At 44.7% G+C, this 61,566-nt stretch overlaps 4 protein-coding genes across 8 annotated transcripts; 3 read left to right on the top strand and 1 right to left on the bottom strand.

The window, feature by feature from the left end:
• The first annotated feature begins 966 nt into the window (after window positions 1–966).
• SEPTIN6 (septin 6) lies at window positions 967–32,976 on the top strand. 5 transcript variants are annotated; one of them, XR_014493605.1, is made up of 11 exons: window positions 967–1,148; window positions 12,753–12,867; window positions 19,974–20,169; window positions 20,671–20,857; window positions 21,790–21,951; window positions 22,620–22,716; window positions 23,360–23,528; window positions 23,720–23,852; window positions 25,004–25,194; window positions 26,372–26,572; window positions 29,960–29,978. XR_014493605.1 is itself a non-coding variant. In XM_083371933.1 (10 exons), exons 1-10 carry the CDS (start codon window positions 1,119–1,121, stop codon window positions 31,734–31,736), a joined length of 1,290 nt encoding a protein of 429 aa, XP_083228059.1. In that variant the 5' UTR covers window positions 967–1,118; the 3' UTR covers window positions 31,737–32,976. The 5 variants fall into 5 exon arrangements, 3 of the variants coding, with proteins under 3 accessions (XP_083228059.1, XP_083228058.1, XP_083228060.1); XR_014493606.1 differs by lacking the exon at window positions 29,960–29,978 and adding an exon at window positions 27,884–27,900; XM_083371933.1 differs by lacking the exons at window positions 26,372–26,572; window positions 29,960–29,978 and adding an exon at window positions 31,727–32,976.
• Window positions 32,977–35,839: 2,863 nt separating this feature from the next.
• NKRF (NFKB repressing factor) lies at window positions 35,840–43,106 on the top strand. The gene is made up of 3 exons (XM_083371925.1): window positions 35,840–36,394; window positions 39,096–39,232; window positions 39,944–43,106. The coding sequence occupies exons 1-3, from the start codon at window positions 36,099–36,101 to the stop codon at window positions 41,914–41,916; spliced, it is 2,406 nt and encodes an 801-aa protein (XP_083228051.1). The 5' UTR covers window positions 35,840–36,098; the 3' UTR covers window positions 41,917–43,106.
• Window positions 43,107–44,237: 1,131 nt separating this feature from the next.
• On the bottom strand, window positions 44,238–53,451 carry UBE2A (ubiquitin conjugating enzyme E2 A). Its single transcript, XM_083371952.1, has 6 exons — window positions 53,188–53,451; window positions 52,838–52,918; window positions 49,171–49,196; window positions 47,874–47,963; window positions 46,786–46,874; window positions 44,238–45,723 (listed from the first exon to the last, which is right to left on the bottom strand). The coding sequence occupies exons 1-6, from the start codon at window positions 53,229–53,231 to the stop codon at window positions 45,595–45,597; spliced, it is 459 nt and encodes a 152-aa protein (XP_083228078.1). The 5' UTR covers window positions 53,232–53,451; the 3' UTR covers window positions 44,238–45,594.
• A 2,065-nt stretch (window positions 53,452–55,516) lies between these two features.
• On the top strand, window positions 55,517–60,918 carry STEEP1 (STING1 ER exit protein 1). Its single transcript, XM_083371945.1, has 7 exons — window positions 55,517–55,715; window positions 56,675–56,792; window positions 57,282–57,323; window positions 57,758–57,896; window positions 58,659–58,748; window positions 59,866–59,958; window positions 60,493–60,918. The coding sequence occupies exons 1-7, from the start codon at window positions 55,592–55,594 to the stop codon at window positions 60,553–60,555; spliced, it is 669 nt and encodes a 222-aa protein (XP_083228071.1). The 5' UTR covers window positions 55,517–55,591; the 3' UTR covers window positions 60,556–60,918.
• Window positions 60,919–61,566: the final 648 nt, after the last annotated feature.

The following is a 61,566-nucleotide window of genomic DNA, read 5'->3' as shown; positions in this document are numbered from 1 at the left end:
GGAGAAACCGGGCAGCGGCTGTTAAGTCTAGGACACAATTGGTTATTTCCCAGATCAGGAGGAGAAAAAACTGGGTCTTCCGTCTCTTCCCTTGATCCAGGAGGTGGATCAAAATCTAGTTTGCTGCATCCAGGCTGTCTGGGAGAACTCAAAGCTCAGAACTGGCCAACATGTTGGACTGGAAGACCTCCCAAGTTCCCTCCCAGCCCTGATTCTCTGTTGGAGACTAAAGTCCCATCTTCCTGAGCCGAACTGACCCGTGAAAGCTAAACAGGGCCAGAGCTGATCAGGACCTGGATGGGAGACCACTGGGAGATCCCAAGCGACAGCATCTCAGAAACCCTTTGACACGCTTCTGAGGATGCATCCAGGGAGGGGTGAGGGTCTTCCTCTTATGCCATCCGAAACACCCGGTCCAAGGGGCCGTTTCAGCACCGACTGCGGTCCTGACCCAATCTGCCAGATCCGATTTACACAAAGCTGGTCACCAGGGGGGCTGGAGTCCCCAGGACCCCACAATTCCTGGTTCTGGGGACCGAATGGCGAGTCAATAGGACCAGGTGGGGCAGTTCAGCTGCCAGCCCCCGGGGCGGGGGGGGGGGAGATCCCTTGGAGGAGAGCAGCCGGCCCTGGGGCAGAGCAGGCAGGACCCTCTGGGACCCCCGGCTGTTCCCCTCCTGCGAACTCCTGCCTGCTCGGCCTGCACCACCGCGGCCGGGGAGAGGGGGCGCCAGAAGCAACCGGGGGGGGGAAGAGAGAGAGGAGGACCGGCCAGCCCATTCCCACGTCCACGGGGGGGTGTTGGAGGAGGAAAGCCGGCCAACGGAGGAAGAGGAGGAAGAGGAGGAAGAGGCACCGGCCCGCGCCCAGCCCGGCTGCGGGGCTTCGGAGCTGGGGGGTCTCCGCGTGGTGTCCACGCCCCCGTTCCTCGCCCTCTCCGCTCCCCCCTCCTGCCGCAGTGGCCGCGTCCGGCCAGCTCCCCGCCCCGCCCGCCAGGCTCCCCTCCGCGCGTCGGGGCTGAGCCAGCCGGAGGTGGCGGCGCGCTCGGCGGCTGCTGCTGCTGCCGCGGCTGGAGAGGAAGAGGAGGAGGAGGAGGAGGAGGAGGAGGCGGCGGGGCCATGGCGGCCACGGAGCTCGCCCGCCAGGTGGTGAGTGCGGGGTGGGGGCGGCCCGGAGTGGGGGGGGTCTCCTCCGGCCCTGGCTGGCCGAGGGGGCGCGCCGGGGGCTGCCTTGGGGCGAGGGAGGCAGAGATGCCGGCCGGAGATGCTGCTGCTGCCGCTGCCGCCCTTTCTCCGCCTCCCGGACTGGCTCCGAATTGAGAGGCGCCCGTTTACACGGGGCAGGGAGGGAAGGGGGCAAGGGAGGGAGGGAGGAAGGGGGGGAGCTGAACGCCGGGACAGCCTTTTGTTTTTTTTGGGGGGAGCAGCAGGGTTCGGGTGGGGTGGGGCAGCTCCGCGCTCGTCCTGTGGCCCCCACCCCACCCTGGCCAGGGAAGGGACCGGCGCCTCGGGGGAGATGCTGGTTGGGGTCCGAAGGGAAGGGGCTTCTCGGGCCTGGAGGCTTCCGGAGGGGGGCGGGAGGGGGGGGAGGAGGAGGGACGGTCCGGTTTGGGCCAAGGGGAGAGGTTTCAGCTGGTGGGAAAGGAAGAGGAGGTGTGTGAATCGGGTCAGCTCGCAGCCATTGATCGCCCCGGAGGGGAGGGGAGGGGCAGACGCAGAGGGCTCCCCCCTCCCCGTCCATTAGATTTCCCCCTTCCCTTTCTAGCTCCCACCATCCCCAGCCAAAGGGAGCAAAGCCGGTTGCGGAACGGGGGTTGCGTAATTTGCCTGCCGTGGAGCCACACACGGGCGCTGGCAAGACAAAGAGGAAGGTGGGGTACTCTCCCGTCCCCCCTCCCCCCAAAAGTGGAGAGATGGGAGCTTTTGTCTCGGCGCAGGAGGAGGAGGAGGATGGGTTGGGTTGGGAAGGCACCTGCGCCAAGCCCCGGCTGTCTTTCTTTGAGCCGGGCTAGGTTAAAAGCAGCGCTCCGTCTTTCTTGCCTTCCTTTGTGTTCCGGAAGGAAACGAACCCGCGGCTGGCGGCAGAGCAGTTTTGATTCAGTCGAGGTCTCCGGTTCCTCTGAAAGAGGAAAATGGACGATGGCCTGATCTGCAGCTGACAGCCGGCCTGTGTCGGATGTGGCTTTTTCATTCTCCTCCTTCCAGAGTCCCGGGTGTAGGGCGCCTCTTTCAGCTGGAGAACCCGCTCTCTCCTTACATCGCAGGAGGGGGGTGGGGGGCTCTGCTGGGCTGAGCCGACCCCAGGTGCCGGTGGAGCGAAGCAGCAAATTGCAAGTGTCACACAAAAATGGACCGCCTTGTTGGGTTTTTGTTGTTTTTTTTTAAAAAATCTGCTCTGTGGGTCTTTAGGGCTGGAGGTATCCTTGCAACTCAGCCTCTGTTAGCAGCCTTGATTTTGGTTTAGTTCCCACACACAAACACACACACACACACACACACAAACACACACACACACACACACACACACACACAGTCCTTGCTGGTGGCTTTCAAGGTTGGAAAAAAGCTGGTTGTTGTGTTTTGAAATATTTGGGACATTGGGAGAAGAGGATTGACCACTTTATTTATTTCAGTTATCTATGAGATTGTTTTAGCTGGCCATTATTATTTTATAAGTAACTCAAGGGAATAAATATACCTAAACACTTCTTTTCTTCCTCCTAATTTCCCCCACCACGACAACCCTGTGAGGTGGGCTGGGCTGAGAAAGAGAAGGACTGGCTCAAAGTCACCCAGCTGGCATTCATGCCTAAGGCGGGGCTAGAACTCACGTCTCCTGGTGATTGGCCCAAAGTCACCCAGCTGACCTTCATGCCTAATGGACTAGAATTCACATTCACCTGGTGATTGGCCCAAAGTCACCCAGCCAGCTTTCATATCTAAAGCAGGACTAGAATGCCTCATTTCCTGGTGATTGGCCCAAAGTCAATCTCCCCCCCCCCAAAAAAAAAGTCCAGATGGCTTTCCTGCCTAAATTGGGACTAGAACTCACAGTCTCCTGGTTTCTAGGCCAGCACCTTAACCACTGAGACTACATTGGCTGTGGGAATGTGCAGCTCTCAATCTCTCCCATTCAAGAGGAACTCAGTGATGGGATAGGAAACCCATTTTGGTCCCTGCGGTACTGACGTTCTTCCAGTTAGCAGAAGACGGACTGGGCTTGATTGGCAGATAGGCTGAGCTCACAGTGTCGTAAACGTTGCGATTTGTACATTTACGGCTTCTCTTGATGTACAAACCTGACTCCCGTGGCTGTGTCATATCCAGACCAGTCCATTATGGCTTGCTCCACAAACTTGGATTGAGAAACTTTGCTTGGGAATGCAATCCAACCGATTGGATTAAGCAAATTTGGAACCTACAAGAGCCAGTGAGTCTCACAACGTCACTTTCTGTGATGATCTGGCCAGTCACCATGTTGCCACTTGGAGGGGAAGGAAGGAGAAGGGGCAAAATTTCTCTTTCCTACCTCTTGTAGCCTTTGAGGATATTCTCTCCTACGGTACTTGTCCATTTTTCTGCCTAAGTAGATGACATTTGGAAAGAAAGAAAAAAACTTCAAAGTCGCCATTGTTGCTTGTTTACAAAAGCCTCTGAAGGCACCTTATTCTTTTCTTAACTTTTTTTTTTTACATATTCACGCTTCAGTTCAGGCCCAGTTTAGATGGTAGTGCTTAAACTGGCTTGATCTGATTTTGAAAAACTAACCAGGATTAGTAGCTGAATAAGAGACCACTACCAAATCCTAGGATCAGAGACTGGGCTGGGAAGTCAAATATGGAGAAGATAACACAACAACAACAATAATATAAAAATAGTAATAATAGTTATAATAATCCCACCCCTGCATGGATGATGTATCCATTAAAATTAGCAGGAGTTAATTGAGGATATTTTTGGTAGTACTTGGGTCTGAAGGCTTGAAATTCATCCTTCCGGATGATGGCAAAGGGTGTAAAAAAAAATTCAGGATTGTAGAAGGGTGTGAGACTTGGATGCAGATCTGGGCTCAGTCATTGAGTTCATGGTGTCTCCTTGGGGAGAAGACTTGGCAGGCTGGACACCGTCTGTAATGCCAAAAATGGCATCACCAAGCATGCACTGTTCGTAGCCTGCCAGCCTTCCATCAAGATGCTTATGTAACACCCTAAAGTTTAGCAGCCAACAACAGATAATTACGAGGTTTGGGGCTTTGCCTGCAGCGGAGAGGCCTCCATCTACTGCCTTGATTGATGTAGCTTTTTGACGGGCAACAAGCAGATGTATCGCACACAGAGAATGTTTTCATTCTCAAGCGTGACTCATGTGGTCCAGGGCTAGGAAGGCTTTTGCACAGGCAAAGCAACCAGCAAAGAAAAGAGCTGTTAGGTTCCACTACCATCAAGAAGAGCCTCTTGGCAAATCATCGTGGTCTTCTCTGTCACGGAGAAGAAACAAAATAATGGAGTTGGAAGGGACTTTGGAGATCTTCAACCCCCGCACAAGCAGGAAACCTTATACCATTTCAGACAAATGATTGTCCAATCTCTTTGGAAAAACTTTCAGTTTTTGAGCACCCACAACTTCTGGAGGCAAGCCGTTCCACTGATTAATCGTTCTGACTGTCAGGAAATTTCTCCTTAGTTCTAGGTTGCTTCTCTCCTTGATTAGTTTCCATCTGTTGCTTCTTGTCCTGCCTTTGGGTGCTTTGGAGAATAGCTTGACTCCCTCTTCTTTGGGGCAGCCCCTGAGATGCTGGAAGACTGCTATCATGTCCCCCCTCGTCCTTCTGTTCATTAGACATCCTCAATTCCAGCAACTGTTCCTTATATGTTTTAGCCTCCAGTTCCCTGATCCTCTTTGTTGCTCTTCTCTGCACTCTTTCTGGAGTCTCAACATCTTTTTTACATCGTGGTGACCAAAACTGGATGCAGTATTCCAAGTGTGGCCTTACCAAGGCATTGTAACCTTACTGGTGTATCCTCAACCACCAGTAGCTCATTTATTATGGCTGTTAGTAGAGTTGACAAACTGAAAGGCTGTTTGTGGTTCTGATTCATCATCCTGTTGGCAGCTTGTCTCAAAATGCTACAAGCTGGAAAGCAGGACACAACCTCTGAGTCTTTTGGGTGAGCTTCTCAAGTCTCTGGTTACTCACAGTAGGAGCCAAGGAGTTTAAAAGCTGGTCTCAGGAGCTCCTGTTCTAATAAATGTGAAAAATAGGTTGGCCCGGTAGACACGCAGTGGTTTCTCTGAGTCATAAATTAACTACACAACCTCCAAGTGCCTCTCTTTGTGCTCAGAAGCAGCCTGGGTTGTTGCAGGCTGCCCCAGGGGAAGAATCCTGGGTTTGGTTCCTCCTTGAAGTCACAGGGCTGGCCCATTTTGCAGACTTCAAAATCTGAACGTGGATGGACGGTCTGATTTTGGGAGAATTTAAGTGAGTCGATGGAGAGCGGCAGAACCCTGTTTTGGAAAACCATCTTATTCGGTCGTTGAGACTTCTTCGGGTACCGGTTCTCAAGCAATTTAGGAAAAGGCTCGAGAACGTACCGGTACTTTGAAGCCTTTTCAAGAGAACCAGCAAAACTATTGACCTGGCCAAGGTTTTTGATTGGATGGCTCTTTTTTTTTAAAGGGTTACCTTGGTGAAAGCAGTAAGAATATTGAGTTTCCTTTTAACCCAGTCAAATAAGTCATGTATGATTTGGCAGCAGAGAGGGGAAAAAAGCTGCCTGACTCCATGTAATATTTGCAGTAAAGGTAAAGGTTCCCCCGCACATGCGTGCTAGTCGTTTCCGACTCTAGGGGCCGGTGCTCATCTCCGTTTCAAAGCCGAAGAGCCAGCGCTCGTCCGAGGACGTCTCCGTGGTCATGTGGCTGGCATGACTAGACGCCAAAGGCACACGGAACGCTGTTACCTTCCCACCGTAGTGGTCCCTATTTTTCTACTTGCATTTTTACGTGCTTTCGAACTGCTAGGTTGGCAGAAGCTGGGACAAGTAACAGATGCTCACTCTGCTACGCGGCACTCGGGATTCGACACACCAAACTGCCGAACTTCTGATCGACAAGCTCAGCGTCCTAACCCACTGAGCCACCGCGTCCCTTTGTAATCTTTCCAGATGGTCACAAAAGTAAGGGAGAGGATCCACCTGATAGCAGGGACACCTGTGATCCTTCTCACTTTTCTGAGGGTTTCTGCCTTCCAAGGAGAACGTCCAGGGCTACTAGGTGGTTCTCTACGCGGTCTTTACAAATCTGTGTAAGAAAACCAGATTCTCTGTGGGAAGCATCGCTGCAAGAGTTTCTTCATCTTTGACATCCCGTAAGACGATGTGTGTGCAACGTAACACAGGTAGTCCTTGACTTATGATCGCACTTGAGCCCAAAGTGTTTGTGGTGAAAGGAGACCTCCAGTCGGTTTTGCTCCATTTTACGACCTTGCTTGCCTCCGTTGCTAAGTGAATCGCTGCAGTTATTCAGTTAGTAACACGGTTGTTAAGCAAATCTGGCTTCCCCATTGACTTTGCTGGTCAGAAGGTCACCAAAGGGAACCTTGGGACACAGCGACGGTCATAGGTGTGAGCCAGCTGCCAGGCGTCCAAATTTTGATCACGTGACCCTGGGGAGGCTGGAAAAGTCGTAACTGGGAAAAACGGTCATAAGTCACTTTTTTTCCCTTGCCGTTGTAACTTTGAACAGTCAGTAAATGGGCTGTTGTAAGTCAAGGACTCTCTGTATATCCTATACACTAGCAGTGCTTCTCAAGTTGAAGTCCACGCCTCTTAAAGTTGAGAAACATTGCTCTTTATAGCTTTAGGATTTGACGGAGACAAGAACCAGCAGAGGTAGCAAAATTATTTCATTTAACAATAACAACAATAACGATAATAATAAAGTTGGAAGGGACCTTGGAGGTCATCTAGTCCAACCCCCTGCTCAGGCAGGAAGCCCTATACCATTTCAGACAAATGGCTGTCCAATCTCTTCTTAAAAACTTCCAGTGTTGGAGCATTCACTGCTTCTGGTGGCAAGTACTTCCACTGGTTAATTGTTCTCACTGTCAGGAAGTTTCTCCTTAGTTCTAGGTTGCTTCTCTCCGTGATGAGTTTCCATCGGTTGCTTCTTGTCCCGCCTTCGGGCGCTTTGGAAAATAGCTTGACTGCCTCTTCTTTGGGGCAACCCCTGAGATATCAGAACACGGCTATCATGTCCCCCCTCGTCCTTCTCTTCATTAGACATCCTCAATTCCAGCAACTGTTCTTTATATGTTTTAGCCTCCAGTCCTCTAATCATCTTTGTTGCTCTTCTCTGTACTCTTTCTAGAGTCTCAACATCTTTTTTACATCGTGGTGATGTTTAGAGAAGGACCAATTACAATGATCTCTATTACATTTATTGGTAACTGGAAACTCCTTATCGACTTTTTGATGAAGAAAAAAAATGAAACTTGGGAGCTGATAATTTGGGAGTGGTATTTCGAAAACGTAACTTATGGAAAGAAGAAATTATGATGTAATTTTTTTGTGGGGGGAAATACAAAGGCATTTATAACCGTTGTCAAAAGGATACTTTCTCTTTCTGCTTCTTACTCTCTCTTCTTTCTTTTCTAATATTTGTATTGCTTTTGCCTTCTTAAGTTTTTTTTCTCCCATAAAGGCTATATGAAAGAAAAAGAAGCGGATCACAATAAAGGTTTCCCATGAAACGCTTTTATAATTTAGCAGCGCGGCTGCAAAAGTAAAATACTTCTTGCATGTTCGTTTGTACAAAACCTCGGTTTTCCAAAATTAACAAGGCTTGTAGTTTCGATGGTGGGAACTCTGGTCGTAACAGGGTACGTCGAATTAGAGATGGTGAAAAGGAAGCAGGGGGGGGGAATGACCTTTGCTTTCCTTGGCATCAGATTTGTGTAATGTGCAGAGTGGAAAAATCAGACGAAACATCTTTACACCCAAGAAAAGCATTGGATAAGTTGAGTTCAGAATTTTATCCTGGGGGGGGACAGCTAGCATGGCTAAGATACTCGGGGCAAGGCTTTCCCACTTCTGCATGAAAACGGGTTTTATTTTGCTAATTTGGCTTAAAGAACGAATCAGATCACTGATATAGCTGGAGGGATACATGTCTTGGCAACAGACCAAGTGTTTCTCCTCCTTGGGAACTTTAAGATGTGTGTGGCCTTCAACTTCCACAATTCCCCAGCTGGCATGAAAAAGCATTGCCTCGAACGTCAAGGAAAGGGGGGGTACAGTACTTTGAACCACGGGAAAGTTCCATCAGCACCGCCATTTTTCCTGCTCGTTGAAGCAGATTCTTGATTTAAGTGTGCACGTTGCTGCAACTTAAAACTGGTGCCTAGGAAATGCAGACAGAATCCCTTTTTCAGCAGTGTTTTTCAACCTTGGCAAGGTTAAGATGTGTGGACTTCAATTCCCAGAATTCCCCAGCCAGCATACTGGCTGGGGAATTCTGGGAATTGAAGTCCACACATCTTAACCTTGCCAAGGTTGAGAAATGTTGCAATAAATAATAAAATATACTTATTGAAAAGAATTTCAGAGAGTAAAAATACAGTAGCTAAAAATTAAAAATATCCCAGCGAGATTAACCCGCCTATTAAACAGATCCAAAAATAGATCAAGATTTCAACAATGTGCAGGATAAAGAAAACAAAACAACAACAAAAGGATTTGGCCTAATGTTTTGCAAAAATAAGATTACAGTAACAGTTTCCCAAACTGAAGCAAAGGTTTCTAGCATATCTCGCCATCTCCTATGTTTTATACATCAATTCTCCCATAGCAACAATCTTATGATAGACCTAAGCTCTTAATTTTTTCCAATATTGTGCAGTAGCCAACGTCGCAGCCGCCATCATCAACTGAGCAGGTTTTTTTTCCAGCTCTTCGAGTTGTCTCACTAAATAATGATGGTAAATAAATTTTATTATATCCGTGGAAACTGTCTGGGGCAAAGCACATGTTCGACTGAATTATGGCTCACTTCCAGAATGAAGCCTGCTCAGGAATTTTGCCAAAGCAGAAGGTGACTCAGTTATAGCTTTAAATTATGGAAACAAAATCAGATTGGCCTTGCGACGGCTAGGCCTTTGCTGTATCTTAGAATCAAAGGGTTGGAAGAGACCTCTTCCAGTCCAACCCCTTGGCCTTCCAAGGCATGAGACCTTCTTGCCTTCCAGACAAAAAGGCTGTCCAATCTTTTCTTGAAGGCCTCCCGCGATGGAGCACCCACAACTTCTGGAGGCAAGCTGTCCCACTGTTTAATTCTTCTCTTGTCAGGAATTTCTCCTTCCTTCTAAGTTGGATCTCTCTTTAAGGAGCTTCTAGTCTTTACTTCTTCTTCTGCCCTCAGGTGATTTGGAGGATCTACTCCAGGCCCATCTTCATTCTCCCTGGATTTAGCCAGCAAGGCATTCATTAGCAGATTGACTCTCAACAGAATGACAGAGTTGGAAGGGATCTTCTAACCCAACCGCCTGCTCAAGCCGGAGATCCTATAACCTTCCAGACAAATGCTTGTCCAATCTCTTCTTGAAAACCTCTAGTGATGGAGCGCTCACAACCTCTGGAGGCAAGGAGTTCCACTGGTTAATTGCTCTCACCATCGAGAGAATTCTCCTTTCTTCCAGGTTGGATCTCTAAGCAGCTTCCACTCTTTACTTCTTGTCCCATCCTCAGGTGATTTGGAAGCCCTTCTTGTGGTCTACTTGGATTCTGGAAGACAGTGCTAGGGCAACAGTAGTTGAAATGGCCAAACTGCTCCTGACCATCCAGGCAGTTCCTTTCTGCTGCAATTATTAATGTCTACATTGTTCTTTAGTCTTCCTACGAATCTCAGTTCTTCCTTGCAAGGGCCTCAAAGCTGCCCTTTCTTCTGATGGATAATTAAACTTCCTAGGGCCACCCAGTCGCTATGCAGAAGTCTCCTCAAAGGCCAGGGATAAGGTTGGCATCTTTTCACCTCTGTCTCCTAGCTTGGCAGAGTTGGGGGAAATGTTCGAAAACATCCCCTCGTGTCTCATCGCCTCTGTGGGTCTTTTTTTTTGTCAAGGACTTTTATTGAAAGTCAACTTTTGAATCCCAAACTGATTCTTCTCAGATACCGAATGAGTGAGTCATCGAAAATGGATAAAGACAAAAGGATGGGATTATACCCCACACTGCTGGCGGTACGATAGTGGTGGCGCTTGGCCTTCAGCTGAACATTTCCCAAGTTGACCAAAAACAGTGTCTACTCCAGGACGCCCATTTTTCATGACTTGGATGTGGATTTAGGGGTAGTATCAGGAAGGAAGGAAGGAAGGAAGGAAGGAAGGAAGGAAGGAAGGAAGGAAGGAAGGAAGGAAGGAAGGAAAAGAGAGGGAGGGAAGAAAAGAGAGGGAAGGAAAAAGGAAAAAATGAAGAAAGGGAGGGAAGGATGGAGGGGGCAGAATGAATGAAGAAAGGAGGGAAAGAGAAAGAAAGAGAGAGAGAAAGAAAGAAAAGAAAAGAAAAGAAAAGAAAAAGACTATCAGAAAAACATTTGTTTAGGCCAGGAGTTGAGTTTGGGTGAGGAAAACTTGACTTTCCTATATCCATTGATTATTAGAGTTTACGGCAAGCATTCACTGGTTTTTTGAAGGGAGAGAGCAACCACATTCAAACAGGAAACCTCACCCCACAGGAAGTGAGTCTCATGCTTGCTCCACTCGAAACAAACCCCTGCAGCAGCTTCCCCCAGCAAAGGCAACCGTCCCCCCACCTGCCCCTCGCCAGATGTGTGGGTGTTAACATCCCTCCAGATTTCCTAGTCTGCACAGAAATGGCGGAGGTTGCAAATCCGTCATGTTTGTGAGCTTTCAGGTCTGGGGACGGTTGAGGTACAGGATCCCATCAGAAGTCACGAAGAGGTGAAGCATTCACTGAAGAAGAAGAAAAAACACAACGATTTTTGATGCCTCGCCTAAAACGAACTCTTTGCTTTCTCAGGCTTCAAGGGGTGATTTTGGAATCTGCTGCATTTCTGCGTGTGGACAAAAACTCAGTTCATTTGGCGGTGCTCTGAAGATTGAAAATGCAGAGAGGTGCTAATTACCGCAGCAGGAACCTTTGTAATTGGTCTGTTATAATTGGATATATTTTCCAGTAAATGCACCTTACAGCAAGCTTCCTGGCTAGCAGAGGAAACCATACCAGCTCTTTCTTTTTTCCCCCTAACAGTTACTTCTCCTGTTCTTTTTTTGTCCCCCCCCCCCCGCCGGTAGAATTTAATCGTGGATTTTTTGCAGACAGAAAGGGAAGGAATTAGGGTAGGTAAACGGGCGATTCAATACTCTAAAGTAGTGTTTTTCAGCCTTGGCAATTGGAAGATGGGTGGACTTCAATTCCCAGAATTCTGGGAGGTGAAGTTTACCCGTCATAAACTTGCCAAGTTTGAAAAACAGTCTTGATTCTTTCTGAATTTCCTGCGCATCAGTTTTAAAGTTGCAGCCACATGCGCACTTACAGGGTGAATCTCCTCTGCAGGGCAGCAGAAATAGAGGGGGACAGGGGAGGGGGAGGCTGATAAAACTTTCCCATGACAGGAAGTGCACCCCTTTCCTTGATGCTGGAGGCAATGTTCTGTTCACAGCGGCCCCGCATTGCGTTTGTGATTTATGAGTGCAAAAGAGCACAGTAAGGGCACAGAAATGGCTATCCTCGTTACAAATGGCTCGCCTCATTCCCATTTCTGCTAAGGTCCTTTCACAAAATTGAAAAAAAAGAACTTGAAGTTGCTCTTTCAGCCTGGCTCAACCCAAATTCCAGCCGTGACCCACAAAACGGCAAACTCCTTTTGCATCCTGCAGTCCAGCTTGATGGGCTGAAAACTGTTGGCTGGATGGATTTTTCCCCCCTAAGGACAGAAATTGTTGACAAATGCCCTTGCGAGGGGGTCAATAGGTTATGGTCTAAAACAGGGGTCCCCAATCCCCAGGCTGTGGATCGGTACTAGGCCGCAGCATGCCAACAACCGGTCCACACAAACAAGCAAAGCCCCATCCAGGGGATGCAGGCAGCACCCAAAACCACGGAAAAACCTCTCTCCAGGTAGCCAGTCCCTGGTGCCCAAAAGGTTGGGGACCTCTGGTCTAAAGCCTCAAAGTGGCCATGAGTCTATGAGGAAAGCATGGCTTTTGATGCGCAAAAAAGGCGAGGCACAAAAAAACGAGGCAGAAGCTTCCATTGCATCGTTTTTGGCCACGTCCTGTGGACACTCCTGCTATGCGGAAGATCTGTGTCTCCATAGACCTGTTCTTGGGAATCTTCTCCCCTCCAGCTACTAGGAGGAAGTAGTAGCCTTTGGAGCTTACTGACGTTGGCCAAATGAACATGGCGAGAAAGTTACCAGAAGTTGCTCCAGGTCGGTTAGTCTTTCAAGGGTGCGATGCTACGGCTCTTGTGATGTGTTTCTTAACTCTGGGTCCTGCTCCTGCCCCCGAGGCAACTTTGCCATAGCTTTTTTCTCCTCTGTTCTTCTGCCGGAGCATAATATAGTTCTAGCATGTATGTGGAATTCAGGAAGAGCAAAAGAGGCCAGCAATAAGGTGCTTGGAAGGAGTCAACCTCTACCCCCAAACCCAAAATTCAGAATATATCTAAAAGTCTGTCCCAAATGTTGAGCCGCTGAGACTTAACGCTAACGTGCATCCTTTTGTGCCCATCTTAGGGTGAAGGTTGTCGATCTGTTCCTCTTTCTGGCCATGTCGGATTCGATAGCTTGCCTGACCAGCTGGTTAACAAATCGGTTGGCCACGGTTTCTGTTTCAACATCCTCTGTGTGGGTGAGTAGGACTTTAATTTGATTTTCTCCGCTCTTCAGCCCCACCTTCCAGGGGCCGCCACTTCCATTTTGGGGAAATTCCATGCTAAACGTGAATTCCTCTGCAGCTCCCTGTAGTTAAACAGGGCTGAGACAATACTCCTTTGATATGCCTTGGGCATGTTTTCGGTGTTGGCTTCTGATCCTGTTCCACAAGGTTATTAAGACTGAGTGGACAGGAAAGGATAGGATCCGCTCTCACACGGTTGGTCAAAGAGAGCAGAAACTGCCAAGAGGCAGAGATTGAATGTGTCTAGCTCTGATGGCAACTTTAATTTTTTTTTTGGGTGGGAATGATCTTGGTGGTTCCATGATTAGGCTGTTATTTGCTGTTTGACTGAATAAGTAATAGAGCCTTGGTGTAGCAGTGGGCTGATGCCTCCTTAAGTAACACCAGCTGCCTGCAATTAGTGCAGGTTCGAGTCCCACCAGGCTCAAGGTTGACTCAGCCTTCCATCCTTCCCAGGTAGGTAAAATGAGGACCCAGATTGTTGGGGGCAATTAAGCTGACTTTGTAATAATGCCGCTTGGGGTGTGTGTGTGAAAGCCCTAACAAGCAGGCATATACATAGAATGAAGGCTACTGCTAAGCTTGTAAGCCGCCCTGAGTCTTCGGAGAAGGGCGGGATATAAATGGAATTAAAATAAAAAAAATAAAAAAGATAAATTATGCCATTTGCGACTTTAAGTGGGGTGAAGACATTCAGCTGCACTTCCCAGGAAACAAAGTGGTGAATTCTCTGTGGGTTCCTTCTGTAAAGTTTAGGTAGATGATGAATTGTCTTCCCATTGACTGAGTTATTCCCATAAACGTTTTATTCATTTCCACGTTTGGCAGTATATTGTCAATCTTGTTTGGGACATTTTGAAAGAGAACAAATGGCTGTGACGACTGAGTTTCAGTTATGACCTCTGAGACACCAGCGGTGCATTAATGTGCAATTTTGCTGTAGATGGAGAGTAATGCCCGTGTAGGAAATTTAATGAAGGGAAATTGTCCATGTGGATATTGCTATATTAAGAACAAAGAGAACTCGTCATAGCTCTCAAAACATTAACTTGGTCTTATGAATCATCTATTTATAAGAATATCCACATAAACCTCCGCACTTTAATATCCATGCTTTACATTTATTGAGTACTTGGCATTTATGATCATTATAATCGAAATAGCGGCCCTGAAGTAGCGGGTAGAGCTACATATTGCAGGTGAGAGATTAAGAATGTGGGCAGCAGAGAAGATGAGAGACAACACAATACAGGGTTTGAAACAGCTCTGAAGGGAGCCATTTTTCCATTTCCATTTTGCCACGAAGCTGATGAATGGAGAAGAAGAGCAGGCAGAGCTGGGGATGGAGTGAAGCACGTCATCAGCTTAGAGTAGTTAACGTTCCCACCAGCAGTCCCAAGTCTGCTCCGACTTGAATTCCGTCGTCCCTTCTCTGGCGCCAATGTACTGCTGAACTTTAGCTGCCAATAAAGGAGAATATTTGTAGTGCAGGGTTGAAATGAGGGGTCCTTGGTGCTCTCGGAGCTTGGTGGTTTTCTTGCAGACCTTTCATTACCCAACTAGGTAACACTAGAAAGGAGAGGAGGAGGAGGAGGAGGAGGAGGAGGAGGAGGAGGAGGAGGAGGAGGAGGAGGAGGAGGACTATTGGAACTGTGGGGTCCTTGGTGCTCTCTGAGCTTGGAGGTTTTCTTGCAGACCTTTCATTACCCAAACTAGCTAACATCACCAGCGCTGATGATGTTACCTAGTTTGGGTAATGAAATAACTGCAAGAAAACCACCAAGCTCGGAACTTTAGTTGACTAGATTTTTGAATAAATCTTCTGTGCTGCTGTCTCATGGATGGTCCTGACTCTTTGTGCCTGACAGTAAGATAGTTTCCACACCAGTAACTTACAGAATCTTTACAGCCACAGGCAGCCATTGTTGACGTGACCTAGTAAAGTCTGTCTACATGAATTGAAATTGTGACACAACCGTGACTGGATGATGCTTAAAGAGGCTGGCGGTCACTGGTGGGGGGCGGGAATGACTGATGACTCGCTCCTTTTCTCTTGTTGAGGAGGAATATCTAGGACTCTCCTTTTAAACTCTTTGGATGGAAGGTGAAACACTCAGAAGAAATCGAATAAACGTCCTCAGCAAATGAATGAATAAATAAATAATCAATGGACGAACGAATGGGCAAAGAAGAAAATAAATTGTAGAAATCAAATAAATACAGAAGATGTATATATTTATTTTGGATGCTTTTATTGTTTTATTTTTTTAAGGTTTAACCTTTTTTATGTTTTTAGAACTATGAACTACCAAGTGTCACTGATTGAATGAATGAATGAAAGAATAGAAATTGGAGGAATGAACAAACAAAGGAAGTAAATAATTGATTTGACTGAGATTTATCCCTGGGGCAACTTCATAGAAACATTATTTCTCTCTCTCTCTCTCCCTCCCTCCCTTCTTTCCCTCCCTCCCTCCCTCCCACCCATCCTCCTTCCTCCTCTCTCTCTCCCCCTCCCTTCCTCCTTCTATCCCTCCCTGCCTCCCCTCCTCCTCCTCCCTCCCTCCCTCTCTCTGACTTTATCAGCTTCTCTCTCATTCCTTCCCCAGAAAAAAAGCAGACTTTTTGCAAAGAACTTTACCTAACTGCTTTTATTTCAACGAAAAGGAAATGGTGATGTCAAATCTGGATGTATTTGCAGTTCAGTTTGGCTGCTTTGGCTGTTTGGGTGCAGCTCTTGATGTTTTCTGCTTGCTCATCTGGGCTCAAGGTCTCCCATTTATGTATTACAAATAAACAATTCTTATTTTTATAAAGGAAGTTCTTATTTCCTATCTCCCGTATTTCTACGGCCGCCCTTTGTTGGAAAAAGCGGCTTTTTAATTCGACTCTTGGCAAAGATGGCTTGGCTTTGGCCAGCTGTGAAGGGTGGCCTATTCAACCTGGGAGACTTCTCCGTCAGGAAGCTTGGCCGGGCTCCATTCAGGGATGGGATTGCATCGAAACAGGATCTGTCTCCGCCGTTTTGGTTCCAGGAAACGTTTCAGTTTGAAAGCGATGATTACGGCTGTTTCCTCGGGCAATTTAATGCGTTCTGCATCCTCCCCAAAGCCCAATTTCTGGATTGGGTTGCAGGAAATCCGTAGCTCATTAAAGAGCCATTCCCTCTTCCTGGCCATAGGCCCAGATATGATATATCTTGACGAGAGCAGGTTGAAATTAAAAAAAAAAAGTGACAAAATGCTGAATTCCACCCAACTCTTCCTCTGTTTCAGTCCATGCATTGTATGCTTTTTACTGCAGCTCCCAGAACCTCTTAATGTTGCAGCTCAAAATATTTGTATTTTCCAGAGCCTTAAAAAAAACTACGTGCACTCCTATATAATTTTTGGCTTTTAAAAAAGGAACATTTCAGGTGTATCTTAAATGATATCACTGTAAGCACAACTGCCTAGCATTGGAGAGAAAGAAGAAAATGAATAAAAATAAGTGATGGCGAACCTTTTAGACACCGTGCCCAAACTGCAACCCAAAACCCACTTATGTATTCGCGGGTGCCAGGTGGGGATGACCCATTGGGTGGGCGTGGCTGGGGTGGTAATGGCAGACTGGGTGGGACTAAAAAGTTCAATCAACCAATTCCACCTTTGCGAGATCTTTTTTTTCCTCGCGAGAAGTTGGAATTGATTGATTGATTGAACCTTTTTGCCTAAAGCAAAAAGGTTTTATAAAACCCAGATGAAGGCTTAGGACTGGGCTGATGGCGCGTGTGCCCACAGAGAGGAATCTGCATGCCACCTGTGGCACGTGTGCCATAGGATCGTCCCCACAGACTTAGGGTTAGGATTACGACACCATGAACTCATAGAGCAAAATAGACATTGCCAACAAACTCGGAGTGCTTGAGTATGGTTAGGAGGGCACTTAACCTTTCTAGGCTGCCCTATCAATGTTTCCTGGTAAAATACATGGGAAAATCCCATAGGAGGAAAATATTCCACTTAGGGTTAGGGTTTAGGTCAGCATGAACTCATAGAGCAAAATGGGCATCGCCAACAAACTCGGAGTGCTTGGGTATGGTTAGGAGGGCACTGACTTTTCTAGGCTGCCCCATCTATGTTTCCTGGTAAAATATATGAGAAAATCCCATTGGAGGAAAATTCCACTTATTTTCCCCCTCTGTTTTTTTTCTCCTTTCCTGGAGATAGAAAGCCAAAACTGGAAGAAAATTCTTTCCCCTAAGAGAAAAAGCTCAGAATATTCTGTGGGAAAGTAACACTGGATCGGCTGATGGTTTTCCTTAAAAAGCAACGCAGTAATTCTAATTTGGGATGGGGAGTGGCGCCTTGTGCAAAATGCACTACTTTGTTAGGGGTGACGTGGATTTGCACGTCATCAAAATCTCTGATGTTTTGGTTCTTTTGATGGAAGGAGATTTTACAGAAAAATTACTTGGAAAGGAAGCAAGAAACCTGTTTAATTTATCAACTTGTTGTCTCGACTTGTCCAATATAGTCATCTGTTTAGCGTCTGAGATAGAAATCCTTGCCAATCCATGCTAGCAGAAACCAAAGATAGCCTGTTTCAAAGGATAAATCGGTAACAGAACAAAGAACTGGACAGTTTACTGGAATCAGATCTTCTGGGTAGGCATAGGGTAAAGACAGGATTGGATGGATGAACTGTTGACATTTGTTGGTTGTCTAGATGTGGAGGTACCAATGAAAGGGAACCTTTATAGCTCTGAGTTGATCTTTGGGTTCCGTGGTGTTCTCTGAGCTTGGTGGGCTTCTTGCAGACGTTTCACGACCCAGCTAGGTAACATCATCAGTGCTAGAAGGGAGTGAGGTTTATGGAGGAGGAGGAGGACTGCTGTATGGTCCCTAGTGCTCTGTGAAGTTGGTGGTTTTCTTGCAGACATTTCATGACCCAACTCAATAACATCATCAGTGCCAGAACCCCAGTCTCTCCTGGCACTGAACTGAAGAAGCTTCTTGGATAGGAAGCCAAATGTTTTCAAGAAAGTCCACGTCTTGGATGATTGAGAATTATCTCCCTAGACACTTTTCCTCTGAGCTCTTATTTCTCATGTCTGCACAAAGACTATTTATTGCAGGCCTTATGGGTAAAATCTGGGTCTGCCTGTGGCTCTCCTCCACCCCTCTCCACTGCTCAATATTCTCATGAAAGTGGATTCTGCCTCTTCATCTGCTTTGCAGGGAGGAAAAAAAAAATAACGTAAAAAAAGGGAAATTCTTCTGAAAAGCTACGGATTACCCAGATGGAGGATTATCATTTTTTAAAATTATTATTATATACCTGCGTTCTGCTTCCTTCTGTATTGCCTTGGCATTTTTGCTTTCATCAAATTAGATGGTTATAAGTCCCACTTTATTTCTCTACAGCCGGATAAAAATCATTTTTTAGACCCCACTGGAAGGATGCCTTTTAGTTGCTGAATTGCTAATAGCGACAATCCTTTTGTGTACTGTTGAATGTGTCGGTTTTGCAAAAGGCTGGGAGCTCACACCAGGTCTCAGAGAGGGGATGTTGTCTTAAAAGAAAATTTGAAATATATTTTTTGTTGTTGCTAAATTCACATTTAGTTACTGCATCCCAGAGGCCAGATGCAAACAAGCTATTGAATAAAAGAAGCATGACATTCTCCTCTCTATGTATGTATACGTGCGTGAAAGAATCACAGCAAGTATACTGGATCTAAAAATAATGAAGGACATAGTTACTAAAAAAAACCACAAACCCAAATCCAAATAAATGGCCGTATCACAACCTTCAAACTCCTTTTCCCAAATCCATACATCAGTGTTTCTTCTGCTGCCCTTTCAACCCTTTTGCTCTGCTTTGAGGTTGCACGTATGTGTGCAACTGCCTGTGTCTCTGTGCTTGGAAATGCCATTTCTATTTGGACTAGATTAGGTCTCCGACCTTCCCCCAGCTCTTGAGGGCAGATTCTGCCGTGTTCTGTGATGCAGGAAATGTATGTCAGTGAATTATTGTGCTAACCCAAAAAAAAAAAAAGAGAGAGTAGGGAAGAAAAACACAACCTGCCATAACAATTTATTTTGCTTGGGTTTGACGGAGCCTCGTAGCTACCCAAATAGGTTTGATTCCAAATTTGGGGAATAGGAAAAATCTGACCGTTTATTTTTTTAAAACTGAAGTGCATTTAAAAAAAAAGAGTCCTAACTTTACCCTGCACACCATTTTTGTTTTGGTTATTATTAAGCCATCGATAGAAGAGAATAGGGACGCGGTGGCTCAGTGGGTTAGGACGCTGAACTTGTCGATCTGAAGGTCGGCAGTTTGGCGGGTCGAATCCCGAGTGCCGCATAGCAGAGTGAGTGCCTGTTACTCATCCCAGCTTCTGCCAACCTAGCAGTTCGAAAGCATGTAAAAATGCAAGTAGAAAAATAGGGACCACTACGGTGGGAAGGTAACAGTGTTCCGTGCGCCTTTGGCGTCCAGTCATGCCGGCCACATGACCACGGAGACGTCCTCGGACAAGCGCTGGCTCTTGTCCGAGAACCGGCCCCTAGAGTCGGAAACGACTAGCACGCATGTGTGGGGGAACCTTTACCTTTACCTTTAGAAGAGAATATAGTTGTAGCTCAGGGTTCAGCTGCTGGGGACCTTGGTGCACTCTGGCTTTCTTGCAGACGTTTCATTACCTAACTAGGTAACATCATCAGTGTACAATAATGAAATGTCCGCAAGAAAGCAAACAAGCACAGAGAGCACCGAGGACCTCATAATTAAAATACCTATTATTCATTTTTGTTTATTGAGGTGGAAATCACAGCATTTCTTCCTTAAGGCATTAAGTATACTCCTGCTCAGGGAAACTATACTTTACCGATAAATAATGTTCTCATCACATATTTAGCCTATGTAAATACTGGCAAGGAGGGGGGTAAAAATCAAATCTGCTCTTTTGGTTCGCTCTTCATTTGCTATTACTTGTTAGATTTTATCCTACGCTTTAGACTCCTTTTTAAATAAAACATGGGCGAGTATATGTGTTTTTCACCTCCCCAAAGGGGAAACAGGTCTTGGGAAGTCGACACTGATGGATACGCTCTTCAACACCAAGTTTGAAGGAGACCCAGCTTCTCATTCCCAGCCAGGAGTCCAGCTGAAATCCAGTTCCTACGACTTGCAGGAAAGCAATGTTCATCTGAAGCTGACCATTGTCAGCACGGTGGGCTTTGGTGATCAGATTAACAAAGAGGACAGGTAAGCAAGACATGTCCACGATGAAATAGAAACCAGAACTTATTTTCTGGACCTTTTCATCTTGAGGGGAGCTACATATGTCTAGTCTAACACAGAAAAGGACTGGGGGGGGGTGACATGATAGCATTGTTCCAATATTTGAGGGGCTGCCACAAGGAAGAAGGGGTCAGTCTATTTTCCAAAGCCCCAGAAGACAGACAAAGAAGCAACGGATGGAAACTACTCAAGGAGAGAAGCAACCTAGAACTAAGGAGGAATTTCCTGACAGTGAGAACAATCAACCAGCGGAACGGCTTGCCTTCGGAAATGGTGGATGCTCCAACACTGGCGGTTTCTAAGAAGAGATTGGGCAACATTTGTCTGAAATGCTATAGGGTCTCCTGTTATTACCAGATGAAAGAGGTTGCACAAAAGAAGCTTTATTTTTCTTACGTAGGAAGCACTGGAAAAGAATTAACGTGTGTTCTATTTCCCCGTGGTTTTTTCCCTCTCTCCATGAAGCTACAAACCCATTGTAGAATTCATTGATACCCAATTTGAAGCCTACCTGCAAGAGGAGCTGAAAATCAAGCGGGTGCTGCATAATTACCACGATTCCAGGGTCCATGCGTGCTTGTATTTCATCGCTCCCACAGGACATTCTTTGAAATCCCTGGATCTGGTAACCATGAAGAAACTGGACAGTAAGGTAAGGCCATCGGGGAGGTGGTCTTTTTTTTCATGCTCTCGCTTCACGGGGCTCCAGAGGTTTCTTGTGACGCTTCCTATACTTTGAAAGCAAAATTGATTCGTTTGGAGATTTGGTTTGGGTGCAAAGTTCTTAATTCAGTCTGGCTTGAACAGAATCCGGTAGCAAGTTTAAGGACGTCTGATGCTATGGGGGAAGAAAGATTGGAAGATTGAGCGGCGGGAGTGATCAGATAAGGAGACAGCAGAGCCCACACTGCATTATCAGAATGGATCATCTTAAATTAAATCAGAACTGGACAACCTGTGGCGTGGGAAACCTGATTATGCCACTGAATGTCCATGTCATGCAGACCCCAAATGGGTGTGTGTCATGTAAAGGTAATTGCAACCATATGCTATCCCATTTTGGGGTAGAAATGTAAGGAAAAGGAATAGAACACTAACCAAAATCTTGCCTCCCATATAAAGAATTATGACTGTGCATATTTCCTATTAAGTTTTAATTCTTCTCTCCCTCTTTCTCTGTCTCTCTCTCTGTATCCTATCCTGTCCTATCCTATCTTATTTATTTATTTTATTTATTTTATTACATTTATATACCGCCCTATCTATCTATCTATCTATCTATCTATCTATCTATCTATCTATCTATCTACCCACCCACCCACCCACCCCTCCTACCTACCTACCTACCTACTACCTATCCTATCTACTACTATATCTATCTATCTATCTATCTATCTATCTATCTATCTATCTATCTATCTATCTATCTATCTATCTATCTCCAGGAAAATATAAAGGAGAATCCCAGCAGGTCTTGCCTGCTTAAGGAGATTCCTTCTTTCACTTTCATTTTGGCAAAATGGCTCTGGGGATTTTTATGCAACCCAACTTGATGCTTCTTTTCTCCTTTGGGATTCCCTGCAGGTGAATATCATTCCTATTATTGCCAAATCCGATGCCATCTCCAAGAGCGAGCTGACCAAATTCAAAATTAAGATCACCAGTGAACTCGTGAGCAACGGAGTGCAAATCTATCAGTTCCCTACTGACGATGAATCTGTGTCAGAAATAAATGGAACCATGAATGTAAGTAAGATAATACTGCAGTAACCATAAGAGGCTCCTGGATTAAATTTGCATTTGGAAAAAAGATTCAGGCAGACTTTCAAGCAGGACTTCCTTGTCCTCTGTATTGTTCCTCCCTTCATCCACAGTGTTGAAAAAATATTGATTTTGATTTTAGTTTGTTTTGAATTGAACTATAATTAGCAAACATTATCAGATAACTAAGTGAACATAGATATAACATGAATAGAGGGGGGGGAAATAAAAATACCAACAACTCTACTAAAGTTTACTGGATGTTTTCACTATTTCATTGTTTTTGTTTCCATTGTTTTATAATTGTAAGCCAGTTGGGCGACTATAAAAATTGAATGAATAAATGAATAAAAATTAATAAATAAAATGCAAGTAGAGAGGTAGGATTTACAGATTTGCCATGTATGTAAAGCATTACCTTATTGTAGTCTCTTGCTATTGGCATAAACCACGGGTAGGCAACCATGGCTCTTTTATGACTCAAGAATTCTGGGAGTTGAAGTCCATAAGTCATAAAAGAACCAAGGCTGCCTACTCCTGGGATAAACCATAAAATCCACCCCATTTGATTAATATTGGGGCTCCTGCTGGAAATGCTTGACACATCATCTAATATCAAAGGTGCATTCTCTGTTTTTCTTGGGGGGCTCCAGGCTCATTTACCCTTTGCCATCATTGGTAGCACAGAAGAAGTCAAGATAGGAAATAAAATGATGAAGGCACGTCAGTATCCATGGGGGACTGTGCAGGGTAAGTAAGGTGGCTAGTTCAAGAGACCTTGGTGGCATCTTGTCAAAATGTTTGTTGTGTTAGCTTGACCGTGTGTGGCTGCTCTTGAACAAGATAGGGTCATATACAATAGAAGGCTCCATAAAACATCCCACCTGTGTAATAAATTTTAGACTCCTGTTTCTATTCAATAAGAAACAATGGATGGAAAGAACAATTAGCAACGGATGGAAACTGATCAAGGAGAGAAGCAACTGTAGAACTAAGGAGAAATTAATCAGTGGAAACAATTAATCAGTGGAACAACCTGCCTCCAGAAGTTGTGGGTGCTCCAACACTGGAGGTTTTTAAGAAGAGATTGGGCAACATTTGTCTGAAAAGACACAGGGTTTCCTGCCTAAGCAGGGGATTAGACTAGAAGACCTCCAAGGTCCCTTTCAACTCTGTAATTCTGTAACTGGGTCATTGTGTTTCTCAACCTTGGCAGCTTGAAGATAGATGGACTTCAACTCCCAGAATTCCCCAGCCAGTCATACTGGCTGGGGAATTCTGGGAGTTGAAGTCCACATATCTCAAAGTCACTAAGGTTGAGAAACGCCATTGTAGAGCAATGTGCAATCCGGTAAACTTGATCTGCCACCCTCTTTTTATCTACTCCATGCAGTGGAAAACGAAGCCCACTGTGACTTTGTAAAACTCAGAGAGATGTTAATCCGGGTAAACATGGAAGATCTTCGCGAACAAACCCACACGCGTCATTACGAATTGTATCGGCGATGTAAGCTGGAAGAAATGGGATTTAAGGATTCCGATCCAGACAGCAAGCCATTCAGGTATTGTTCTACCAGATCAGAGGCACCAGTGGAAGGAGGGGGCTGTCCCAAAATAAACCAAGAGGATGGTTGAATAAAGAGATGAATAGGTTTTTGATCACTTGAGCTGCAGGCTGACTCAAACTGAATTGGCTGATTTCCCCCCCCCCCCCTCTTTTTCAAATGTTGCCCCTTTCACCTTCTTGCGGTAGTTTGCAAGAAACCTACGAGGCCAAAAGGAATGAATTTCTCGGAGAACTTCAGAAGAAAGAAGAGGAAATGAGACAGATGTTTGTCCAGAGGGTGAAAGAAAAGGAAGCAGAGCTGAAAGAGGCTGAAAAAGAGGTGAATTGATTGACTGATTAAATTTGTTTGCTGCCCATCTCATTTTGACACGACTCTTGACGAGAGGCTGAAATAGTGCTGCATCAGTCCCGACCAAGGTGACTGATGGTTTAGATCCAAGCGAAGTTTCTGATTTGAAATGCATTATTTTCTTTGCAACAAGATAGCTTTTGTTTAATCAAGCTGCATGCTTCACAGCATCACCTGGGTTAAGTGTCCTGTGGGATCCTCCCCACAGCAATATCTCAGATCTTACCATCGAGAGGTCTGTTCCCCACTTTAAATGAGTAGGGTCTTCCATCCTTATTTTATTGCTGACTCTTTTTTTCTATGCAAAGTAAAGAGAGAGTATCTGTCAATATAATGGGAGCCAGAGAGAGGTTTCTCAGAATGCCACACAATTGTGAGAGATTGAAGGCAAGTTGTGCTATCTCAGAGAAGTACTTAAATTGAATCCAGGTTTTCTCTTCAGCTTCGATATTATCACTTCTATATCTCTGTCTCAGCTACTTAGGTCAGCAGGCTGTTCCAACATCAAATCTGCTCCAGCCCAAGCTGCACATTTTTTATTCAAGGTTCTGTCCCTCATTGTACAACCCCTTCCCAAAGCAAGTGAGTCATAGGATGGCTGAACCCCATAACTCTCATCCTAAAGAGTTTTGGGACTGTCTGTATTTCGGGTCACTTTATTCCAGGCCCCTTGTAAGTTTCTGAGGAACCTCTTGGCTCCCCTGGATGAACTCTAGATGTGTCTGATTCTGCCAAGGATCTCCCCTTGAGAATTGGATCTACTTGTATTTTTTATTTTTATTTTTTTTATCCCATTTATATCCCACCCTTCTCTGAAGACTCAGGGCGGCTTACAATCTAAGAAGCACAAATCAATGTGCTTAGCAATAGCCTTCATTCTATGTATATGCCTGCTTATTAGGGCTTTCGCCCCCCCCAAGCGGCATTTTTACAAAGTCAGCTTATTGCCCCCAACAATCTGGGTCCTCATTTTACCTACTTCGGAAGGATGGAAGGCTGAGTCAACCTTGAGCCTGGTGGGATGCGAACCTGCACTAATTGCAGGCAGCTGGTGTTACTTAAGGAGGCATTAGCCCACTGCTCCACCAAGGCTCTTGTATGCCTTTGTGCCCTTATTCCAGCTCCATGAGAAATTTGATCGTCTGAAGAAGCTGCATCAGGATGAGAAGAAGAAGTTGGAGGATAAGAAGAAAACCTTGGATGATGAAGTCAATGCGTTTAAGCAGAGGAAGACAGCTGCTGAATTGCTTCAGTCTCAGACTCAGCAGGCAGGGGGTTCACAGACCCTGAAAAGGGACAAGGAGAGAAAAAAGTAAGTGGGCATCTCTGGCCTCTTCCCTCCTTGTTTTCTCCACAGTTGATGTCATTTGACCGCCCTTGGGGTACCAACGTGCCTTACCTCTTTTCGAAATCCTCTCTGGGAGCTGGGCTGTTCAGGGTGTGGTTAGGTAAGATTGGTAGGATCTCGTGGGTTGTCCCTCAACCGGTTTAATCAATGTCTAGTCGATTTCCCATCCTCTGGTAGCCACGTTTCTTGGGCTTTGCTAGTTGAAAGATGGCGGACGTTCTCTGGGCCCACCTCTGAAGTCAAAATGATTGGTTCCCATCATGAAAACTGCCCGTATCTAGCCTACAGAACTGCCTGGCCAGAAAGACACAAGCTGGCTCATACAGGAGGGTTGCAGAGATGGTGGAGTTAAACCGGGTCATCTGGCGACCCTGTTGATTCCATCTGATTCACCTCACCTCATGGAAGGAAGTCTGTCCTTAAAGCCAGGTGCTCCTCACTCTTCTCAGACCATTGACTTCTGTTACCGCACAGAGTCACCCATTTAGGGACACAGGTAGCCTTTACCCCAGTCATATAGGAAGACAATCACTCTCAGTTTGCATTATTTGAAAAGCTGGAGCCACTAATGCTTTTCAGTCTGAGGCTACAGCTGTAAGACAGTGTTGGTCCACTTTAATGACTTTAAGACGTGTGGACTTCAGCCTTCAGAATTCCCACCTTAGCAACTTTAAGATCTGTGGACTTCAGCTCCCAGAACTCCGTAGCCAGAATTCTGGAAGTTGTAGTCCACACATCTTAAATCTTGCTATGGTGGATCAACACTGCTTTCAGGGTCATTGCTTCCATGTGATGCTTGACATACGGGGACGAGACCTGAGCAGGCCAAATAAAGCCCACGGATCCTCCTAACTTTTATCGCGTTGCAAAACGATAACTAAACAGGCCTTCTCAAAAACAGAAGAGGCCGTATCTCCCCCACTTCTCCATTTTTACCCTTTTACCAAGTCTTCCCTGGATGGACGGTTTCCTGGCTACCTGCAAAAAATTATTTTAAGTTTTTCCCCCGCTGCTGAAGTAATATGAGAAAAAAATAAGGCTTATTAAAAAAAACAAAAAAACTTTGATTTCTTTTTCCCTTACATTTTCAGTGCGCTAAATTTGCCTTCCTCTCAGTTGTCATTTGTGTGCTATTTTTCAGTTAATCCCTGCTGTTTGCTGCATGGTGCATGCATGGTGCATGACGGCACCTTGTGCTGGTAAGCTGTGACTAAACCGAGAAGGCCAGGCAGTGGGATCCACAAACACACCTTGTGCCAAACCAGACACAAGCCTCCTGAATCGTCTGACTCCTAGTATTTTTGGCCATTCCCAACATACAGACCTCTTTCTTCTAAGTAAGGTGAACGCAGGCAAAAGATTCTTTCCATTCTACATCGGCTATTTGGGCTGCCACAAAGATTTTTTTTTAAGTATTACATTTTTTTTTTAAAAAAAAGTATTAAAATCTTTCTTTCAAAATGCATCACAGTTCCTTCCTCCTCCACCCCTCCCTCCCTTTTTTGGTGCCTGATGCTGGTTTCCATAAGGCAGTAACTGAGGTTTATCAAGGGACTTTTTTCACCCTTCATTCTGGTTAAAAGCCTTTTGTTCAATTCACATGGTGCAAAAACCAAAGGCCGTCCCCAGCTTACCACATTTTATTAGTTCGAAGACAAAAATGGCACTGGGGCAAAAAAAGGGACTTCCAACCATTGCAGCATCCCCACAGTCATGAGATCAAAATTTGGGTAGGTATTTACGACGGTTGCAGCATTCTGCAGTAGCCATTTGCAATAGCAACTTCCCCAACTGACTTCTGACAAGCAAAGTCAATGAGGAAGCCAGCCAGATTTGTTTAACAATCTCAAGATTCCATAGTGACTCTCTTAACAACCAACTTGCTTTGCAATGGAAATTCTGATCCCGATTGTAGTCGTAAGTCGAGGGCTATCTATAGTGTTATTAGCCTTTAGAGGCTAAGCTGGTTAGAGCCAACGATAACTAAAGCTTCCAGTACTGGAAAAAAAATAATCTTCCAGCTGTTTAGGATGAAATCTTACTTGAATCACTGGGGACCTTTTACAATAGTCCATGGGTGGGGCTGATATAGTAATTTAAACAAGTTTTTTCTGGGGTTAAAGGACTCTTCCAAAATAGTTTGTGCCCAAAATGAAAGATGAACTAGGAGCAAAACCAACAGTTTGTCCTCAGGAACAACATCAGCAATGTGAAAAACGGGCCCAAACAATAGACTTGTTTATCCTGGTCTCAGAACATAACCCAGGGCTGGAGAGGAACTGGGATAAACATTGTGAGTCCTTGTTAGCTTTGAATTGCTTTTGGCGGGTTGCCACGTTCAACCCTGAAGCAGGCTAGTTGTGGGTCAAAGAAGCCTCAGATTATAGGTGGCAAACAAAGGCTTGGAGAACAAGGCATCTGATTCTTCCTTTGCAAAGGTTAGGGAGATCCTTCCCATCCATTCCCAAATGTTTCCAGTTTTGATTTGGGCTAGGAAATTTTGCATGGTGCATGCGTTCTCCTGCCTCCATCTAAACTGCCAGCTGCAATCTGCTGGCCGCAAAAAGGTGGCAATTATAATGCTGTAGAATTCAAGCATGTTTAAACAAAATCAAAAACTAACCATTTTTCTCCCTTTCCTCTTATAATTTAGATACCAGAGATGGGCAACACATGTTTATTTGCATTTCTTTGCCAGTATTACAAGAGCTTAAATGTGAAGCATCCCTTTTAAAAATTGCTAGGTGGTTTATAAGGTGACAGGCTCAAAAAGTTTAAAAGACAGATGAATATTGTTTTTAGTTCATTGCGGTCATTTTTTCCCCCCATTAAGCCTTAAAGTCAGTTTTTTTTAGTCAACTATTTATATTTTGTTCCAGAATAGGAAGATCACAGTTGATACATAGTGTATATTCATTTTCAATAAAACACAAACCTTTGAATGTAATATATAAATAAGGGTTTTGGTGTCTCATCTGATATTTCCCAGAGTGACACTGGATTCAAAATACGTTGTCCATCTCTGGTTCAAACCTTATTTAGCTTAAATTAATTGAGAGAAATATTAATCCTTTTTGGTTACTGTTGTTTGTTTTCATTTCAAGCTTCCTGTGTAGACCTTTCCCCAGAAAAATATATACCCATATTTTAAATTAATACGCATTTCATCTCTGTACCTTTTCTTTCTAATGCATCTTCCTCTTATATTTTTCTTTTTTTTCCTGGTTTTTTGTTTTCCTGAATACAAAACGAGTCGAAGAATTTGGCAATTCTTTTTTGGATCTGATGAGCTAAGCTCCAAATACTGATTTGTTTTTATCCCATTGACCTGCAGTTTCTCTCAGGACTGTTGTCTCCAAAATGTTCAGCATCAGCATTTCCTTAAGCCGAAGGGAGAGGGGAAAAAAAAAGATTGAGGCTAAAAAGTTCCTTTTTCTCTTGGCTTGTTTTTGGAAGAGCTTTATAGGATATTTTTAAGTAGAGTTGTGTCCGATTTTCGTTTTTCTCTCTGTCTTGACTGTTACAAACACGATGAGTGCAGCAATAGGAATTTAAAGGTGTAACTGGAGCTGTGTTTAGCATTCTCCATCCTGAATTGTCAAGGAATAATTCTTCCTATCAGAGGGCGATGGACCGTGCTTCAGATGATGCATAATGTGTGCCGGGAAGGAAAAATAAAGCCCGACGCGTATTCTATTAAAAACCTTTAATTACAAAAGAAAGCATATATAAACAAAGAAAGCTACTAACTACATCCTCTCCCATAGACAGTAAAAGAAAAGTGAGGACAAAAACTAGAAAAACTTTTTACGCTTGCGCACACAGCAAAACTAACTCATAACGTAGCTAGACCACATGACATTCACTATGGTTACCAGATAGGTTATCAACACAGGTGCAGAGCAGAAAGAAATGTACAGTTAGAAATGAGCTTTTCGGATGAACTAAAAAAAGTGCAATGACATGAATGTTGAACCTTGGACCTTCAGTGTATAAGCAAGAGTTTTATCACTGAGTTACACCTGACTAGAGTCTATAGCCAATCTATAATCAATACCATAGTCCATATTCAGTGGGCTTTGCTTCCATGTAAGTATTGCAGTATTCTCCCTCTAATACTTCATCCCACAGGGAAAGATACGCAAAAGTGATTGCTTAAAAGAGGAAGTTCGCATCTGAAAAAAGTGACTTTTTTTCCTGCCCCAAAGCTGGAAAGGAATAAGTAAAGGATTCTCTCAGTGTAGAACTAGCCATTCCTGAGACAAACAACCAGCTTGATGAATAGTTTAGGGCAGGGGTCTTCAAACTTGGCCCTTTTATGACTTCTGGACTTCAACTCCCAGAATTCCTCAGCCAAGCACGCTGGCTGAGGAATTCTGGGAGTTGAAGTCCACAAGTCATAAAAGGGCCAAGTTTGAAGACCTCTGGTTTAAGGTATATTTCTCAGCCGCGCCACCAATTGGATGTTCATATTTTCAATATCCTTGGAAACCCTTCAAATCTGAAACCTTGCTTTTCTTGTAAGTAAACTCATTGCACTGAAATCGTTCTGAATCAATGAAATCCCCTCGCATGTTTTCAAATGTTGCTTCCATTTTGGGGGCCTTTCGATGGGAAGCTTTTTTAAAAAAAGAAAAGAAAAATAAACATTGAAACAATTCTGGTTAATGCTTTGTTTTTATTTTGTTTTCCTTTTTTGTTTTCCTTTGTCATTACCCTTCTTTTACAGTAATCCCTGGCTATGTACTGAGTAGTCCCCCTTGAATATACTGAGCTGGGATGTCGACCTTCACTTATTTATTGCGCTCCCGTTCAGCCTTGGGTCATCTCACGGGCCTTCCAGAATATCACTTTTATATTCTACGCAAACAATTTACATTATTTTAATTTGCTGTTTTGGCTGTATCATGGTGTGCGCCTGATATAAAAGACCGATTTTACATCTTTTCTTCTAAACTGTGGATTGTTTAGGATGCCTACTCTAGGTTGCCTGTAAACAAGCCCACCAAGTTTACTCGTCAGCAAATTACTGGCAAATTGAAGGTTGATGTATTTTTGGATGTCCATCATCAGGGAATGAATGGCGTGATGAATGTGCTGTGGTATTAACACAAGCCTGTCATCAAAATCTAGTTAAGTGGCAAATAAAGAAACAATTTTTTTTGCTTGCGGTATCTGGGTACACACACCCTTTGAATACTCTTTATGGTAAAAGTTGTGTTATTTCCCACTGCTGCCTTTATTCATTTATTTTTAAGTGGGAGCAGGAATTATATGAATAAAGCCCCTTAATGAGCCACTGGGGTTTATAAACAGTTTTTAATTAGATATGGGCATATACCCCTTTAGGGGGTGGCATGGTGGCTCAATGGTTAAGACGCTGAGCTTGTCAGGTTCGAGACCTGAGCACCACACGATGGGGTGAGCTCCTGTCCTCATCAGCTCCTGCCAACCTAGCAATTCGAAAGCATGCAAATGCAAGTAGATAAATAGGTACCACTTCAGTGGGAAGGTAACAGTGCTCTGTGATGTTGTGCTGGCCACAGGACCACGGAAATGTCTTTGTTCAATGCTGGCTCAATGGCCTTGAAATGGAGATGAGCAGCACCCCTAAAGTCGGCAATGACTAGCGGAGTAAAATCCACAGGGGACTCTGTACACCCCTTTGCTCAAAGCTGTTCCAGGAAGAGGAGATGAGAGCAAGGGTATTTAAGATCCAATTCTGGGTTTCTAAGTTAACATTTGGGTTCCTGAAAAATAAAATAGTTCATGTTCCTGAACTTTTTCCAGCAGCAAGCAAACGATTAGTTGCCTGTAGCTTCTTCACTGTTGTGGGGAGGGGGGGGAAAAGCCATGCTAAATATGTTACAGGTTGTGGTTTTGTTTTAGAAGATGACCAATTTAAGAACTCATTCATAGAGTCTTGTTCTATAATTCTGCCTTGCTTTTCTCTGAATGTTTGCATTGATTTGAAATATATATATATGTTGCGTTTGTATTGTGCATTCATGCGTTTCCCTTCAGGACATCTGCAGTCTTATCTACTAAAGAGAGTAATTCTCCTTTAGCGACTGCCTCATTTATTAACTGCAGCGACAGCGGTGATGAGACAATACCTTCGCAACCCGTCCTTGCGTTTACGACCTTCACAGGTCTGCCAAACAAAGGAAAGCTGAAGTCCGTTCATAGGCACGGTTGTGGTTTTACTTAGCCACTGCTTCCTTTAATGACCAAGTTGCTGGTCCCAATTGTGGTCGCTAAACAAGTACCGCCTGCTATTTCATGTGGTTGTCCTCTTTTCGATGGCGTTTCACTGCTTGAGCTCCTAACAGGGTAGCAAAAACATAGATTTACTGGCCTTTTTTTTTCTTTCTGTGTCATTGTGTTCCTCAAGTGGTCAGTAATCTGCTTTGCCTTTGATTGCCTCTCTTAGCTCTCAGCTGTTTAACTGACCCATCTTTATTTCTTTCCCTTTTCTCTCTCTTTCTCTCTCTAGCTTTTTCTAACCTGTCTCCACCTGCCGCATCTCTCTGAGAAGACATCTACTTGAGCGAACGTAGGGATTCCCATCCTGCTTGGGAAAGGGGGGGGGGGGCAGAGTAGAATAAATAAATAAGAAACTTAGCTTGAAAAAAAAAGATTTGGGTTTGTTTTCTCCCACCCCTATTTTTTTCATGGGGGGGGGTTTGTTGGGTTTATTTTTTTTTTAAGCCAAGGTACCTTGTGCTTTACGAGAGAAGGTGGGGAAAATAATTGGAAAGGTGAGCGTCAAGAGATTTTGCCCAGCTCCCAAAATATTGCAGTCCAATTAATGAGGTGGCTACTTTACACTGAGACAGGACTTAATTGTGATTAGGATTAGGCTTATTCCCTTCGTAGTTTGGCCTCCGTATCATGATGGTGTTTTTCGAGTAGGGGGGGGAAGAATTGTCCTATTCCTTCATTGGTTGGTGTGGATAAAAATTATGCAAGGGACAACACATAGGGGAAAACACCCCTCGTGACTTTGCTACCTCTGAGGAATATTTACTTTGAACGCTATGTAAAAGGGCAGTCTGGGACATTAGAGAGGGGAAATTCTATTTTTCATTGGGGGTGGGTGGGCTTAGATAACCTCCCATAGATAATCTGCCAGTTCAGTAAAAAAAGTAACAGCGGATATTTCCTAATTAAAAAAATACATCAAGCCACTAAATCTATTTCTATTCAGTTGATTGTTTAAATCTCTCGTCCTGGATCCAGCTTCCTGTCTTGTAGAAATTATTCATGTCGGCTGTCTTGGCAAGAATCCTTAAAATGCACAAAGAGCCTTAAAAGCCTTTGAGGAAGAGAGAGAGATATTGTATAAAAGACCTAAGTAGTATTATTGTTGTGAATTAATCCCCAAAGTTCTAACCCCTTTTAGAAGGGAGGAAAAACTGATATTTCTATTAAGGTTGTGAAGGGAAATAAATTTGTAAAGTCATCCTCCTTGTTTTTCAAAGTTATCGTTGCAAGTCACGTGTAACTGCCCTTAAAAATGTACCTACTAAGAACTTTTGGGACCTTATTTGAACCGTTCACTGCATGGCCTGGTTCCCAAGAATTCGTTTTCCTGTCTCTTCTTTTTTAAAAAAACATTTTGTTATGAACAGTTGTGATTGGACAGCTGCACTTGATATATATTTACATGACCCATGTGAGCGAACCAGCACTGTTGAACTTAATACCTTTCTAATGTTGTCAATTTTCAATAAAAATTTACCCTCCCCAAAGCAAGCGGTTCCTGGTCATTATTTCCTTCTGAGATTTCTACAATGGTCTAGTTTGGATAGAACAACAAAAATCACATTCACGTAAACTTGGCGGTTGTTAAGTTATATTGATTTGGAAGAACCTATTTTTCAGTTATCTAATGCACCCCCAATTCCTTAAAATACGGAGAAACAATTTTTAAAAATATCTTTGCTCCAAGTAATGAAGGCTTGGACCCTCCAGAAGTCTTCTACAAATGTGTCCAACCATCAAGGAAGAGATCAAAATCCATTCTCGGATCCTTCAGAGGTGTCCTACAACGTTCCTACCATGAGGAGGAGATCAAAATCCATTCTCGGATCCTCCAGAGGTGATCTACAACATGTCCAGCCATTAGAGGTGAAGGAGCAAGACCCATTTTCAGCATAATTACCCGGGCTACGTGGTGGGACACAAGCTTTTGGTACTTCTTCCAGACCTTCAGGTTTGACCAAGTGAAAAATTAGAAACTCATATCAGTCATGTACTTGCAATGTTTATCACCTAAATAAAGTCACCTAAATAAAGTCAGATTTCCAGTTGGTGTTCCAGTGAAATGCCCAGTGCTTTTTTTGTAAAAGAAAAAGGTGCCGGAACTCACACATGTCATGCAACCTGCCTTGCCTACCCTACAAGGTTCCATCCAAAAAAGGTGCCGGAACTCCATTCTGGGCGTTCTATGAGAAAAAAAAGCCCTGGAAATGCCCATCATCACAATCATTACTCATTAGCCAATTTCTTTTTTGACATTGTTACAATCAAAAGGGGATCCGGTTTTCTGAAAGTTGGGAGTCTCCCTGCATTTAAGAATTAGCACAAATAATGAGTCCCCTGCCTCTTGGTGACAATGAAGAGCCCTCAAGATCTACTACTGTGGTTAAATTCACACATCATATTAAGCCATCATTCGATCTGATTTGGGCTTAGTGATTTCATTGCAATTAATACGTAGTTGATGAAGGCTTATTCATACCTACATTCTACCTGTGGATTGTCCAACAAACCATAGCTTGGAGTGAATTTACAACAGAGCTTGAAAGCGAAAGTCCCCTCTTGAAATCAACTTTGCTTGAGATCTGTTGAAGGACTATATAGCCCTCAACTTGTATAGAAAGGACCCTAGGAGTGATTTTGGTATACTAACACCACTGATTCTTTTGTAGCTTCCAGGTTCAACTCTCTTTCAAACTAGGGGTTTCTCTTTGCCCCGTCCAAATTCATATCATTCAGATGTGTTGGCTATGTTTGCTGAGGACGATGGGGTTTATAACCTTAACAGGATATCAGAATTTGAAAGGACCTTGGAGGTCTTCTAGTCCAACCCCTGCTCAAGCAGGAGACCCTACACCAGGGGTCTTCAAACTTGGCCCTTTTATGACTTGTGGACTTCAAGTCCCAGAATTCCTCAGCCAGCAAAGCTGGCTGAGGAATTCTGGGAGTTGAAGTCCACAAGTCATAAAAGGGCCAAGTTTGAAGACCCCTGCCCTACACCATTTCAGACAGGTGGCTGTCCAATTTCTTCTTAAAAACCTGCAGTCTTGGAGCACCCACAACCTCTGGAGGCAACTTTGGGGAGGCATCGATTTGCAGGCTGGTTTGCTCAAAGGAAAAGGAGTGCAAAGTCTAAAAACAAGACAGCCTTAAGGGATATTCTGCCTAGGACCAACCTTAAGCATAATAAAATCCCTTCAGGATAAAACAGTTAAAATTGAAAACTAGACTTCATTTTAACAAATGCCAAAAACAAAAGTCTCTAATAAAAGATCCACGACAAATGCAGCACTCAAAACCTCCAGACATTCAAGTCTTTTAATTTTTTTTAAAAAAGTCTTTTCTTTAAAAGCAACTTTTTCCCCCCATGAAAAACAGCCAGTTTAAGGGACTTGTTAAAGTTGAAGTGATTCGAGTTTCAGGTTTGGTGAATTTCAAAGAAGCGGCTTTGACACAGCTTCTAAAAATTTCAGGATGCCTCTTTTGAGGCGGTCGCCCAGCAACACCCAGCAGCTGCCCTTGGCACATCTTGCAATAGTCCACCCTGTCGGTGCAGAGGAGTAACATAACACCCAGTAGTACGGGTAGTCCTTGACTTATGACCACAACTGAGACCAAAATTTCTATCGTTAAGCAAAACGGTTAAGTGAGCATTGCCCCCTTTCTTCTCACAGTGAATCATCGTGGTGGCCAATTTCTTAACATGTTAAGTGAATCTGGTGCCCCTATTAATTTTGCTTGTCGGAAGTTTGCAAAACGGGATCCCAAGACACGGCGACAGTCATCAATCTGAGTCAGTTGCCAAGCATCTTAAATTCTGATCACGTGACCCTCAAGGGCTGCTGCGATGGCTGCTAAGGGTGAACGAAGGTCATAAGTCATTTTTTCCAGCGCTGCTGTAACTCTGAACAGTCACTAAGTGAACTGTTGTAAGCCAAGGACTATTTGTACCTGAGCCTGTCAACCAGCCCTTTAATTCCCCCCCCCCCCGCCCCCAAGGAGAAAATGAAAAACAATTCTGGAAGGTTTTTGGCAGTGGTTTTTGCTTGTTCCAATTTACTTTCTGAACGTCTCGTTACCAGACTAGCTAACCTCATCAGGCAGTCTGTTTAACGAAATGTTCAGAAACGAAACGGAAGCATGCTGGGACAGCAAAACCCCGGCCAAAAATGCAAGTATTTTCGATTATATTTCGTAGCCTTGGAAGAGCTTCGGTCCTCCGGGGCTCTGGGTGGCGCTGTGGGGCGCGGCCGCGAGAGGACGGCCGCCTTCTTCGGAAGCTCTCGCGCGCCTCGGCGCTTCCATCCATCCACCCACGTGAGCCGCGTGTAACAAGGAACGGCGGAGCCCGCGAGGAAAAGGTTACATTGTAGCCGTCTTTCTGCCGCTCGCGCGCAGGCGCGGAAGAGGAGGAGGGGGAAAAAGAGGAGAAGCGCGGCCTCCTGCACGTGTGAACGTGCGGCGGGACCCGTGTCGGGTCAGGTCTGCCCTCCGCAGCCGCCGCGGCTCTCCCTCTCCCCGGCCAGGACCCGTCGGCCGGGGGAGCGCTTCCTCGCCGTCCGGCCGGGGCTCGTTGGGCCCGCCCGCCGGCCGCCCTCGCCTCCATGGCCGGCGGAGGCTGGACGCTGCCCGGCGGGGATTTCCTCTCCCCGCAGCCGCCGGCTTCCCAGCAGGAGCAACAGCCGCCGCCGCCGCCTCCTCCTCCGGATGCCGCCTCCGCCGGCGGGGCGAGCAAGCCGGCCTTGGAGCCGTGGCGGGAGGCGCAGGAGAGCGACCGGCACTGGGGGCTCCGCCGGCAGTTCCTGCTCCGCAACCTGCCGGGCTACCCGGGCGCGGACGCCTTCCAGCAGCTGCTGGCGCTCTCGCACGTCTGGAGCAACCACGTCTTCCTGGGCTGCAGGTGAGAACGGGGCCTCCTCCTCCTCCTCCTCTTCTGCACGTGTGAACGTAGACCGGCTTGCTCGCGTGTCCTCTGCGGGCGCCCGTTTCCTCGCTTCTCTCCCTCCCCCCCCCCCCATGCCTGTTACTTAATCCAAGGAGACTAAACGGATCCAATGCTAAAATCCAAGAATGGAATAAAGAATAGAGTAGAGGAGTAGAATAGAATAAAATAAATATAGAATAGAACAGAGTAGAGGAATAGAATAGATTAACTTTATTGTCACTTTAAAGGTACACTAACCGGTATAGTTAACATGAAATTTCATTGCATTCAGCTCTCAAAGGCTAACCACCTCCAATAGACATATACAATATAAAAGGTAAAGGTAAAGGTAAAGGACATGCGTGCTAGTCGTTTCCAACTAGGGGCCGGTGCTCATCTCTGTTTCAAAGCCGAAGAGCCAGCGCTTGTCCGAGGACGTCTCCGTGGTCATGTGGCCGGCATGACTGGACGCCAAAGGCGCACGGAACGCTGTTACCTTCCCACCGGAATGATCCCTATTTTTCTACTTGCATTTTTACGTGCTTTCGAACTGCTAGGTTGGCAGAAGCTGGGACGAGTAACAGGCGCTCACTCTGTTACGCGGCACTCGGGATTCGACCCGCCAAACTGCCGATCTTCTGATCGACAAGCTCAGCGTCCTAACCCACTCAGCCAACGCGTCCCTCTAATATACAATATACATATATGCAATAACGATTTCGCCCTTAGCACTGCAAACTCCCCTGGGCCTGACAAAAGCAGCTGGGGACACAGAGAAGGGTTAGGCTGGCAAAGTCTCTGTTAAGAGCACTTGGCCTTTCCTTTTGGTCTGATGGCCAGAAAAGAAAGAAAAAGAGGAGACAGCCCCAATAAAAGAGAATATTTGTAGCACAGGGTTGAACTAGACTAGATGGTTTTCTTGCAGACGTTTTGTGACCCAAACCTGGAGTAATAAGACGACACGGTCTCAGAAGCGAAAAGATGGCAGACCTGGGCTGGCAGGATTGGGTCCTCTTCAATCTCTTAAATTCGGAACAAGAGGAAGAAATATCACATGGCCTTTCTCCCCCCCCCCCCAGTAGCCTTCACATCTGCGTCTTTTGGTGGGGAGGAAGGGAACCTGGGCATCTCTCTTAAGCCAGAGAATATTTCAGACACGCAGCATTTTCCAGCCTGTAATTTTCCTTCGTTGGTTCATCTTGCGCTGATGCCTTCTCTACGTCTTCATCACAAAGTGCCTGGGTTTACAGGGTTGTGTGGAGCCGTGCTTTGCTAAAACTCTGGTTAAACCGCAGTGGCTTGAATTTACACCAGATGCCAAGCCAGGAGAGAACATATTTTGCGGCTTTAGCTTCTTGGGGAGGAATCAGATTGTATTTCAGATACTATGTATAAATTCACCCAACATATTATGAAGGTTCGGGGTGATTGGATTAATAAAAAGATTTTTTTTCCTTAAAGGTGACGTGTTGTGATCCTCCACAGATGGATAAACATCAACTCCCAGCATTATTAGCTGTCTTTCAGAGATGCTAGAGATGTTTGTGTCTTTCAGACTGCCAAAATTCACATTTTGGGAGCAAATTAGATCCAGGCTGTAGTTAAATTTGTAGACACTTCGTTATCCTTTTTTAAAGACCTTTTAAAGCTAAAATTTGCTTTGGAACATTTCAATCCACGATTGACTGTTTATTTACCAATTGAATTACTTTATAGCAGAATTTGCTGTTCAGAATATTATTTAATAAGAAATCCAGTCCCTGAGGAGTGAATGGCTCTTCAGCCTTTTGAAATACCCATCATAAATTTTATTTATAGTTACTGAGCAGTCAAGTGTAGCATAGACAAAACACAACAAATACTGCACTAATTCAGTAGATTCATTCTTTTTAAATCCATCCAAGAAACCAGATTCTGCTGAAACAGAAATGTCTCTGCTTTATTGAAGACGTAAATATGCTGATGTGAAATTTCCTAGTTATGGAAAAAAATTACACCTGTATTGTTCTGTGTTAGTATATTTGGCAGAGGGACTGGATGAAAATGTCAGAATATCCCAGACTGGGGAAAAAAGCTTAAGGAGCGAAAACTAACTCGGCAACTTGTTAAACCAAACATAAATAGCTAAGCAATCCCTAGAAAAGATCCAGCTGCTTTAAGAAGTTGGAGAGAGATGTCACTTGAATGTCGCCATGTCATCCAGACCATCTTTTTGACTCCCAATCAGAAGCACATCACAACATGGTACCTGCAGGCAGAATCTCTATCACAGCTCTAAAAGAGAATAACTTTAGCTTTGATCATTCAGTGTCTGTTTTGAACTGACCGATTCATTCTATCAATTCATGGCTTTCATTTTCAACTGCCATTTCATGGTGGAAGAGAATGCGAGTCTTGTCTTTGCCATCCCAGTACAGAATTGGTTGTTTCCTTTAGCTGTATTTTAAACACATCCCTCCTTCATCTTAGAGCATCCTTAAGCCTCACTGAGCATTCTACGAGGCTTTTTCTCCGAAAATAATGATTTGTTTCAATTGTTTGTCTTCTAAAGAATTTACTTTTCAAATTGCAAAGGTGTCCGGAGGTAAACCGTTCTGAAAGATTAGAAGGATCTTTTCAGATCAAAAGTCTTCCATTAAATGAGCTACGAGTTGACTCCTCTTTTCCGTAACCACAGATATGGCTCCCAAATTATGCAGAAAATCCTACGGATGGCGGAAGGAATTGATGTCGGTGAGATGCCATCCTTTGAGCTGGTGCCGGGCACGAAGACAGCCAAAAGACCACGATCTCCACTTGATGACTCTCCCCAAAGTGAGCATCTTCATTTCTTTTTAAAAATTGTTCCCGTCAGGCTGCCTCCCTCCTAAATTTTTTTGGAAGCAGAATAACAAGAGTTGGAAGGGAACTTGGAAGTATAATTGTAGGGTTTGTGCTGGCACAGCTGCATAGGTAATTCAGCTTGTCATGGTTACAACAGTATGTACCAGAAATCCCAAGAAGTGTGGTGATGTGTAGAAGAGGCAGAGGCTGCAGGCGGGGGTCAAGAGAGGACTTACCCTAGAATCCTTACATGTCCACAAATGCTCCAAGTCCAATCCCCCCCCCCCCCCCAGATTCTGTTAACTCTTATCTACCACCAATTGAATGCTGGCTGTTAATTGACTAGATTCTTGTGCATAGGCGTCAGCAATAAATCTTTTTAATTAAAACTTAATGTATACTAAGGAGAGGTGAATTCTAGTCCCATCTTAGGCATGAAAGCTGGCTGGGTGACATTGGTCCATTCATCGGAAGGCAATAAATTCTAGTCTTACTTTAAACATGATATTCATCTGAATAAATATTAGACAGAGGTGGGCATTCTTGTAAGTTCACCATAAAAACATGGGACCTCAAGTCCTGAATATCTCCTTTTCATTTTGACTTGCCATTTCGCATGAGTCTTACTCTTGAGGTTGAAGAGCTAAGCTTAGTTTTTCCATCATCGCTGAAAATAATTTCCTGTGGATTTCTGTTCCCTAGACTGCAAGAATGCAAGAAAGCAAGCTCCGAAATTCCGCATACGGCCGCGCTTTGAGCCCATCCACTTTGTCGCCAGCAACACTCAACCGCCAACAAAAGAAGAGTCTTCAGAAAACCAAGCCCAAGCCGCTTCGGAGAATATCACAGCCCAGCAGATCCAAAATTACGCTGATCGGGTGTTTAGCAGCTTCAGCACCCAAGACAGGGACTCCCAGTTCTCCAGTTCAGTAGGCCTTGGCTATGGAAGTAGCCAGGTCAAACCATCTGAAGCCAAAGTGGCTCCCAAAAGTACAGAGATTTCTACTGCTGGGGGCACGACGACTTTGGTGGACTCTGCTTTTCTCCAATCCTCTTCCGAAATGTTCCCCAAATCAGTGGTAACAGCCAAGCAGTGTTTCATTAACAAGCTTGTAACGGCCGTCCGCAACAATCTCGCCAACCCCAATTGTAGCGGTGGGCCAGACAAAATTAACTACACGTATCTTTTGACGCGGTCGATTCAAGCTTGCAAGACCAACCCGGAGTATATTTATTCTCCCCTGAAGGACATTTCGCCTGCTGATCTCCCCAAGAAGAAGAAGATTCTCAAAGAAGGTTTTGCCTGCGAGGTGAGGTGCCAAAACGTCTATCTGACCACGGGCTATGCGGGCAGCAAAAACGGCTCCAGAGACCGGGCCACCGAGCTGGCGGTGATGCTGCTACAAAAACCCGTTGAAGTCAAAGTGGTTCAGCGGAAGTTCAAGAGTGCCACGCAAGAAGATTTGGTGGTGTGCGAAAGTGGGGCCTCTTCTCTTGAATTCCCGCCAGCGCTCAAACTGCCAGATGATGTGAACCCGCCTGCAAAGGACAGTGTGTCGGGACAGCCGAGTTCTGATCCGCAACAAGGGCCCAGCTCTGCCAAACATTGGACTAACTTTGTCCTCACCGAAAACGCCAGCGATGCCATTGGCATCTTGAACAATTCCGCCTCCTTTAACAAAATGACTGTGGAATACAAATACGTGCTGATGCCCAACCGTCTCTGGCGTTGCAGTGTCTATTTGCAAGGTCACTTCTTGGCTGAAGGCTGCGGCACTAAGAAAACCAGCAAGCACGCAGCGGCGGATGAAGCCGTGAAAATTTTGCAGAAGACTCAGTCCAATGTGAGCGCCACCAAAGCCATCCAGGTCCAGAAAGTCAGCGGGGCTGCCCGCAACCCTGCAAGGAAGAAGAATCTGAAGGACCTGGTGGTGTACGAAAACTCTATGAATCCGGTCTGTACTCTGAATGACACCGCTCAGTTCAACAAGATGACGGTGGAATACATCTTCGAAAGGATGACCGGCATGCGATGGAAGTGCAAAGTGATGCTGGAGAACGAATTGATCGCCGAAGCAATCGGCGTCAAGAAGAGCGTCAAGCACGTAGCCGCCGAGGAGGCCGTGAAGGTCCTCAAGAAGACCCAGCCCACCGTGGTCAACAACTTGAAAAAAGGCACCATTGAAGATGTCATTTCCCGGAACGAGATTTGCGGCCGCTCGGCTGAAGAAGCCTTGAAGCAGCAGATTAAGGAAGACAACATTGGGAATCAGATTTTAAGGAAGATGGGCTGGACGGGGGGCGGTTTGGGCAAAAGCGGGGAAGGGATCCGGGAGCCCATCGCGGTGAAGGAGCAGTTCAAAAGGGAAGGGCTGGGACTGGATGTCGAGAGAGGCTCCCAGATCACCAAAAAAGACATCGAGCAGATCATCCAAAATTACGCTTTCTCGGACAGGAAGATCGATCTGACTTTTTCCACGGAACTCACCAACGACGAGCGGAAACAGATCCATCAGATAGCCCAAAAATATGGGCTTAAAAGCAAGTCCCACGGGCAGGGCAGGGATAGGTACCTGGTGGTCAGCCGAAAGAGGCGTAAAGAAGATTTGCTGGACCAGCTGAAGCAGGATGGACAAGTCGGCCATTACGAACTCATCATGCCACAGGAGAAATAGGGAGCCAACCTTACATTTTTCCCAGGGGGTCTGGACAGGAACCAGGTTTCCATTAAATGGGAGAAAAAAAGACATTGTCTATTGTTGTGGGGAAAAAAACCCAGCTCAAATGTTTCCCCTGCTTATTTTAATTTCTTAAACTTTACTGGAAAACAAGGCAATCTTCTGTCCAAACCCAAATTGTGCAATCTGGATGGCATCTGTGCTGTTTTGCCTGTTTTAAGAAACTCAGATAGGATGCCCCCCCCCCCCTTTTCAGGTTTTAACTACTTTGGTAATAGCAGAATATCTACTCCGCAGGGGAGGAGAGTGACCCTGGCACAGTTTTAAAAAAGGATGTTTTTATTTTGCCCTTTTTTTTAAAAAAAGAAAAAAAAAGGGAGACATGGAAAGAGCTGTTTAAAGAGAACTTATATGTAAAGGGGTTTTTAACAACAAATAGATTTTTATGGCTGGGCATGCATGGAAGGGCATGTTTTATATTTAAAATGGGCGGGCGTAGAGGCACAAAACTTTATTTTCAGCATATCCAGAAATATCACAATATTTTGACCGCTTGGTTGACTTAAACCGTGCAAACCAGGATGGGCGGCAAAATTAGCAAACCCTAAATCTTTTTTTTCCCCAAACTATTCAACATCTAGCCTAGTCCCGATTCTCCTTTTCATTGGACAGGGTGTGATTTTTTTTCACAACTAAGAGTTTAAAACTGTAGTCTTTAAATTCCATCAACCTCAATGGGGGAAAATTGCACCTGGCCAAAATCTCTTGTTTCAGGTTTCTAGTCCTCCGGATTAAAAACTACTGTTAAAGTGGGAAGCTCAGGTGTCGGAGATTGTGAATGCCACATTGTTGGGGTATATACGGAAGTTGGAAGTACCCCCTGGTTCGGTAGCATGAGAATTAACAAATTAGTCAAGGCTTGTTGCCTAATTTGTGCAGTTCCATCATTTGTGATGTGAGGCAGGAGCTTCTGCATTTCAAAACAAGGCAAATATATATTATTGTATTTTCCATCAGCTTCCGAGAAGGGGGCATGTCCTGTGCCCCGCCAGGCTTATTTTAATCGGAATGGGCAAGATGGAGTTCCGTTTCTCCCTGAAGCCTCTACATATTACTCCATTTCCTTTGTGTAAATGTGCTTGTATATTTCACAGGGAGATCAGCAAGTAAAAGGTTCTCTCGCTGAAGTAGCGTGTTGTGGTTTTGTGCAGTGCTTTTAATCCTCTTGACGGGCTTTCCTCCAGCCACAGAGGCTGTTGAAGGATATCAAGACTTGTTTTCCCATTTCATTCAATTATTCCATGGTTTTACTCTTGCGTAGAGCCTCGTTAGGCTGGAAATGATACGCCCAGTGGAAGAAATATTTTAGGGAATAAATAATTCGGCCTTGATTTATATTCTGAAGGAAAGAAAAGTGTTTTTGAGTAAAAAAAAAGTATGTTTTTACCTTGAGGGAAAGCAGTAAAATATTTTTTTAAAAATGGATTAGGACGTTGGAATGTTTTAGGACACACTGGGGCATTTCCAGGAAAAGATAATTGTATTATAAAGAGTTAGACAGGAACTACTTGAGACTGTCAACAACAAAACTGCACAGCCCAATTGTGTATTTTTTTCCACAAAGACCTTAACTATATTGCGCAATCTCTTGATCACCAGGTGTAATTAATTGGCTTGTTCTTTAACAAAGTTTCTCATTCATCTAGAACAGGGGTCTTCAAACCTGGCCCTTCTATGACTTGTGGACTTCCAACTCCCAGAATTCCTCAGCCAGCCACGCTGGCTGAGGAATTCTGGGAGTTGGAGTCCACAAGTCATAAAAGGACCAGGTTAGAAGACCCCCTGATCTAGAACATCCAGGCCAAACTTCTGGGAATCCACCGAGTTGCGGCAAAGATTGGGTGAAGGCACATCATTTCACTTCGGTTTTGGCACTGGTGCACATTAGCTCGTTCCTTTGTAATTTATCAGCGTCTGCAATATTTAAAGACAGATAGCTGGAAATCACAAGGCATTGTGGAAGTAGTAAAGTCTCTCAATCTCCCTAACCCTAACCCCCCCCCCAAACAAGAGACTTTTAGGGACGTTCCAACTTGCTATGAAAGGCACAGAAACCCCAGCCTGTTTGTTTCACCTGATGCAGTAATGGACATAAGACGAGAGAGAGACCGTTTTAACTATTTCTCCTGCTTTACCTCAGCCAATTAGCTTATGGGATGCTCCAGAAATTAACTAAAAACCACCCGTTTATGTAATTAGCTGTAAGCATTCCTGAAAGCATACAGTATGTAATCTATAGCAGAACATAGAGGAAAATATGTAGTCTAATGAGACATCAGGATTATTAAATAGTCCCTCAATTTGCAAGATCAACTTTCAGTCGCTTGTATCTAGTCAAAAGTAAAGCGATGCACGTTGTCTTCTTTCAACAGCAAGCATTTCGGTTACACATTTATTTACAAGTAATTGAAAAATGTACAGTTTCTTACATGGGTTACTTGTGCAAAGTTGTACTCGAGTTCATGTATACATAGAAGACACTTGGTAGAGCAGACAAAAACCCACGGATTGGTCTCCTCTCACACTGCTGCTTAAAGTACAAACTCATCTTCACAACAAAAAAAAATGCTTTTTGCACACGTGAAAGAACCCTACAAATCAGGCAGAGGGAAGGGCAAGGAAGAAGGGAACAGAGAACATGCCGCAGTAGCATTTGCGATCTTTTTTTCCTTTTCTCTCAAAGAGAAGGCAAAACCGTAACAATTTCATTTCCTTCCCCGGGTTAAGAGGTAGAAATAAAAAAAAAATCATAGAAGGAAAAAAAAATGTTTTTGCAGCCTTTGTCCTTGCACACCGTTTTGCCATCAACTCTCAACTCCCGTTCTGTACTCGCCACAGCTCTACTCAAAAGGTGGCGAGCGTGGCTAAGCCACTTGAGCACCCTTTGAAAGTGCTGTCACACAACACCAAAGAAATCACCTTGCACTTGACCTATAAAAGCAGGGATCGAGCCTCTTCCCCACCCCCACCCCCCACTCAACCAGGGAATCAGTTTTGCAAAAAACCCACAAAGCTGAAAAAAGAAGGCTTGGGAGGGAAAATGGAAAAGCTGCACACTGGGAAATAAGGGGTGGTGGTTGTTGCTGTTGTTGTTTTTCCTTCCATAAAATACTCACAGATGTAGTTATGTTGAAACCAGCGGTTAAATAACCAGCCTCGGACAGATCAGCACTCAAGTCATAGTTAAAAATGTATATTGTATATAAACATCCTTTTTTTTGAATCAAGCTACACATAAGCATCACTGTGTATAACACAATTACAATTAAAAGCTTAAGTGTACACTACAAAAAAAAATGCACAATACTGCCCCTAAGACTGGCGATGGTAGACCTCCCCCCAAACAGGAAGTGGAAATTCAGCCTCAGTAATTCTTTTACAAGTAACCCAAGTACAGTACATTTGATCTCAAAAGGGGAAGGTGGGAAAAGGGTGACTTCTGATGTCCAAAGAGTAAGAGATCCAGCGAGGGTGGTTGGCCACAGCACAGACAGCTAAGTTTTGCTTTCCGAGTAAATGCAGTGATGCGAGGAGGAGGAGGAGGAGGAGGAGGAGGACTCAGACACTTCATACATATATTTTCCTCAGCAGAGTGTTCATTTGCGTCAGCCAAGGTCAACAGTCACGCCAGCTCTGTTCTACAATGGCAGAGACTCGCTTTTCGTATTCCCGCTTATTCTCTTGGTATAGCTGAGCTGCCTGGCTGTTTGCTGGACTGTTTGGGTTAGGCTCATCCAGTAAAGACTGTTTTAGAAGAGCGAAAAGGAAAAGAAAAAAAAAGACCGTTAGGTTTGATTATCTTCCACGTAAAGGCTATGCGCGGCCATTGTGAAATTCAAACGATTTGAGTGTTGGAGGTCCGTTAAGAATACCCCTGAGATCCTTCAATACCCTCCCCCTTTTTTTAATCTTGTAGCTATGCCACCCCTTTTAACACGACTGAACCTAGAAAAAATAAAGACAGCGGGCTGGGAAGCTCGCTGGGAACCAAAAGATTTGCTATTGCAATCAAGTACAGGCTAGTCCTCGACTTACGACTACAACGGAGCCCAATTTTTCGGTGGTTAAGCGGACATTTCTCAAGTGAGTTTTATGCCTCATTTTACAACCTTTCTTGCCACAGCTCTTAAGTGGATCACTGCAGCCCGAGAGGTTAAGAGCACGGTTGTTAAGTCAGTCTGGCTTCCCCACCGACGTTGCTTGTCAGAAGGTCGCAAAAGGGGATTGCATGACACCCCCCCCCGGGAAACAGGAACTGTCGTAAGTATGAACCAGCTGGCAAGTGTCTTGAATTTTGACCACGCGATTATGGGGATGCTACCAAGGTCGTAAGTATGCAGAACGGTCGTAAGTCACATTTTCTTTGAATGGTCAATACATGAACCGTTAAGTCAAGGACTACATGTACTCTCTTACGTTCACAGCAGAAACAATAAAAAAACCAGGCCATTAAGAATTTGTAATCTATTCAAAGCCCCCCTTTCGCCAGCTCACCTATTGAGTTCAAATAAGATTTTATTCAACAGCATCTTTTCAGAGGGCCAAAACCATGCACGATGCATCCAGAGCACTCTTTTCATACCTATCATCATACACCCCTGGACCTACTGGTTCAAAAAACTATCAAATTTCAGCTTCCTCTGAACGAGACTTCTGACTATTCTTTTTCAATTAAATCGGCTTACAAACTGGCTTCAGAGGAGCCGGTTATCTCAAGTCAACTGCTTTGAATTCCAAATGAGACTGGAAGGTTGTATCCATCAACTCCTACAAAGTCTACCAAGCTTCAAAAAGTACCGCCGTTACCTGTATGGATGTTAAGATGGATGATACATCGTAGGTAGGGCTCCAACGATTCTGAAGAATATCCAGACATATACTACCATCTGCATAGACTTAAAAGGAAAATGTGGGGTTTTTTATAATTGGAAGTGTTGTAGTATACTACCGTGCCCATGCCTGGCTCAAAAATCCTCCATCTGAAGTCACCCCCAGAAGAACCTGACTCTGACCACAGCCATTAAATTCTTCCAGTCACCCTTAGATTTTATGACCTCACAATCATTTGTGGTTATGAAGTTATTCATAGTGTGACACGTCAACCAAATCTTAAGGGCCACATATCCTCTCAAAGGTCTACGGAAACCTAATAACACATAAATATAGCTGTCAAGCTACCTTTCATAAATATTCACTTATCTCTTTATTATAGGTTCTTTTCAATTTCCAGCGGTATATCAAACACCCAGGAAATCCACAGATGAAATAACACAATGACAAGGAGTTGATTATCTACCTGTCCCTAAACTGATGGAGGCCAAGTTTTTGGGGCAATAATTTAGTAGCCCGTACCAACCTAACGGGAGACGGACCACTGAGATCCAGAGAGAATGCTTGATCTTCCTAGATTTGTGTCCACAAATCTATTTTGTGGAGAAATCAGACTTCAAATAAATGTGGGTTTTTTTTAATGTAGGAGGATCCCTCAAACCTACGCTTGATATAGCCTGCTAGGAACACCTCATTCAACTTCCTTTTTACAAAACTGATTATCTTAGGGCCTCACCAACCTTTCTCAACAAGTCAGTGACATTTGACTCGATCCGTAAAGAAAACAATACTCTATTATGTGCTCCTTGTTTAACCAGAATCTCTTATCTACTAATATGGTTTAGAATAATGAAACTCTAGTAACACCTTCAGGTCACTAAATGGCAGGATTACAGACACCTCTAAAGGAGTCACAGCCTTTCTTCACCCCGGCAGAAATACTAGATTTTACAAGCTAGCTTCTCTCAAAACTGTAAATATGGGCTCCATTTCTTCCACAGTCCCTGCTTCTGCTCTTTTATAAATAACTACTTTTTTTTTTAAAAAAAAAGAAAGACACATACCATTCGGATGAAACATCTTAGACACAAATCTGACAGTAGGTGGCTTGTTTGGATATTCTTCCGTGAATTCTATGGTAAGCTTGAAAGTTCCTACAATTGAGAAAGGGGGAGAGGGGATTGTTAACTACATCATATTCACAGGCAGGTTTAAATTTCCCCTGCCCTTTTTTTCTCAACATCGGCCCATAAATCAGAGAACCCCAACGATTCCTCATATTTGCTTGGCAAGAAGAGAATCCGAGACCGGGCAGATCGAAAAACAGGCTGTGAAACTTGCAAGCATTGTATAATTGCTCCACGACCATTTTTAACACAACAGAAGAGAACAAACTACTGCCTTTATAACTGAACTCAAAGATTGACAGAAGGTAGCAAAGGAAACAGGCGTTAAGGCCCAAAGGAAAAACAAGCACGCTCTTTAAAACATGTGTATGGGTTTTAAGTACAGCAAGGCAGAGTTAAGGGTTGTGCGGCATAGATGGCTTTCAAAGGATCTGAGAAAAAGATATATCGAGTGCCATAAAATTAAACAACGCAATTATTAATATCTTCAAGTGAGTTCTAAAAAAGCTACTGTGTTAGCGGCGGCAGCAACAACAGTAGAATCATTTTCAGTAGAGTGCCAGTTTGACCTACTGGTTAAGCCACCAGGCTAAAAAGCAGAAGGTGGTGAGTTCTATTCCTACCTTAACCATGGAATTCCAGCTGAGTGACTTTGGGCCAGCCACTGTCTCTCTCAGCCTACCTCACCTCACAGGATTGTTGTGAGGAAAATTGGAAGCAGGTGTGTTGTATAGGTTCCCCGCCTTGACTTACTTGTAAAAATAATGATGGCGGGGTACAAATCAATAGGTAAATAAATAAAATGGTCAGAGGATGCAGGAGGCCTTCAAGCCACCATCAGGCTGACACAAGTGAAGGATCCAAAGCAACCTCAGCGGCTAAGCCTTGGGAGGGGAAGGAAGGCCAAGGATATTAAGGGCCTTACAAGTTCCAACCCAGAAGAGAACGGGATCTTATCAGAGATTTCAATGGAGAATAATTTTTAAAAACACCGCGCCGAGAAAGAGAAGAGCAAAGAGATAGTTCACACTCATTGGGACAAGACGTTGAGAGCAGCAGTCACACACAGCAAAGCTTCCGAGAGTGAGCCTTAGTTTAGGGATCTCCCCGTCTAGCAAGCAGAGGAACCCTTTCACGCTCCTGAAAAGGTGGGATCCTAGGGCTGATTAACATGGCCGACAGCACATTAACAAGCACGTTACAGTCCCTTAAGATTGTTTCAAGAAAGACTTACCATCCTCAAATGGGGTTCCCTCTGGCCTGAAAAAGAAAAGGGTGGTCAACCTCTTGCATGTAAAATATTAGTTATAAGAGTCGGGTGTTTTGTTGTTGTTGTTGTTGTTTTATAAAGGACACGTTGCATTCCCTCTATTCCTAAAAACAGAATTCAGACCAAACTAAATTCAGGTGAAGAATGAAACCTAAGCGGCGTCATTAACACACGACCACTATGGGCCCGGCGTTTATTTCCTGAGCGGTTTTTTTTGCTTCTCTCTCTCTCACCCGTGTCATTCCTGATCTTGACTGCTGGAGGGAAAGGCCAGTAACGAACAGAATAGCAGCAACCGGCTAGCCTGTCTTCCCTTCTATATGCCAGCACGCTTCTACAAGTCATGAAAAGTGACGAGAGAGATCAGGTCATTAACCACCCTGCCGGAGCAACCACCCTCCACCAGTGGGATTGAGGGACTGGGACACCTTCCTCCGAAGAAGCCCACGTAAGGCTTGTGAGAATCCCGAGTCTTTGCCAGATCTCAGCCAAACTGAAGCTGTATCAATCAACCCTGAGCATACGGTATGCCACAGCTAGGGTGCAGTGACCTATATTTATTTATTTATTTATTAGTTTGGTTTATATCCCGCCCTACTCCCAAAGGACTCAGGGCGGTTTACAAGGCAAAATTTAAAAACAATACAATATAAAATTAAAATAAAATTAAAGCCAGCCATAAAATCCTGGCAAGAGAAGTGACTGCTTTAATAAGACATTCTGAAGCAGCTCTTCCAAACTGTACTGTACTATTCCATTTTACATATTGTTAAATGAGTCTTTGAACTGATGTGTGCAGGTTTAAAAAATGCAAATGCCCTTTGTTTGGAGTGGCTGATAATAATCAGAATCAAAGCAGGCATGAAGAGGAAATTTAATCATATCCACCACGGCTAGAGTGCTAAGGAAAATCCCTCTTGTGAAGGTCCTATTTCTATTGAAAGGATTTCACTTGCCAGTCGTGAGAAGCCTCGTCTTACATCAGGGGTCTTCAAACCTGGCCCTTTTATGACTCGTGGAGTTCAACTCCCGGAATTCCTCAGCCAGCACGGGAGTTGAAGTCCACAAGTCGCAAAAGGGCCAGGTTTGAAGACCCCTTTCTTCAATGGTGGTAGAAGACAAGGCAGACACAGGAGCGGAGAAAGGAAGAACGTGCGCAAAAGCAGTTGCTACATCATCAGGTCTCCTAGAAAAAGCATGAGCTGCCCTGTGCCATCCTAAAAACAGCATTTGCCTATTCGAACATTGGACATGCTGCAATCGTCAATCCTGAGGGATCTTCAACTGCAGTAGGACAAAGGCTTGGAATCCCAACTCATCTAGAGGTCAAACAGGAGAAAAACTGGCCTTTCAGACACAGCTTTCTGGGGCTCATTTGCCGTCAACGCCAACACAGCAGAGAGGAAAGTGAACCGGCTCCGATCCTGAGACAATTTGAAAAAAGGAACGTCAGCCCCACTTAACTAATGTGACCAAAACAGGTCACACCTGCCAGAGTAACAATTTACAGTGAGGACGAACTAAAATCCATTTATTGATTTAAGATTTCAACTTGGAATTCCAGTTAAGGCAAGGACCGCAATCACGAAGCTTGACAAATTCCGCCAACCAAAGTTGCTGGCTTCCTCGTGATCATTTGTGCAGTTTCAGAAGGTGGGGAACGCGCTGTGCAATACCTCTTTGGTATGCACACAATGAAAACAAGCAAATAAGCTTGTGGGGCCATTTGGGTCAGGAAGATTGGAGGCAGGGATCACTCTTCCCTGCCTATCCATCTTGGATTAGATAAGCAATCAAATAATTTGGAGGAATTTCTTTCAGAGCCGGCCAAAGCCACTGAGATACAGAATGTCACAGCTATCGCATGGACTTGCTTTTTCGGCCTATTTTTACAAAACATTTATAAATGTAGGGAAACTTCCAAGCCAGTTTTTATTCATTCCAATGGCCTGATGTTTTTTCAAAAGACCAAGGAACTGGTTGTCAGAACAACAATAATAATTGTTATTTTTAATTAAAATAACTCCAGCCACCACTAATGAGAGTTTCTGAACACACCCTGCTATTCTACCTTACCGGAATATGCTATTATTTCTAAAAACCAACCCAGGGCAACTGCCAGCCCTATCTGGATGTGTTCTATTGTGTTATCATCAATTACATTTATTTCTGCCTTTGCAAATCTTTCTCCTGGAAGTGAGCCATATGTTATGGACCCAAAGTGGGCGTCTATCAAACAAGCTGGCTCTGGATGAAGGGAATTACAATTCAATACGTCTGGGGGGGGGAAGCCAGTGGAATGACTAGACTATTACCACAGAGAAGTAAATCTGGGCCATGAGAATGATATTCCCGCTGATGAAAGCTCAGAATTAAAACATCTGATAACTGATAAATTAGAATGATTATTTGAATTTAGGGAAGGAAAATTATGTTCCTCTGAATGTCCTAGATTTCAAGTCTATCAGATCTGGCCAATTTAATTAATAGCAAGAGGCTACAAAAGAGTGCCAGCCTGCTTATCCATGCTCTTGCAGATCATAATCATCTTATGTTCTTAACCTTCACCAAGATGATAATGAACTGAAGCCCGGCACTCCTTTCGTGTTAAACCAAACAGCCCCTGGCATGCTGGCTAGAACAGAAACACGAGGGATCCCACTATGAAAGGGATCCTCTGAATACAGGTCTTTGAAAAGGAATCCAGGCTCCTCCAAATATTTTTATAGCTCTCAATCAGCCACAACAGCCCTTTGAATAACAGACTGCTTATTTTCTCCTGCTAACACAGGGGAGAGACAGAGGGTTGTAGAGTCCTGCACCAGCCCTCACAAATGGCTGCCTGGCTTCCCTCTTGCAAGGGGGAACCCATCCTTTTTCTAAGGAATTAAGTTTCTGCAGATCAACTGCCCTTAGTTTGAGAGGGTCCTTTAGCTTAAAAAAGAAGCCAATAAAGGGGAATATTTTAATTCGTTTTAATTTTCAAGAAGGTGGCTTTGAATGCTCTCTCTCTCTCTTTTTGAAGGGGTCCTTGGTGCTCTCTGAGCTTGGTTTGTTTTCTTGCAGACATTTCACGACCCAAACTAAGTAACAGCATCAGTACAACAGCATCAGTTACCTACTTTGGGTCACGAAATGTCTGCAAGAAAACAAACCGAGCTCAGAGAGCACCAAAGTCTCCTTTAAAAAAAAACCAAAACACAAACATTCAAAGTCACCTTCCTGAAAATTCAAAACTAGCCCGGCTTCTTCCTATCCCCCGGCAGAGCAGAGATCGGGGTTCGGCCTCCTTCGGCCTCTCCATCCTCTGGGACTGGGCTGGGCTCCCTTCTGCAGGGCTAAAACTTTCCCCCTCCCACTGCAGAACTGGGGCTTTTCTGGCAGGGGGGGGGGCAGGATTGAACCTGGGCCAACCGGACCCAGCCCTCCAGATGGGAACCTGCAAAATGGTTTGAACAGCCCATTTGCAATTTTGGAAAGGCCAAGGTAAGGTGATGGGGGTGGGAGGGTCTTCCAGGAAATGCTCCTTGTATCTGGAGCACCCACACGGGCAGCAGAGATGTGGGGTGCCAAAAAAAAGGGGGGGAGGCCTTGCAGTCCTCCTGGGGGGGGTGCGGAGGGGGGAACTCACCCAAAGATGACCGCATTCCACACCATGATGTTGTTCTCCGAGGGGGCTCCGCTCACTCCGGCCGGGGGATCCTCCTGCAACCTGTGCGGGGAAAGGCGGGCAGGAAAGGGTTAAAAAAAGGGGGGGAGGAGGAGGAAAAAGCGATGGGATTTCGCCCCGCCTACGCCAACGGCGTAGCTCGCCCTAATCTCCCAGGCCGCTACGCCACTTGCGTAGCGCTCCCCTCATCAGCGGCGGTGCCGCCATGTTGGATCGCCTCACCTCTCCCTCCGCTGCGCTCTCCACCAAACCCCCCCCCCACCGCCACCACCACATCCCTCCGGCTCAGCGGCCCCTCTCGGGCGGCATACCTCTTGAAGTCCCGCATGAGGCGCCTCCGGGCCGGCGTGGACATGGCGGGGCTCGCGGTTACGAATCACTCATACACCAGCGGGGCGGAGAGCGGGGAGGGGGACGCAAGGCGGCGGCGGCTGGTTCCGAGCGGAGGCGGCCTCTTCCACTTGTGCCTCAACAATGGGGGGGCGAGGAAGGAGGCGAGGCGGACGCGGCCCTTGACTACGCGGCGGTGGTAGCGCCGGCCGAGGCGTCTGGGCAATGCCGGACCGCACCACTGCCCTTGCGGAGGGGGGGGAGAATTGAGAAACACGGAGCCGCCGACTCACGCCGGGGATGTACCACTGCGCCGCACGGAGGGGGGAAGAAAGGGGCGGTGTTTCGAAAGGCAGGGCGATACCATTCAGGCTGACACCGAGCCGAGCGTTCTGGGAGAGACTAATGCGGGGGGAAAATGGGGGGGGCTTGAGTGGGAGAAACCATTTTCTGCCCGTTCCGTTAAGTTTCCCCGTCCTTTCTCTTGGTTGGTAGAATCAGCTGCCCCGCTTGTGGGCGGGGCGTTAGTTTGAAAGCTGTGCAGTCAGCACAGCGGTGTTACAGCAAAATAAGTCCCCCTGGGCTAAGTGGCTGGGGCCTTGTTTTCAGAGTTGAAAACAATGGTTGAAGTTGAACTGGGTACACAGTCCTGCAATGGGCTTTGCTTGGCCTTCTGTATGGCCTCAATCAATGAAGTTTGCCATCCCTTGATGAAGGCAGTGTTAAGCCAACCTTGGCGACTTTTAAGATGTGTGGGCTTAAAATCCCATAATTCCCCTTAACGCATGCTGACTGGGGAATTATGGGAGTTAAGGTCCATTATGGGAGTTGAAGTGCACACATCTTGAAGGTGCCAAGGTTGAAAAACAATGAATTAAGACAATACAGTACAGTGTGTGAATTAGCTAAAGCCAACTAAGCGCATACATTACCTACGCTAAAGCTGGGTTCACACACCCTGCTCAATAATACTTTGTCCTAACCACAATTGGCAGATTACTCTGAAAGTATTATTGAGCAGGATGTGTGAACCCAGCCTTAGTGTAGGCAATGTATGCGCTTAGTTGGTTTTGATCTTCTGTTATCACTTGTGTCCTGTGGGATTGCTCTGAAGCTCTCTTTCTTTTATATGTCATTATCTTCAATGCCTCTTCACTGAGGCTTCTCGAGCAGACAAGGACAGTGTTTATTAAATCCCTTATTTCCTAACCACTTCTTGACTTACTATTGCAACACTTTACATTTTTATATTATATTTATATTATTGCAACACTTTACATTTCTAAGCTTAAACATCATTACCGAAGAGTCGAAACAAATGGAAGTTCAGTATCTGTGCAAAAACAAGAATTTGCAGGGATGTTGAGCCAAGATACAATTCACACTGCTGCCTTTAATTACAATTTTGAGTTTAGATGGTATGTGTGTCTTGGGCCATGTGAATGGCGCATGTATGTTCAGTGCTACAGCCTGGCCACCCAATAAGGAGTGCAAACATATCCAATTTTCCTCTAGACTTTTTTTTAAAAGAATCGATAGCTTGCAGTCTGCTCCTGAATCACCATCAGTCACTTTCATCAGGGAAGCCCTAGGGCAGGGGTAGGCAACCTTGGCTCTTTTATGACTCGTGGACTTCAACTCCCAGAATTCCTCAGCTGGCTGAGGAATTCTGGGAGTTGAAGTCCACGAGTCATAAAAGAGCCAAGGTTGCCTACCCCTGCCCTAGGCCTAGGTAGCTTTATTCAATACCAAGGGAGTCAAAATCCGTTGCTGATTTAAACTTGCAGGGCCCATCATCTTCCAAAGGAGACGTCCACGTTGGCTTCCACCTCCAGCAAGCGTTCTCCCTTCAGAAGTGCAACAGGCTGCTCAGATGCTCAGGACCTCAACTCCTATGTCTACGGAAGATTCTCAATCAACTAGATCATGGTTGTCCCAAAGATGCTTTTTTCCCCAAAGGGTAACTGGAATTTATTTGGAAAAAGCACCTTTGGGACATTAACCCCCATGGTCCCCAGCCAGAACCCTTTTAAGGAAGAAGCTATCCTCTTGGAGCAAGTAACAAGTTTAGCCAACCATAAGAGGGAATCCACGCCATCAAGGTCACGGGCGGGGAGTGGGAAGGGGTCGCCCGCATCTTACACGCGGAGGGGGTGAACGCTGCTTAGCGGGTGCGGGAACCTGCGTTCTCACGCTCCTCCTACGCCCGCCTTCTCCGCGCTCCCCTTTGCGCTCAAGGACTGGCGCGCTCCAGCTGGCCGAGGGGCTGGCTCCCTCGGCTTGCAGTTCCAGCCCCAGCCGGGTCCAAGGCGGAGCCGACGTCGCTGCAAGCAGGAGGGGAAGCGGGTTGGAGAGGCGGAGCGCGCCCGATCGCCCGGCGCCGCCATGCCCAAAGTGGTCTCTCGCTCCGTGGTCTGCTCCGACACGCGCGACCGGGAGGAATACGACGATGGGGAGAAGCCGCTGCACGTGTATTACTGCCTCTGCGGGCAGATGGTGCTGGTCCTGGGTGAGCCGAGGAAGGGACCCCTGCCCTATCCCCGTCCCCCGCCTCTCCTCCCGTCCGCTCGGCCAGGGCGCAAAGCGGGTCCCCCCACAACCCTCGCCAAGCCTTGGGCATTACGCACCGGTTGTGAGAACCCAGCCGTTGGGAGCGACTGGCAAAACCGGGACTGCCACTCCCGGAGTTCCGCGCCGTTGGGGCGCGAGGGTGGGCCTGATGGGAGTTGAAGTCCAAAAGCTTTCAAATTGGTTCTGAAGCTTTCCGGCCGTACCTGCCAGGTGTTTTCAACCCAGGTGGGCGCTGCTGGGGGATGATGGGAGTTGTAGTCCTGGGGGGGGGGAAGGGGAGCCCTGTTTCAGCCATGCTAGCAAATAACAGCCAGCCTCCTAAGCTGCATTGGGGAGGGTGAGCATTAGAGGTGTTTAAACCTAATGCAAGGAAGTATAGAGTTGTCTGGAGTTGCTTTGGATGGTAAAATGAGTGACTTATAAATTTAATAAATAAGCAAACTTGTCCATCCTAATACTGGAAAGTATTTGGAAAGGGAGACATGACTCCACACTTGAGCTAGCCGATGTTTCATTCCTAGCGCTTTTTATTAATATCTCCCCCTTCTTGAAATAAATAAGCTCCATAGTCAACAAAACCCTTGAAACTTCAACAAAGTTTGCCAAATGTTGCTCAGGGGGAAAAAAATGCTGTAAAAAAACCTTGTGGGTATAATTAAGATCTGTACGATGGTTTCCATGTTAGAAAGCAATTCCTTTTATCAAACGTTTGGGGAGTTTGATGTTTTCTGTCCAAGTTTGATTGACAAATATAAAATGGGATTGGAGCATTGATTTGATATTGGGGTGGATGTTGGTTTGTTTAATCTTTCCGGGAACCTCCTACCACATTGATCGCCTGACTTTAGATTTATTTTCCCTGAAGGCTTTTTAAAATTATTATGATTTTTTTTCTAGACTGCCAACTTGAGAAGCTGCCCATGAGACCTCGTGATCGGGCCAGAGTTATTGATGCGGTCAAACATGCCCACAAATTCTGTAACACGGAAGAAGAAGAAAATGTTTACCTGCGCAGGTAGGAAGGCCACACAAAGCCCCATTGCCAGGGATGGTCAGCCGAGGGCAGGCAGCCATGGCCAAAAATCAAAGAAGTACCATTTCAGAAACAAATCTTTGCTTTCGATGGACAACTTCTTCAACTTATCTCATCTTTCGTATGAAAGATTGGAAGGGGGTGTCTTCATGGTCTCCATCGACCACTTTGTTTCTGCAGAGGAAGATGTAATATTAAAATGCCTGAAACATTTGTTTTTATTCATTAGATATTAACTGGTGGTTTCTTTCTTTGTGAAAATATAATTGTAATTGCATTTTTAACAGGAGTCACTCGTGGAAAGATAAGTTTGCGTGGTAAAATATATTAGTTTAAACAATAAGTTTATCACCCAAGATTTATGGCTTCTCAGACTATGTAACGCCAACTAAAAATGACTTCTTTTTTTTTTGCAACAAACCAAGATTAAGCGAAGTAAAGCCTACTTACCTATCTTTCCTCCCTACCTAGGCCAGAAGGCATTGAGCGACAATACAGGAAAAAGTGTGGAAAGTAAGTGATTTCAGAGGAAGTGTTCAGAAGGTAAAACAGTCAACAAATCTCGTTTCCCGTGACAAAAGAACATACAGCCTGTGGGGGGGGGGGCTTGTGATCTGGTGAATTAATGCATTCAACTATTTCTCCAAAGTAAAAACAAAACAAAGGGATCTAAATCCAGTGTGATGCAGTGGTTAGGATGTCATCCAGAAGACTCTAATAATGCATCCCCAATTGAGTGTCTTTTGGTAAATTGGGCTACTGGCTGTTGGGGGTTGGGATCCAGCTTAACAAATAGGCCCAGGTTAGTGAAGGGTGAAATGATTGCAATTGATGTCATTCTGAGGCTTAATCTAGTAGGTGAAGTGAGCTAAAATATCAGCTTCAGGGAGACTGTTTGTTTGTTTATTAGAGGAAGGAAATAAAACAAGGGGTCACTTTCTTTCCAGGTGTGGCCTACTCCTTTTCTACCAACACCAGCAGAAGAATGCTCCAGTGACGTTCATTGTTGATGGTGCCGTGGTCAAATTTGGACAAGGTTTTGGGAAGACCAACATCTACACTCAGAAGCAAGAGCCCCCTAAGAAGGTAGAGAGACAAAGACTTCTCTTGCAGTCTGTAGAGATCGAGTAGGGAGGATGCCAACCACTGTGACATCCGAGCTTCCTGGGGGCATCTGCTTGACCTGATCTCTCTTCTTACTCCAGGAAGTCCTGAAATATTTGGTCGTGAGAGCGAGAGGTTGTATGGGGGCTCCTCTTTTGTAAATTTGTTATCCCGTTGACTTGCTCCATCAGAAGATGCATTCTTCAATTCCATTTCCTTTTCTCAAGCCCAAGAGCATGGCTTCATGAGCTTCAGTTGACTTAATCCACCTCAGTCATCAGCCAAACTTCTTTTAAAGCACAATATTGGGGGGTTGAGGGCCACAAATTAGCAGAATGATAAATCTTGATGCCTTGACGTCAGTATTTTTTCCCTGCTTTCCTGATTTTGTGTGGCTGGAATCCATTTTAAATGTGCTAAATATCTTTAGCTTCCTAAAGGAATCTGGGACACAGTTGCCCAACACATTTAGTGGTGCAACTCTTGGAGAATTCTACATGTTGTAAAAAAAAAGGGGGGGGTTGCACATCTGTACACAGCTGGTGATCTGCAAGTAACGGTCCCTGTTCTGAGATCCCAAAACATGAGGTATTGGACAGATCTACCTTTCTTTTCTTAGTATTAAATTTCAGGACAGCATTTTTACGATCTGTGAAGGATACTGTAGTCACCTTTTACATTTGGTGATCCCCAAGCTTCGACCACACGTAATATTCTTTTTTAAAAAACTTCTCTCCTTCCAAGGTTATGATGACCAAACGGACGAAGGATATGGGCAAATTCAGCTCGGTGACCGTGTCCACTATTGATGAAGAGGAAGAAGAGATTGAAGCGGTAAGGTCTTCCGTATCTCTCAGAAGCAAGCAACTCTAGCTTCTCGGGTAGACCAAAAAGCAGTAACCTTGTTGTATGCCACACATGTTACAAGAAACTCTCCAGACAGTCTGCCTTCCCCTGGGAACGACCCATGTAAGGCCTCATGGATCTTAGGGATGTCAAGCTTATGCCATTTACAGCTGTGCAAAGACTCCAAGCTAGGGTCTTGCTTGACTCCTCCTTCCAGCTAGCTGGCAGTTTCCCACCATTTTTCTTGAAGGCAACAGGGGTGGTCTAGGTGGTCTAGATATTTGAAGCCAAGGATTAAGTCAGAAATAATGGATGGAAACTAATCAAGGACAGAAGCAGCCTGGAATTAAGGAGAAATTTCCTAACAGTGAGGACAATTAACCAGTGGAACAGCTGGCCTCCAGAAGTTGTGGTTGCTCCATTAGTGGAGGTTTTTAAGAAGAGACTGCACAGCCACCTATCTGAAATACTATAGGGTCTCCTGCTTGAGCAGGGGGTTGGACTAGAAGACCTCCAAGGTCCCTTCCAGCTCTATTCTGATTGATTGAGCTCTGGTCATTATAAAGCCACTTCCTTCCATAGTTTCTAATATTTTACACTTTCTCTCTTTCTTCTCAGAAGGATACCAAAGTGGTGCGATTTGTTCAGTAGTGACTAAATAAGCTACTATATAAATCCTTGTCCAACACATTGGGCTATGTGGGGTTAGTCACATTGGTTCCTGCCTCACATTACAGCACTGTATGCTTAATCATGGTTGACATGGTAATTTTGATTGACTAACCAACAATCAGCTAAGTTTATATGAAAACCTAAGCCATAAACCATAGTTCACGCATCATGGTGGTTAGGTTTACAATGATGACACCCCTTACATGATTACAACAATTATGCCCGTTGGTGTCAATTGACACCAATTACATCATTTGGCTTTAATGGACCTTTGGCTTTAATGGACTGTTGGTTTTAACAGACACTGGACTATAAGAGACTTCCTCCTATGTGGTCTATAAAATTGAGGTATTCATTTTTTACTCTAGCCAGTTTTTGAAAACTCGCACTACCATCATAGTGTCTTAAACCTTTCTTACGGAATATTTTTCAGCGTGAGATTGCTGATTCATATGCCCAAAATGCCAAAGTGATCGAGAAGCAGCTGGAAAGGAAAGGCATGAGCAAGAGAAGGCTGCAAGAACTGGTGAGTGTCTTATTTTTCATCCTTCTCATTTCTGCATTTCATGTCTAGGTTTGAGGCAACAGCGTTCTACAGATTCTGGTGGGAACTGACCTCATGTCCCAAAATACTTGAAAACCTTGTAGACAGTTCAATGTTGTATCAGTCATTTCATTTAGTTACTTTTATTATTCGTGACCATGTTTTTGTAGAAATGATTGTAACTCTTCTATTTCTGGATTGACTTTACTTATTTTATTATTATTGGCAACGGTTCCATTGAACTGAATCTAATTAACTTTTGTGTTTGTTGAACTGCCCTGCGGTGAGTTGGCAGTGTTGAATTGCCCCATTCGGTATTGAATCGGTGACCGTAAAAATTCTGCAGCCTGTTGGGTGGCTGCAAGGTTTCTCAGCTGTGCAGAAATCGAACTTCATTTTATTCCAGAGTTCTCACTTTCGATTGTAAGAGAGAAGTCACTTCCGTTTCCTCCTAAGTGTTAGCAAAGATATTTCTTTAATGCTTGTTTTTCCGTTGTTTTTTTTTAATTTGATCAGGCCGAGCTGGAAGCCAAGAAGGCCAAAATGAAAGGGACCCTTATCGACAACCAGTTCAAATAAGAAGTTTCGCCAAAAGAAGAGAAGCAAGCCGCAACATTTTGGTTCCTTGCTGGTTTGTCCCAAGGAATTGGACCGCACGTCTGAAAATGCAGTGAAGGGGGGCAATTTGGCAAAGAGAAATAAATGCTCTGCTTTTTATAATGTGTTGCTCGTAGGCTGGGTTTTAATTTTCCTTTTGAGGATTTCCTTTTCAAGGTTCTGAGAAGCATTTTCCCGTGATTTGCTGTATATTCAGTTTTGCAAGACATTGTAAATTTGAATTTAGTGCAGAGGTTTTTTTTTAGCTATTTGTGTATTTTCCTATGTACATAAAATTCTGGTGGGAGAGAAACCCATAAAATAAAATAAACCTTTGTTAAATAATTAGTTTCATCTGATTGTCATTCCTTTGTCTGCTGGAATTTGTTATGTAGGCTCATTTGTTGTCTCATGTGATTGTCTAGCCTGGAAGCTAAGCAAGATCAGGCCTGGGGTACAATCTGAATGGGAGGCTTCTAAGAGTACCAAAACTATATAAAGAATCAGAATGTTTAAAAAGATGTCAAATGTTGGCTTAGTGTGTTATGATGAATCCAGCACAACATGCTGTTTAAGGTGGCTTATTTCTCGTTAACATGGATTATTTTATGGCTGTTTCGGTTTACACCCGGAGGTGACTGTGAAAAATTCAAGTTCAATGACCAAGCATTGAACTTGGATGCTAATATATACATAAAAAAAATAAACGTTAAAAAATACATGTGAAAAGTCTTTTTAAATGACATGAAGATCTGTCATTTAGTTTCATGGGAAATGTGATTGTGATTCCAGGCAAAAACTGTAGATGAGATTCTCAAATTGCTTTAATGCAAGGAGATGGTTGTGTTACTACACCCTGCATCTCGCTGCTTAAAAGTGAGACCACAATTGGAACCACAGTTGTTTAGTGAATCGCTGCCGTTATTAAATGAATCACACATTTGTTAAACGAATCCGGCTTCCACCATTGACTTTCCTTGTCAGAAGTAGCTG

The sequence above is a fragment of the Vipera ursinii genome (genome assembly GCF_947247035.1).
Source record: "Vipera ursinii genome assembly, chromosome: 12".
Taxonomy (NCBI): Eukaryota; Metazoa; Chordata; class Lepidosauria; order Squamata; family Viperidae; genus Vipera; species Vipera ursinii.
The sequence above is the reverse complement of the archived record's forward strand: the minus strand, read 5'-3'. Positions and strand labels throughout refer to the sequence as shown.

Bases quoted from the DNA above. Each gene is read 5' to 3' on its own strand.
- STEEP1 (XM_083371945.1), top strand. From the start codon at position 55,592: ATGCCCAAAGTGGTCTCTCGCTCCGTGGTCTGCTCCGACACGCGCGAC. The intron at 56,793-57,281 runs GTAGGAAGGCCA...CTCCCTACCTAG, and splicing joins GAAAATGTTTACCTGCGCAG to GCCAGAAGGCATTGAGCGAC. The intron at 57,324-57,757 runs GTAAGTGATTTC...CTTTCTTTCCAG, and splicing joins TACAGGAAAAAGTGTGGAAA to GTGTGGCCTACTCCTTTTCT.
- NKRF (XM_083371925.1), top strand. From the start codon at position 36,099: ATGGCCGGCGGAGGCTGGACGCTGCCCGGCGGGGATTTCCTCTCCCCG. The intron at 36,395-39,095 runs GTGAGAACGGGG...CCGTAACCACAG, and splicing joins CACGTCTTCCTGGGCTGCAG to ATATGGCTCCCAAATTATGC. The intron at 39,233-39,943 runs GTGAGCATCTTC...TCTGTTCCCTAG, and splicing joins ACTTGATGACTCTCCCCAAA to ACTGCAAGAATGCAAGAAAG.
- UBE2A (XM_083371952.1), bottom strand. From the start codon at position 53,231: ATGTCCACGCCGGCCCGGAGGCGCCTCATGCGGGACTTCAAGAG. The intron at 46,875-47,873 runs GTATGTGTCTTT...TTTCCTTTTAAG, and splicing joins TAAGATGTTTCATCCGAATG to TCTATGCAGATGGTAGTATA. The intron at 45,724-46,785 runs GTAACGGCGGTA...CTTCTAAAACAG, and splicing joins CCATCTTAACATCCATACAG to TCTTTACTGGATGAGCCTAA.
- SEPTIN6 (XM_083371932.1), top strand. From the start codon at position 1,119: ATGGCGGCCACGGAGCTCGCCCGCCAGGTG. The intron at 20,858-21,789 runs GTAAGGCCATCG...GATTCCCTGCAG, and splicing joins TGAAGAAACTGGACAGTAAG to GTGAATATCATTCCTATTAT. The intron at 23,529-23,719 runs GTATTGTTCTAC...TTCTTGCGGTAG, and splicing joins CCAGACAGCAAGCCATTCAG to TTTGCAAGAAACCTACGAGG.